Raw genomic sequence first — 72,089 nt, 5'->3', positions numbered from 1 at the left:
GGGGAGCAGCTCCCTGTGACCGCAGCACGCAGTCACAGACAATCTCTTTAAATCCAAATTTCCACAGACGCCCTTTTTACATAGTCATAAATATACTACAGGTTGAGTCTTCCTGGGGAAAAACCTTGCTATTGTCTGGTTTGTTTGCTAAATCTAGGTCAAAAATGAAAGGTTTAAGTGACTGAGAAAAACAGCAGTTGATTTTTTAAGCAGTTAATCAAAATCCAGATAATTATTTTTATTGCACTCTCAAGGAAGGAAATAGAAAAAATGAGACGCAAGCTACCTGATAAGGGTTTGTTAAAAATTTTCTTCATCTGTCAAAACTGATACAAGGCAAAGTATTCAGTATCTAAGAGTTTGCAACATGTTTAATTATTAGGTATAATTGACAGGGAGGATGTACTTGAAACTACTTTTGGTTACAATATTTATTCAACAAAATACACTACTGTTATTATGCTTTTAAACTTGTATAAATGAAAACACATAACTATGTGTCCATTTTTTCCCACTGTCTTGGGACTTAAATGGTCCATTTTAACAGGCAGAGATGATTCCATTTATATTATCTTTAAAATGGCATGCTTTTACTCCTATTTGTTTCTGCATATCCAGGGCCCCTGTACACCTCCTTCAATAAAAAAGAAACTAAATATTGTCTTGCCTTGAATTTGCAGAGTTAACCTGACAGAGCTGGTACTAACATTTCTAGATGCATTATAGTGTTCACACATGGACAAAAAGATTTTAGAGGGTACAAAAGTGGCTTCTTTTGAGGAAAGGGGAAGGGAAGGGAAGGGAAGGGAAGGGAAGGGAAGGGAAGGGAAGGGAAGGGAAGGGAAGGGAAGGGAAGGGAAGGGAAGGGAAGGGAAGGGAAGGGAAGGGAAGGGAAGGGAAGGGAAGGGAAGGGAAGGGAAGGGAAGGGAAGGGAAGGGAAGGGAAGGGAAGGGAAGGGAAGGGAAGGGAAGGGAAGGGAAGGAGGCTGACTTCCATTTAAGGCATAATATCTGTATGTATTGTGAAGACATATGCGACTTTATTCAGTGCTTCTCTCTTTTCTGCATAAAATCAATTAAAGACAATGAAGGCTACAACTTGAATGGTCTGTGGAAGATTTGGGTCTTTGATTACTCTTGGATGTAAATTTATGGATTATTTTCTTGGCTTTTTGGTTTGCTAAATACAGCTTAGGTTGTTTATTATTACTTTACAAGCACCCACTAGTATTGAATTGGATTAAAACATCATGTTTTAGAAATCTGGCCATGTTATCTCTTCCTTTTGATGGTCCTGGCTGATTAAGGGATTTTTAAATAGTTTGGTGGTTCTGGACTGAAGTAGCCTTGTCAGCATTAAGGAAAGGAATGCAGAATGCAGTTATTGCAGCTATGGGGAAAATTACACTGACTTTGGAAGTCTGTTTCTATTCTCTAAAAATGACATTTTATATTTCATTTTTGTTTTGTGTCTTGTTTGACTATCTAAGTTTTTAAGCCTTGCTTTAGTTTTATCAATGCTGTGTAGAAAGATTATGAAGATGAAAATAATATGCACTACATTTTATAAATGTTCTTTCACAACCACTTTTTATGTTTTCTTCGATCGCTTTGCCATATACTAACTTAGAAGGAAAGAATTCTGGGTAAATATCTAGGATAAAAAGATTATTGAGTTTGTCTATTTGTTAACGCTGGCTACACTTTAGGAATGCAAGATACTAAGGGAAAAAAACACCCAAAAACATAATGAACTCTTTGTTATAGCTACAGTGGAATTTTTCTAATATCAATTAAAAAGAATTCTGACCTTGAAGCAATAAACCAGTTTTCTTTGTATCATAATCCTGGAAAGATTTAAATTAAGATAATTCATAACTTGAATTAGATTATTCATGACTCGCGCCACAACTGTATCTCATCATCACCATCATATGGATGTGTTTTTCCTGTTAAAAAAAAAGAAAAATACATTAAAGATAAAATTTTAACATAAGTAAGGATGGAAGAGAATGTGACAGCGACCTCCCTTGCTGTTATTTGCCAACTGATTTTATTTAAATCCAAATTCTTCAGCAATTGAGGGTAGTGAAGACTTTCCTTTGATTTGGTTGCACTCATGATTTGGCTGTTTGGAATAAAATCAGATATATGGCACCACCTATTTGTTTTTGATCATTGGGTATGGCATACAGTGAAGTAGCCACCATTCCTCTGGAATGTAAATCTTTGACTAAAACTTAAAGCAGCCACGGAAGTGTCAAATTTTCATTTGCTTGATGGGAGGGGAGGGATGACTAAGTAACAAAAACTCAGTCCTACTAGCTCTGACACTTTTATGCTTAGAATCAGAGATTAGAGGATATCCTGAGTTGGAATGGACCTATAAGGATCACAAAGTCCAACTCTTGGCCTTGCACAGGATGCCTCAAGAGTCACACATATGACTGAGAGCACTGTCCAAATGCTTCTTGAACTCTGTAAGGTTTGATTCCATGACCACTTCCTTGAGGAGCTGTTCCAGTACCCAAACATCCTCTGGGTGAAGAATCTTTCTAATATCCAAGCTAAACCTCCCCTGACACAAGTTCAGACCATTCCTTTGGCTCCTGTTGCTGGTCCTTCTGATTTCTGCCATGATGCAGCTGTAGACCACAATGAGGTCTCTCTTCAGTCTACATTTTCCACACCAAACAAACCAAGAGACCTCAGGTGCTCCTCATAAAGCTTCCCTTCAAGGCCGTTCAGCATACTTGTGGCACTCTTTTGGAAACTTTCTAGATGTTTTATATTCTTATTTTATTGTGATGCCCAAGAATTCAAGGTGAGGATGCTCCAGTGCGGGACAGAGTGGGACAATCCCCTCCCTTTCCTGATGCCCCCCAGGACAGGGCTGGCACTCCTGGCTGCCAGGGCCCCATGACTCAGATTCATCCTCCTCTCCACCAAGACTTCCAGGTGCCTTTCCATGGCACTGCTCTCCAGAGTCTCATTCCCCAGTCTGTGAATACACCCAGGGTTGCCCTGTCCAAGGTGAAAATTATAGAATTTGCTCATGTTAAAATCCACATGTTTGGTGAAGCACAAAAATAAACACTTAGCTTTAAGTACATGAATAAGCCTACAAAAATAATTTTTTTTTTCTGAGTAGTGTGATGTAAATAAATGCATACTTGTTAAATCCTGTAATCTCCTTTTTCCGTGATACAAACATTTGAACTGTGGGTATTGTTTTCCATTTGCATTTCTAAAACTTTTAAACTTTTTTAAAACATTAGGAATTCTTCCATTTTTCATTACTCAAAGCCATCTAGAATTTTTAAAATATAAAATCTACTGCTACTCTAGCTTAAAGAGGAGGGGAAACAGTAAAAAAATAGTGCTTAATACATGATCTGATTTTTAGAAAGGTTACAAGTGTTTGAGAGAATAGTAAATAATTCAAGTTACCTATCCTCAGTTATACAATATTGAAAATACTCTTTAACAAGAAATATCCATAAGAAGATTCTAGAATTTTGGGACTAATTCTATACAGGAGATTGGAGATGTCTTCTGCAGAGGCCAGATCTTCTTAAATTTATGCAGAGAAGCTATCACCAGCTTCTATTTCCCATGGACTATTTTGGTGTTAGCATGCTACAAATAAATTCAATAATTGCTACAAAATCCACTCTGGATTTGAAATGAGTCTTCATGTAAACAGTTGCAGGAAAAAATATAAACTGCTATAACTATTTTGGGTAGGAGATGGAGGATAATGGACAACTAAATTAGACTATAGGCCTATCTGTTCTATAAATGAAGTTAGATAAAATTAATTTTCTATTTCCATCATTCTCCCACCTCCCACTCTTCTCCAGTCACAGATTACTTTATATGCTCTTTTCAATTTCTTCTTATAGCAATGTTCTCTATGCATATAGTGTTCTCCTTTGTTATGGTAATTTTACATTATATCTCAAAAAGGATGTGGACAGTGGATTGGCACAATCTAAAAATTCCAATCAGGGAATAGAATGAAATCATCTTTATTGTTACCACCCAAGTGATTGTGCTGCATCACCAATTTTTAATGAGAACAGTAAGGAATTATATCAGTTAGTATTGAACAAATCTCACTCAGCAATTTTCGACCATCACAAAAGCTCTTAACTTAAAAAAATATAATTTAGGAAAAGAGAAGCATGTCACAGTATTTATACATACATGTACATGGAAAAGAAAAGTGTAACATTAAATAATGAACAAGAAACGTTTTTTCATTCCTATTCCAAACATTTAAGAATGCTGAATAATGTCATTAAAACAAAAAATTAGCACTTATTAAGAATTAGCCATCAAAAAAACATTTCAATATGAATTTCAACTTATTTCTGCCTTGTAAGTAAGATAGCTATATTTTTTCTCTAACTAGACAGTTTACAGTAAACTGCCTCCTTTAAAATGTCAGGCCAGTATGGAAGATTTTCTATGAAGCATGTAAGTGATTGCACATTTGTAAGACATATATGGATAGTATTTCAAAGATATACAAATAATCTCATTATTTTACATGTGCAAAAAATACTCTGACGGGACTGCCAGTCTGCTATATTTAACAATTAGTTTAAAACACAGGCTCCTTAAGGAAAAAAAAAAAAACCAGAAGGGCTCCAATTTTGTGTATGGTTGGTAGATCACTCATAGCCTCAGGTTAATGAAATGTAGGTTTTTTCTCTGACCCCTTACTGAAATGCCTGTAATAGTGTTTGAAGTGTGGTTCTAGGGCTGCTATAATGCATCCTGATTTCACATTTTTAATTAGGCCAAAGGTATTCTAATCAGAATGTAAAAAATATGAAAATGTTCTGGTATGAGCAGAGTGATAATGATGGTATTCACTGACAGTATGATAACAAATAAAACAAGGGAACGCAACAGTGAAAACACAGATATGCTTTTGGAATGGTTTTCCAAAAGAGCTCAGCACCAAACACAATTTAACTGTGTAATGAAAATGACTGCACTTTTATAAGTCATCAACATCACCAACAATTTTATTCAAATTTGTTAAAGGGAAGAGTGTTTTGAAAATTTGACCCTAATTGTAAGAATCACTTTTCAAAGCCTGACTGAGATAATACCCATACTAGATTTACAAGGCTTTCATTAAATAAATAAATAAATAAAACAGCCTCAGATTTTTATTCTCTTATAAACAGATGTCAGCCTAGCAATTCACAGGAACATGCTTATCATGGCCCTGAGTCATCAGGGAAGCAAGCTTGGGCAATGCAGCAGTCATATCAGTTGAGTCTGATGGGATGTCTTTGCCATTTATATGTGCACACCCCTAAGGACTTGCAGCTGATGGATTTATCAAGAAAATAAAAAGTATTTCTTCTATCACATGAGGAGATTGGGGGGTGAAAGTAAGATAGTAACGTATGGAGGTAAGCCAGAGAAAGAGAAGGACAGCTAAAGAAGAATTTGAGGTAGGTTTTTTGCACTTTGACAGTATTTTAGAATACAGATCAAAGAGAAAAGGTAAGTGAGAACTGTTTAGGGAAATTCTGGCCAAATATATATGCTGGTCTCCAAAAAACATTTGAATAGCTGTACAACTTCCTGGAAAATGTGTTGATATTCAGTATTTTTTGAGATACTGATTACTGTTTAAATTGAGATTCTTTACAATAAATTCCAGACTGATTAATGCTAATGTGAAATATGCTTCAAAACAATAATGTCTGTGAATTTTGGGGTTTTTTTAAGAAAAAAAAAAATATATATATGACTAGTATTCTGCCTGATACTATTCCTTGATCAGTGAAGACAATATTCAATACTTAGTATGTTTATCATGACAGCCTGCCAAAATGGATAATCAAAAATTTAATAAGAAACATACGCAGAATTTTGAGGTTTCTCCTAGTCCAAAAGTTCCTTTTTCCGTCCGACCTTTTTCCACCCTGTTCTCTCCCTGTAGTCTTCATTCTAACCCCCTGTCTCTCCTGTCCCTCTCCTGTCCCCCAAGCCTCCTCCTAATTTTCCTTTTGTCTGCACTGTTTCTCCCACCATTCAGATGAGGTCTGCTAAGGTGGTTGCCATTTTACTTCTACATCTGCTCTGAAAGGGATTTAATTTTAGCTTAGAGAAAATGCTAGCCATTGGCTTACAGTCCATTTGCCACAAAGTTTCTAAGAGCCTGGAAAATTGAAATACAGCTCTTGATGCACTGAGAAGGTTGTGATTGACTCCTAGTCCTCCACTCCCAGCCTCAGAATTGACTGTAGATAAATGCAGTTCAGCTTGTTTTGTTCCTGAAATAAGTTTCTACAATGGCACTTGCACCCTGGGACACTTGTTCCCTGGAGGACAGCCTCACTTTACTGAACTACTCTCAGTTCACCAGGCAGTGGTTCCGTTGTGCCTGCATCTGCCACATTTTCAAAGGGTCTGAAACCTGAACTACTTTAGGAGACTTGAAGGGAGCAACCCCTGCACTTGGCTATCGTATTGCACCGGTGACACATGACACTCTTTGTGTACCTGCCGAGTTCAATATTGTGAAAACTGACACTCTTATTCTTGAAATGGGCCTTTTGACTGCTTCAAACCTCTAAGTTGTTAATAGATGTGTTTCTTCCCCAACAGAACTGAATAAACCTCCTTGTTTAACCTCTGTCTCCATTGCGACAGGCTGTGCTGAGTCCGACACTGGGCTGTGCTCTGGCACTGGTGCATCAGAAAAGAAGCGATTCCCATACAACGGGAACTTAGATGTTTGACTTTGTCTGGGGGAAAAAAGCTGTCGTAGGAGCTACAAAAGCAGGAAAAGAACAGCTTCATAAAATACACTACCTTCCAGAAGTAAGAGTTTCAAATTCTTGCCAACAAGGAAAAAAAGAGACAGTTTCATGCATCTCTGAATAAGATGATTTTGAGGGAAACGCACCCCCACAGACAGGAGGATATTAAATGACAGATATGCAAACCAATTTTTTGTCAAAGGCTTTCTATGTAGCAGAGGTATTATCTCGAATTAGGCCAGTGGTCTGTTTATTTCATTCTCAATTTCCCCAACACAGCCAGTGTTGGGATATTCTAGAAGGGCTGCCATAAAATGGCTGGTATGAATGGCTTACGGAGAAAGCATTTTTTTCAGCTTCCCTTTTTGTCATAGTTTATCTTATTCTGCGTTAAGGTACTTGTTAAGATCTTTAATAATGTAATTTGAGTATTCTTACTACCTGATACATATGACAAATTTTGTGGAGCATTCGTGTTTCAATTACATATAGTATAAAATTCACTGACAGGAAGACAGGCATTTTCACACCACAACTCTGGATTTATGCCTTTACTTTATGCTGCCTAGAGAACGATGCTACTGATTTTGGAATCTGATATTTCTTCATAGTTTTATTGTGTTTAAGAATAGAAGATTGTGTTTAAGAATAGTAGATTCTGTACAATACAATTTCTGCATTGTATTGTACACATGAAATTGGTTGGAAACCGATTTATTTTTTCCATACAGCAATTTAACAGAATAAAATTGTTTTAAGATGCCTGATCTCAAAGAGAAGCATAAACGCCTTTCCTAGGCCACATGCTAGTATCCAGTCAAGTAGCTGTGGCTTCTGTATACAATCTGTGATCTTTTGCAATCAAAGATTTACCTCTCAAGGTTATTCCTAACTTTCAAAAATTATGGAAGTGATGTGTGATGCTTTCACCTGTGACCTATCTGTGCCAGACTAGTAAGTGTTCTTGTTGTAAGAGAATTAATTCCCAGTAGCTGAAATAAAGTATGCATTTAATGATAAACATTGTAATTGTGGTGGAAACTATGTGACACAGTTAGTTTCACGAAATGTGTCAAACAAAACTGAAGAGATCTCTGAATCTACAGTACCACAAATGACCCATAAGGCCATTGTTTTGCTTTCTTTGTCAAACAAGTTAACTGAAGATAAACACAATTTTTTAATAATGTATAGAAATCATTAGTACCTTCTATCAAAGTTGGTGAGTGTATGCAAGTCCACATTAATATTCTTAATTCTAAGAGATATTTTCTTCTAGTTCAGGGCAATCTTTACTTTTGCTGCTGCACCTTGAAAGCACAGTCTGCTGCATGCCTGGCAGTCCCATGTGAAACTGGAAAACCTGAGATCATGAGGAGTAATGAAGGTGAGACTATGGCAGTCACTGCCCTTGCAGTACCAGGTTTCAGATTTTTAAAACAGTCCCATAATTGGTAAAGGAGATGGGTCCTGGGGAAATTACCTATGCTCACACTATGGAAAAGCACCTCTAGGGGTGCCTGACACCAGCAGGGCTTCTGAAGAGCTTAGTTCCTGGAGGGAAGACAAGCCCACCAGCCAGCCAACTAGCCAGTCACATGGAGGAAAAAGGAGCCTCCTAATTTCCAAATCAACCTACATCCTGTAGAATGCTTAAAGTGAGCTAGCAAAGGAAAAATGTTCTTCTCAATCCTCTCCAACTCATTTTACCAGTTCCCCGTTTTGCTGAACCTATACAAAGTGATTCTGATATTGTCAACATACTTGGAGTTCTAATACCACTGCCATAACACAGCCACAAACTGTCTATAAAATTCTATAGTTATTTCTAACCATTTCTCAAACTAAGCAAAACTTTATGTAACTCTGTGATTTATTTGCATTGAATTCTACAGCCTGATTCTTCTTTCACCACAGTAGACGACTATGGACTTCCTTGGCCCTTTCAAAGTGGCTCTAGTAAACCATCCTTACATTCTCATAGTAACTGGACAGCAAATAGCCTGAAGCAAACTTTATTTGCTGTTTTGCTTTCATAACTGTAGTCTAATTCTTGTTGAAAATTTTTATTCAAACGGAAATGAGAAGATTTGACTCTGAGACTTCATTCAGCTGAATTTGTAGAGGAAGAAGCATGAAGCATAGACATACTGATCCCTGCATTACCCTCAGGCTGGTTGAAAAATGGGAGGTTTTGAAAAATTGTTTGTAAATGTCTAACTTAAAAGGAAAAAAAAATATTCAAACAAACCCTAGAATTTTTTTGCCACAGCTATCTGACAGAATTACCATGTAAAATGACATAATCAGTTGTCTCCCAAAATACAGCAGTAATATGCATATAACACTAGCACTAACAGTGTGCAAAGCCTCATTATGATAAAAATATATAAAATATTTACAACAAAAGAATATATTCAAATTATAGGATATAATAAATAGCAACACAGAATTATCTGAGTATTTTGTATCCCACCCTTCACTCATTCTATACACCTGGCTGATTGATTCAGCTACTCTGATGCTGGTCTCCATTTCAGAGTGAGTTCTCATTTGTGTAAGACAGCTGGGAAGTGCTGTCTCACTGTGCCTCAAATGGCAGAGCTGCCTGGTCAAATAGTCTCTTCAGATTCACCATCAGTGTACAACATCATGGGGCCACAGACCAGCAGACCAGAGGCATGAGGCAGGTCCAAGGTCACTCAGAGAAGTCCAGGAAAGCTGAGTCAGGAACAAGGCTGAGCCACCCAGTCTGGGTTCTGATGGGATCTTGGGCCTTGGCCAGGAGTTAGGAAGGACCTAGGGAGTCCAGGCAGCAGCCTCAGATAGGGCTGCTGGTTTTCTCCAAAGCCTTAAAGCTCTGTAATTAGTCACAGTTATAGCCCATTGCATCTGAGAGCCAGGTCTAGCAGACAGTCATTAATTCAAGTTATGTCACTGTGTAAGCTATGATCATTAAGCTGAGTGAATGAAATATAATATTCATGCATCAGAGAACATCCCTGGAAGTGCTCAAGGCCAGGCTGGATGGGGCTGTGAGTACCCTACTCTGGTGGAAGGTGACCCCCACCAATAGAAGGGGGCCTGGAACTGGATGACCTTAAATCCCTTCCCTTGTGTCCCTTCCAACCCAAACCATTTCTGTGATTCCATAAACATGTGTCCCTCTATGTTCTGAGTGGGAATGAGTGTTATGTCCCACAAAGGAAGAGTGGCTTAATTGAAGGTCTTGGCCAAAACTGGAAGTCCGAATATCCAACAATGTACTATAATTCTCATACAAGTGTCTCAAATACTCCTGATTATGTTAGGAGAGAGAACAGTGTTTAGATGAGTACCTGGAGACCATAAGTCGAGAAATCAACCACCAGATAGTGAATCCCCCTCAAAATCCTACAGGAGGGTTGTACCATTCTGGAACAGCAACTACAAGCCACCTACAATGTCTTGATAGAGAAGAAACAGCACTGTGTGGCTGTACTTCAGTGAAGGTCTAAAAGAGATCTAGGATCTAGCTGGTTTTGGAGAACTATTCAGAAATAAAATTGGCTTTTGGAATTACACATCTGAATTACAATCTGGGTTTCATTAACTGTATTGACTAGATCTCCATTGCTTCTCATATGCATAACTCACAGACAGACGTCACATCTAGGTTTCTACAGTTTATGTCTGAGTCTGACCACAAATATCTCTATGTCATATGACAATTTTTCAGGACATACCCTGAGTACATTATCATCTCCAAAGTGGTAAGCAGCAAATAATAGCTAAGTGGGAAGGACCACTTTTTTCTTCGGGTTAGTGAATATTAATTGAAGGTGAATGCTTGAATCTGACTGACCTTCAAAGATGAATATTTCTTGATACCCTGAGTTTGTGTGTTCCTCCTGAAACAGCATCTGTAAAAACAGGGTGTGTTACTAACAAGACCTAGTTTTGAAGTATCTGCCTGCATGTCCACTGAACTGTGGAAAAAGTGAAGAAAACAGAGTTAACCTAAGTGCTTGATATGTTGGGATTTTTTCTTAAGTTTCATTAAAAAGCAGAACCCTGGGTTCTCTAGGTGTGATGTGAGGAGGCCCAGAATGTTCACAAGATAAAAAAGTATATCTCCTCTAACCACCATGGACAGGTTTTTAGCACAACAGCCTCTGAGGAGGAGATGTCTCTTCATAGCTTCTGTTGGCTGGGTCAAACTTTCCTTCTGGAGGTGAGGTGAGCAGCTTGCTTGCACTCCTGCCCACACCTGAGCATTGTAGCTCTTGTTTTCAAGTAAACCTAAGCAACTTCAGAAAAGCTAACCTAATTGCTTAAATTATTTTAAGACTGGCATTAGTCTGTCATAAACCTTCCAGTCCAGGCACTGAAATCTGATTTGTGACTCAGTTATAAAACAATGCAACAAAACAATAACAAAAAACTACTTTGTATTTCAGGCATTTTAAAGATATACTTTATTCATGCTTAGCTCACTGACTTTCCTTTCTGCTGTCTGATTATTGGGAAAGTAATTTTAGTTTTCCCTGAAGGTCTGAATACAAGTCGTGAGGTTCTAGACTGCCCTGGAGAAAGGGGCAGCAATTATTATTCCAAACATTGTTCCAAGAGTACATTATAACTGGGTTATTTTCTTCAGGTGACAAAATGACATCTGTGCTCAGGCTCTTTTCCTCCCTCAGCACATGCATAAGATTCTGCCAGAAATTAAGTGATAGGTGAGATAGATTAAATATAGGTAGCAGAAAAATATTTTTTCTGATTTCAGCATTTTAAAAAAAATTCCAAATTATGGCAGTGTTTGAAAGTTACAAATAGTTCCATTAACTTGGATTTTCTCAATCTATGGAGTCACACAATTTTCCATTTCAAAACATCTGACTTGTATGTCAGATAGGAGTGATCAGATATGAGTAGACATAATGGGAGTAGGAAAAATTTCCAGCTGTCAGATTTACATGCACTTTTGTTCTTAATCAGTTTTGGTATGGATTTTTAGGAACTTTGGGCACTTTAACATAGCATCTGTGAAATGGATTTTTGTACAATATTCAAGAGTATTAACCTCCCCCTCAGGAGAGCAGACTCAAATAATTTGTGATTAAAAGTATTTTCAGAAAACAAGAATCTTATATTAATAAGTGTTTACACATAGCTGCAACTTCTCCATAGTTACACAGAGTACACAGATTTTGATGTTATCTCTTCCTGCTCCAAGAATTCCTCTGTTTTCTATTATAGATGTGGACTCGGTAATGTATGGTTGCTATCATTCAAATTATTTCTCCAAACAAAATCAAAGATATCTAAAATTTCTGTCTTATAAGCACACTAGAAGACATTGTGACAGTCAAGCTTGATCAATTTATAATGTATCTCTAGGATCCATATGATTCTTTTGATACCATTTTCACAAACAATTATTGCTTTACTTTGAGGTTTCTACTGTAGTGACTCTTGGCTGTATCTTCTCTTCTTCTTTTTATAATGCCCAGCAAGATAATTCTGAATAGCAGCTATGACTCCTTTCCAACTGAACACTTCAGTCAGAGATTCCTGGCTGTTTCTTTTTCTTAGAGATTCAATAACATAGGTATAAATGATAGAATATTATTACCTTGAAACAACATTGATCCAATGCTTCCACCTGCCTTATCAGAAGTCGCTTTTGAACATCTTGTTCACATGGTGTTTAATTGAAAATTTCATTTGATTTAACAGATATGCTTTACCATGACAGGCACTTGTTTTGGGTTAGGGACTGACTTCTTCCTAAAATCTTGTCTGGGACCATTGATACAGGAACTTTTGCATGCAAGAATCTGCCTGTGGAGTTGATAAGTGAGCTGCTGATGAGCTACCTTTTCTTCACAAGTGCAATTTTCTCTTGAATGGTTGTTGATTATGAAGAATATCATTCAGATAAATGTCTTGTGCAAATAGCTCTTTGAAGCCAGGTTCCAAGTATTGTGTTTTAGTAAAAAGTTACATTTAGCACATCCCCATGCACAACACATTTTGCTGCTTCATCCAGATGCTTTTCTATCCTGAAAGAGGTTTATTCACTCTTCCCTTTCTAAATAAGTAAATTCAATAAAATCTATGAAAAATCACCTAACACTGTTTTGTTGATCAATTAAGTATTAGATATTCACACTGAATACTCTAAAATAATTCTATCCAACAAATTATTACATCTTGAATTATAATCTGGATTTTGAGAGTGAGGCAATGTTTGAACAAGGAGAAAATATTTAATGTTTCTTACAGAGTAATTTGTCAGTGTTTTACTTATTTTGGAAACTAAAAGATAAGCTTAGCAGTATTGAATTCTGAGTGAAAGTATTCCTGATTTTGTTCAGTCAAAATTCCTGTAGATATTTGTTATTATATCTAACTGACTGGGAGTAAATTTTTGTGACATCCATGTCTTATTAGAATGCTCTGAAAATATTTTGTGGATTTTTTTTTTTTGCTGTAAGTACCACTTATATTTAACACAGAAAGGCATCAAGTATTACACTCAATTGATTTAAAATATAATAATAATAATAATATTAATAATAATAATAATAATAATAATAATAATAATAATAAAGCACAGTGATGTTCCTTCTCATCTTTAAAGAGCTTTTTACTTTTCAAAAACTGCAGGGTCCTGGAACCAACATGAAGCCACAATCTTAACAGTATAAATCTGTAAATAAATAGGAAACAGTGTAATAGTTTTCAATAATTCTGGGAGAAAAAATAATCTATTTGGATTTGTATAATCCATTTGCTTTTTAAATTACATTTAATTGTTTTCATACAGCTTTCTTTTCATGCTGGAAGACTAAGTCGCTGCTTGTTTTACAAAAACAGAAGCTGCTACCATTTGGAAGTATTTTGATTTTCTATCTTTTAATGTGTTGAGTTTAACATTTACTTACCAGTGATTTATATTTTCTAAGCATTTTTCTACAAATAGCACAGATTCAACTGATACCTTTCTGACAAGAATGAATAAATATATACATTCAGTCATCTGCAAACTAAACAATATTTTCTGATGAAGTTCACAGGTTCAAATTATTTCCTACACTTCAAGGTCTTTTCTGGATCACGTGCCCTCTGATTCTGGTTCTCCCCCTTCTTTCCTGCTCCCAGCACTGCCCTGGCTGGTCTCTTCCCACATCTTGGTCTCTCATTTCAGCTCTTATGTGTCATCTCGTCTCCAGCACGCTGTCTCCTGGCCTTCCTCCATGGCATCTACCCACTGGGAGCATCGTTTTGTTTGCTGAAATAAAAGAGCTTGCTTTGAACCTTGCACTTGATCCCAGTCGATGATGATGTCTGAGTGTCACCTCTTAGCAGTGCCTTGAAAGATGGTTACCACACTCAGCCCCTCCCTCTGTTGCTTGGTTTTGTTGTTTTTCATCTTGCACCACCCATTATTGCCTCTGCTGTGACATTGCTGCACACTTTGTGTCAGAGATTCAAGAGATCTGTGTTCAGCATGAAGGACTTCACAATTTGGGATTTTTTTTTGTGAACTCAGATAACCCAACAATAAATCCACACATTTGTTTCAGTTGTGCAGATGGATAAGAGGCCATATTGAAAATTAGTTGTTAATTCACATATAGACTGACTATGTCTGAGTATATCTAAAGTGCCTTTTTGGCAACCCTTTTGATCATTTCAGTATAATGCTACTCTGTATACACATAAAGCTACCAAGGAAACCCGTGGCACTCAGTTCCTACTGGAAATTTCACTTCCCTACAGGGAGTGAAAAAGTAATTTTGACCAGTTGAGTTAAAGGGCTTTTGGGAGGTGCTGGTGTATGTCAGACAGCAGTCCCATACTCCATACCCCTAACACAGGAGAGGGAAGCATAATGAACACCTCTAATTCTGGAAGAGACCAACACTCAGAAGCACCTGTGCCTAAAACCAGGGCAAATATCCCATTCATAGCATGTCTTTTTGTAAGTAAAGATATTGGTGTCTTAAGTTATATTAGATTAGTAGAACTGAAAGAATCTAACCTCACAGCCAGCTGCAAATGGTCTGTGGCTTACAAAAATGAAGCTGTGCTATCCTGTTAATGCATTGTGCTCGAGTAACACAGGAGAGTTTATGATAAATTGTAGTACATCCATGGCCTTTGAATTCCAGATGTAGGTTCTGCCTTTTATAGGTTGTGACAAATCTTGGGATTTTGACAGAAATAACCACAGGAAAATATGTCTCATTAATTTACAAATGAAATGCAAATTCACTTCTGTATTAGTATAAAAGTAGTACATGACAATAACCAGGGTCTTGTGTCAGTTAGGATTCAAATGAGGGATCCTTTTTCTCCACAATGCTGTTTTCAATACAAATGGATTAGGATATTTGAAATGTAAAATACGAATCTTTAAAATTAAAAAAATTACTAATGGATGAATTTAAAATATTCTGACAATTAAAGAGAAACAGAGAGAAAGCAAGTCACAATGAGAGAAAGAGGGTGAATGTGAGATTTTTTTTTTTCTATAAAGGCGAAAGAAACAACTAAAATTATTTGATAATTAGTATGAAAGGTATTTGTCTACTGGCATGTTCTTTGTAATATTTAAGGTATGAAAATAGTTTTATAAATAAAATGCTAGGGGCTTTCATTCAAATTGATATTATGTAGATTGCAGTGGTACTGAATGTCCAGCAGCAGGAAAGAAATAATGATGAACAGAGATATTGTGGTACGAACTGCATGTATAATCTTATTTTTCAGCGAGCAATTGCTGAAGGTACCATGCAGCAAGCCAAACACCGCACATAGGTAACACGAAGAATATTAAAAAAATATAGGAATGGGTTTATTATTTTCTGTGAAACATTCTCTGTTTTTATAGGCTGGTTTATTTAGACTCTGCTGTGAAATACCTTAAAAGGTAACACAGTTTTTTGACTACAGCAGTAATTTATTACACCAGTTAATCTTGTAAAATTGCCCTCTGGATGTAATAATTTGTTATTCTTTTATTAGACCTTCTTCTGCATACCATGTTTATCATAAAGATGTCACCAGTGTGATGCCTAGCAACCAGTACAATGTTCCAGAGGTGTTTGCATACGTTTTCCTGAGGGAGAGACCTGCCTCATCCCTGCTTGGGAGAGCTGTCAGTGTATTCTGATGTATGAGGGATAAAAGGAGTCCCTGCTGCAGTCTCCAATAAGCTGAAGTCATGGCCTGAAAGCACTGACTTGGGTATCACTATGCAGTGTTAGAAAATGTGTCAATTATCAGATGGACTGCCTAAGGGTATCGCCTGGGTCTAGGTCACAAAACCATCAGGACTAAGGGGGGGAAAAATTGATGAGGAAGTAAGTTGAATTAATTGATAACTAGGAGGACTGTATGTGAAATGTATTCAGCATAATATAGACACATATTTTTTGTCTTAAGCTTTCTTCCAGTGTAATCAATGAATATGGAAAGTATATAATGCCTCCCAATCCAGGCTGAGCACCCCTTAAATCTATACATGCTTATAATATTTTACTAACTTTCTCATTATTTCAAAAAACCCCAAAAAGTCAAGACAGACAAGGAGATATAAAAATAAAACTAAAATCATGCTAATATTTTATAGCTATGTTTCTATTATTGTAATTCTTAATATACTGTGCAACTGTTTGTATGTGAATACAGTAGGGACCACTTAAATGTCTAGCCTGAGGCCTGATTCATGAAAGCTTTATGCACCATTTATGTACGTATCTGTAGTGTTTACTCAGAAAAAGTAAGGAATACATATTTTTATAGCAAAGTTTATTCCTCTGCACACCTACTTCCTGACACCCGGCTGTAGCTCTCAGTGACAGAAATGCAAAGAACATTAAGGATACTTTAAATACCTGGGCTGCTCAGAAATTTAGAAATATAATAATTAGTGGTTATACCCCAGAAGTGCAACACCCTGCATGTGAATTCTTTGGGCCATTCTGAGCTATATGTCTGTATGTATAAAACACCACAAACTCATTGTGACCTAGTGCCTTGACAGGACAGGAGAATTTAAGTGATTACCAGAGAGCTGGGATCACTCAGGATGAGATTATCATCTGTATAAAGACACCCCAGTATGGGAGGTGTTTCTCCTTAATTGAACAACCCAATTAGGCAATTCATTGTTTAAATGCCACTCAGTCCACTACTTTGTTACACATCCTTCCGTGCTCTCAGATTTCTCGAGACAAAGTCTTTCCCAAATCACTATCGACCACCTTTGACATGTTCATTTCTCATTAATTCAGCTCTCATAGGAAAGCAACTACTCTAGAGTAGTTCTCCAGCATTTACTAATACCTTTCACTTGCTGCTGAAATGTGACACTGTGTTCTTTGGCTCTGAGTGTAAAGCTAGTACTTCAATAAAAAGAAAAACCTGCTTCTTATCACATTGGTGACAAAAATTCACCTCTCTGTCCAAGAGAAAATTTGAAGAGGGACAAATAAAGGCCTTTTTGTCACTTCTCCTCTGATTCTATCTACTCTTTAGAGAAGACCTTTGCTTGTGCAGCAGTGCATGATTTTGTTTAAAGGTGGATTTCTGGAACAGCTGCACATGCAAATGCAAGACATTCTTTGTAGATGAAAGGAAAAATACAGTATAACATCACTCTTTTGAAAAACAGTCTGGGAATTGCAGCCAAGAACTTCTGACTTTTGCTTGGCTGGTTTCTCCACACTCAAGACGGGGAGGGAGCAAAGAGCCCTGCTGAGCCTTTCACAGCAGCTAAACACAAGTGCTGCTGTGCTCCTTGCGCTGTGCCTTGGGAAGCCTCACCCTGCAAATTCCTGGGACATTTATATCTGAATCCACAAAAAGTCACAGACAGAACCAATGAGAAATTGGAATGCCAGTTACAAGGAACCTCTAAATCTTTCTGGGGGGTGGGGGGCAGGAAATAAAATCAAAAGAAACCCTTACACCTTCCCACCCCATATGAATTGCTAATAAGCTGATGTTTATAAACTTCTCTTTGGGAAAATGAAGGAAAGGAAAACTCTGGAATGTGTTTCCAGGACATTTTCACTATTTTCCAAAATATTTCTAAATGTTTCCAAATACTCTCATGCTGTCTAGAACACTATATCCTCTTTCATCAAGGCAAATATCTGAGTATTGCATGGAACAATATTTCTCAGCAGATCTCTATGCATCAGGCTTTTAAGGCCCACAGCTGGAGTAGTCAGCCTGGCACCTTACTAACACATGGAGGATCTGGAAATTAATTTCTGGGAGAAGACTAAAATTAGGTGGATATTCTTCTTAAGCACATTCTCAAGATGTGCATGAGAAGTACATCTGGATTCTGAATTTAGTGAGAGTACTGTGCAGAAAGAACAATATGACCCACATTGCTGAACAGGCAAACAGATGCATGTTAAACCACCTAGAGTGTTTTGCTCGTTCTTTTTTTTCCTTCAGCAAATTTCATTCCCAAATCCTATGATTTGCAGGAATTAAGCCTGGGCATGGCAGGAGCATGTACACCTGTGCCAGATGAGTCTGATAGAATCTGGAGTAATCTTCAAGGCAGACATAGATGAAAGTGAAAGTTTCTCAAACTCATGTCTGCCTAGGTGTGACTTCAAGTTTAAGAGGATCCCAGACCATAAATTTAGTAATATTTGCCTTTGAATGTGTTGTTTAGGAAAATCTTGAACTGGCAATACAGTCCAGCTTTATGAGGCTGAGATTTTGGCCCTCAGGCTATTGAAAAAGCTCCAAAAAAAAAAAAAAATTCCAAATTTTCTGGGGATAAAAACTCCACCAAAATTCAGCAGTAGAAAGCAACAGAAATGAAACAGACCCTTCCTCAATGACAAAACAAAGGAATTAGGACAATTCTAGCAGCATTTTCAAGAGGAATGAACTGAGGTTGAGTTTCCCACATACCAGCTTCTCTAATATACAAAAAACATCTCATAACTATAAAAGTTAAATAGTAGTTTGGTGATATTTCTCTGTCTTCCTGATTTAAGTTTTATTTAGTGAACAGCTTTTTCTTTTATCCTGTGTTTTGACAGTTATGTTTCTGCCCCTCATAGAACTCAGACATGAGAAAATGCAGGTAAATTTTGAAAAGAAAACTAAGGACATTCTTCAAACTTCATATGGAATCTGTTTGGAATTAATTACAGTCCTGAGCATGAAGAAAAGTGAAGATGGAAAGCTCTTATTTGGCCTGTTTCATCTTCAAGACATAAAGAAATGGGCATTGCTGTTTTACATATAGTCACTGGAGGTAATAAAAAATTTTGATTTTGATACTGAAGGAAAAATTCTCAAACTGTCCAAAGACTTCTGACATTTTCCAGTAAACCCAAGGAGGCCAAATGTAACACTGTTGTAACAGACATTCTTTCTGCTCTTTACAATCTAAAATAATCAAGTGTTATGCTACAAAGACAGAAATATGATGAGTTCAGTTTCCAATATATGTGTCAATATGACAGAATTCTGACAAGAAATGTGAGGCAATTATTTCTTAAATATACAATAATAAAGGACAAATCCTTTTCCTCACACTGAGCCTGTAAGCACTGGATTCAGTGGATTCAGCACCTGGAATCACAAACACTTTCCAAACAATGACAAAACTCAGTTTGAATAAACACACTGCTGGAGATGAAACCTAATTGTTCACAAGATGCATCTGTGTTTGCACTAAGACATTAATTTTGTCTTCCTTTTGCCTTTTTAAGGATTAAAAAAAGAGAAGAATTTGGCTTTAATAAAGCTGAGTAGCCATCTTAGTGTAACTGCTAGTAAATATAGCAGCTATTTTATAAGTATTGCTGTCATTTTCTTTGACTAAAGTTACAGAAATTCTTTGAATTTTATATAGGAGACTAAATTTGTAATGGAAAATGATGTTTGATGGTGTTTAAATGCAGAGTATGTCACCGTATAAAGCATAGGGCTCTTTTAAGTTATTTTTTTTTAACTTCTTGACATGTGTCACAATTTGGAATTCTGCTCTCATGGGATAAATGCCAGATTACATGGTGTAGTATTTTTATCCTCTGTACTTTCACTGTAGAAGCATACAACATCAAAGAAGAAGCAGATCACTCACATCAGCAGAAAATGGAATAGGACTATAATATGCTTGCTTTGATCTCTCCTTCTAATAATTATCTTGGCTACATGCATACATTGAAAGTAAGATTTGAATTAATAAGGCCAAGGGACCCTGGAAAATGTAAGAAGGATATCTGAATACTAACTTTGACTATCTTTAACAAGATAAACTGCAATTGAGCCTACAAAGTTGTGGATTGTTAATTTAAGGCAATAATCCTTAAATGTTATTCTTTCTTTAACTTGTCACCACTGCATTCAGCAGAAGCAATCAGTCCAATTAAGACAGTATCTTTTCAAAATCACACTCACCTAGATTTGGAATGGAGAGGGTGCTATTTAGCTGGCATCCATTTGATTTCATATAGGTTTTCAAACAGGAGGGCCTACGGTAAAAATCATTAAATTTATATAAAAAAGTCATCACTACACAGTCTGTTATCATTAAAAAATATTCTAATATTGCCTTAGGAAAGATATTGCTTTTGATATGGAAAGTAAATCAAATCATCCACATCCACACAGGATTTATACAGAGGCAAGAAGCATATTGCATTCCTGGTCAGTTATTTTTTACATTTTTTTAAACAGTGTTTATTGATATATTGTCTTCTGAGAATCCTATTTCTGCCCAATGTGAGTAGAAATTATAACATAAACAGGGTGGTTATGCATGAAAGCCTTACGTGGTTAATGCAGTCTGGAAGAGGGAAAACCTATTGCAGTTCATCAGTCCCAGAGAATGAAAGTTTGTCATTCTTCTGCTTAATTTCTGATATGTGTGAGTTACATCAGTCGCTGGGTAGACAGCACATTACTCCCAAAGCCAGATGTTGCAACTTCAAATTATTGTTTGATAAATCTTGGCAGAGCCACTAACCATCATGCTAATACAATGCCCTGCAGTGTACAAAGGGTTGCATAATGTGCTAGCCAGGCTGACTTAAGCACAGTGTGAATTAGACAAATGAGAGCAAGAACGTCTATGCTTAATATACCAAACTCAAGTTCCAAAAAGCCACTTGAACAAAGACAGTCTGTCAAAACAGCAGAGGCTGCTGTTGTCCTCAAAATCCCAGTCAAAGGTTAAGAATGTTCTTTTAAAACGGGGTTAGCTGGGCATACATGTAATAGATCAACATGCAGAAAGAAGTGCTTTGAAGAAATGCTCTCTCTGTTGAAAACAGGCACGCTTTTCTCATCTGCTGAACTTACCTGACAGTGGATGGGAGTTGCAAGAGAAAAGGTTTGATTCAGCAAGGATGTTAGGAACAGCTTTGTTAAGTTCTGACACCAGCACTTCTAATTGAAGTACAGCACTCATTGCCTGGCACTCCCATTCCAGACAGAGAAACACAAGGAAGTGTTTGTGAGTGGCTGTAGGTATCATCAGGACAAATTTCTCTACAGAGAAGACTTGCCATAGACAGTATGATATTTACAGAAAAACACAATGTTCTTCAAGAGTCACTGCTGGTCTCCTGCCCTGAGCTGCTGGTCTCCTGCCCTGAGGTTCTTATACTCTTACTAGCTACTGAGTTCCCATGTTTGCCAACAAAAATTGAGAAACCTGGGGTTTGTTTTTTTTTCCCTGACTTGCCAAGTTCTTTCCTAGCTTTTGGTGTGGGAGAGTAGATCACTGGAGTTAAAGCAGTGGCTGGGACTAGGTCCTATGTAAGCAAAAACTGTTCCCAGCAGTTGTTATGTGCTAGCTTTCTCCAGCTGCACAAAGTCCATCTGCAGCACGCTTGGACTCAGGCTCCCATTAACCCAGCCACTTCAGTAGAAACTTGCAAGTGGCCCAGGGGTGATTTAAGCAAGCACTTCATCCTGCTTGGGCCTGGAAGGTAATTCAGCCTGGCTGCACCTTCTTAACATTGCCAAGAAGTGGTTATGTTCAAGATTTCTTTCCAGTTGCACAAATTGATGTGGTACACCGTTCTAACAGGGGGAAATACAAGACATCCACGGAGGTTTTGGAACACAGAAGGCTTCCTCCCAGGGAAATTTCAATATCAGATAGCATTAAAAATGTCTATAGCAATTCTGTTACAATTTAAGGATATAGAGAGGAAGTTTCATTTTATTTATCTGTCTCAGAAAAAATCCAAGTAGGTGCTATGGTAATAGAATACTGTGGTAAACGACAATCATAGTATAATCTCACCAGTGATGATTTAATTATATCTGTTCAAAATATAACTATTGAAACTTATTGTCTGTTGATCACTGTACTGGCATATTTCTGAAATCATGAGACAAAGAAAGTTTCTTGTAAATGTTAGTCTTTTCTGTCTCCTAAGTAAACAGCTGTAATAGTTTGACCCTGTCCAGCAGCTAAGCATCCACAAAACCACTCATTTAGGGTGGGGGAATAGGAGAATAGGAGAAGGAAAAGTCACAAAACTCATGTGTTGAGATAAAGACAGTTTTGTAACTGAAAAGGTTAAAAAAAACAAAAAACAAACCTAGTAAAAAAAAAGTGATGCAAACTCAATCCTTCCTTTCCCAAACAGGCCAGGCAATCTCTGAGAAAAGACCAAGCTCCCAGCCTATAATGCTTAGACTGCTAGAACATGTTATGGGTTACACTTTAACCACTTCAGCTCAGATGCTTCAGCTGTGCCCTCTCCCAAACTCTTGCCAGGCTCCGGACTATTCACTGGGGAGACAGAGTAACAGAAAAGGCCTTGATGCTGTGCAAGCACTGGTCAGCAGCAGCCACACACTGATGCATTATCAGTGTTAATTTGATCACTATTCTGAAACACCATACAGACCACTATGAAGAAAATTAACTCTATCCCAGTACAAAAAAAAATATTTGTACTCAAGAGTTTCCTGACCTGATGGCTTGACCTTCAGCTTTTGAAAGAAAATTAATCAGGAGCATATCTGAATTGTCCATTGTATAAACCACTGAGACTGAAAATTGCTGTCAGCTAATGCATGTTATGTTGCCGAGAATAATGCAAAGTGAAAACTGGTCATTGTCCAGTGGTGAGAAAGCTGTTTCACAATTTTGTCATTATAGTGAGAGCTCAAGGATAGATCTGGTTTCACTTCGGTAGAACTAGAAAAAGGAGGAAAAATATGTAGGCTGCTAAGATACTTGATTCCACATGGCAAACTTTAATAAATTAAGGGAAGTAGTTAGAGACTTCAGATACATCTAAGAGCAGTGAGAGATAACTGTTTAGGAAGTCTATATAGTCTTCAATCCAAAGCAGGGGAAAAGACACTCCTAGGAAGGAACTCCTGAATACATTTGAAGGAATAATCACACCATGAAAAAATATACAGAAAAATAAGAAGCCTGTGGGGAATAGTAAAAAGACTTTCTGTTTTTATCTAGAGACATGAAAAAGTTGCCAAGAGCCAAGTTAAGCTCATACTGATAAAGAAAGTTAAAACAAAGAACAATTTGTTCTTCATCAGTATGAATTTGAAGAAGAAAAAAAAGGAAAGTGTGATATCAATGGGCTACATTAAAAAGTATTTTCAAAAATCCATAGTAAAATAGGAGGGACATTTCTTCATAATTCTTCATTTTTCTGTAATGAGTTGATGTTAACACTGCAAAAGGCTTAAGGACAATGCAAGAAGACACAGAAAGAGGAGGGGAGGGGAGGGGAGGGGAGGGGAGGGGAGGGGAGGGGAGGGGAGGGGAGGGGAGGGGAGGGGAGGGGAGGGGAGGGGAGGGGAGTTATGTGAGGCAAACATTTCCTCTAGGATGATTTTCCAAATAAGGAGGGAAAGAAATTGTTTGAGAAATTGTCAGAGGTTAGTTTACAAAAAGGAGTGTTGACAACTTTGGAGGAAAGCTCATTTGGAAGCTCTCTTGGATCACTCTTAGGATCCACATTGCATTAACACTTTAGCAACATTTTCGCAAAAAGAAATAAAATAGTTGTACACTAATGCTGTCTGATGATGCTGGTGTTGAAAGGTGTCAATAGTGACAAAGGATTGCAGTATCATACTGAAATACCTCTCTGTCCTTGAAAGCTACAGTGGTGAAAGCCAGATAACATCTGGTAACAGCAGGGAACTAATAAAGGAACAAAGGCAAATCAGCTGGCCTGACATGGGAGCATAGGGAATTATTTGTGCTCACCTGATCACACAACCATGAGTCCAGCTAACCATGACTTCAGCTGCTGTTGTGCCAAAGCCATGAAAAAGAAATGTTATCCATGGATCTAAAGGCAAGGATGCTCCTGTGCCCCTGAATGCTAATGAGATCTCCCTGGGAATAACATGTACCTGTTGGTCTTCCATCATCAAGGCTGTTTTATGGTGTAGGGGGTGCATACAAGATGAACTGAGTGGCCAGGAGACAAGACAAGCCCCGTAAAAGAGAACAGGTATATAATCTAAGAGCAAGAAACCTGGGAAGTGCTGATCCACAGATCAGCGCAGTAGTTACTACCACAGAAAGGAAAGAACTTTCTAAGTTAAAAGATCAGTCTGGTCTTGCATGGAAAAATATTCCCACCACAACAATACATTCTGATTCAGAAAGTTTCTGCTGATGAGAGGCTAATTCTGTGTCACCCTAAATGAGAATCTGTTCATGCTACTATGCCAGAGCATTGATACAGAATTTTTATTTTCTTGGTAACTCCAATAACCAAAAAGAACTACAAAGACAAAATAACTTATATTCTAGAGAAAAAAAATTCTCAGTGAAGGCTGAGATAGCTTTCTAAGCTAAAAACAGATGCAAAATTGATGTGGTTTCTTTTCCTCTTGTTCTATATACCAGTGCTGTCTAAGTGATGAACCAGTGCCATAGAAACTTCCATTATCCTAAGAACATGGATTAGAAACCCTAGTTATCATTTTTAAATGAATAAACTATTGCCTGAAAAACAGGGATGGACTTTTGCTGGAATATGCACCCTTTCTTCTATAATTGTTTTTATATATTTTCAGTTCAAGGTTAGTGAAAGTGTGGCACTTCATCACTGCAGCCCACTTAGGAAGTTTTCTCCATATGCACAATCTCTTCGTCACACAAGTATGCAATCTTCACATTTAAAATCTGTTTCTGTGAGAACAAGTTTCCTTGCCTAACAAGTAAATAAGCAAAAGCAGACATTAGAAATTTAATGGAACTATATTTTTATGAATAGTTTATCTCAGTCCGTGACAGAATTTTGATTAGGTTTTTTTCCTTCGCTTTGCTGTGATCATCTGTACTGCTGTTCCTGGTCTTTTTACTTTTTTCATCACAAATGTCTGGAATATTTTATCCAGGCAAACATGCGTATGTATTCATGTATGAATGAGCCTATTTGCATGTGAATCAACATATTTATCCATTAACAAGTTTGGGATTTTTTCTGCTGAAAGTGCTTGGCCAGCTGATCTCTATATGCACATGGCAGAAAACTGAATAGAAAAATTAAATTGAATGTAAAATCTGCTAGGCAGACAATAAATCTGGCCTATATACTTCTTTCCTTTCTAGCAGGCAAAACTCCAGCTTCCCTTTTTTCTTTAAAATAAAACATCAGGAGACCACATATACACGGAGATTCTTTCCCCTTCCCTCTCACACCCCTCCAATACAGGAATGAATTCTGTAAGTCCTCAGTGCACAAAATTCCAAGTAAAGGCATTAAAAACTGCAGGTGTTCAATGCTTTTTACAGGCTGATCTTTTGAGGAATAACTCACAAAAATGTCCATACCTTTCTCCAGGTGTTCACAAAGCTCACTTCACCAATCTGTCATTGTCACTGGGCTACTGCACCCTAAAAGTGCTACTTCTCCTCTTCTCTTAGCCAGGATTTGGCCTTAAGCTTCTCCCAAAATGAGCCTGTCTTTCTTCTTTCTATTCTTGAGAGACTGAGAGAACAAACATTTCATTTTCATAAATATTGTCAAAATAACTCTTTGTGATTTATTCTGCATTTTCCATGTCTCTATTAAGTAATAAGCATTTTTTGGGTCTAATTTGATTATCTTCATTAAGGTAAAAAATTGAGATTAAAGATTTCTATGATATAAATGGTTTTTAAAAGCTCCTTCTATTGTTAATTTTTAATATGCATTATTTCCAGGCCCATACATTTTATCTATAACTCAGCATAATATGTGTAGTGTTTTTAATTTATTTGTATTTACAAATATATGAATAGCCATGCTAACAGTTTACAATGCTAACTGCTCCAGTGTTTAATCTTTGAACTTGGTCTGTAGTCAAAGACTAGATAAGAATTTAAAAATAGATGAGACATGGAATGAATAAAAGTTGCATTATTTACTCAATTTCCAATGCTATTTCTGATTGTTTCAGTGTCTCACAGCTTGAAAATAGTGGAGGTAACATTATGGTTGAACACCCATTTTACAGAGAGTGGGAAGGGAAGGGAAGGGAAGGGAAGGGAAGGGAAGGGAAGGGAAGGGAAGGGAAGGGAAGGGAAGGGAAGGGAAGGGAAGGGAAGGGAAGGGAAGGGAAGGGAAGGGAAGGGAAGGGAAGGGAAGGGAAGGGAAGGGAAGGGAAGGGAAGGGAAGGGAAGGGAAGGGAAGGGAAGGGAAGGGAAGGGAAGGGAAGGGAAGGGAAGGGAAGGGAAGGGAAGGGAAGGGAAGGGAAGGGAAGGGAAGGGAAGGGAAGGGAAGGGAAGGGAAGGGAAGGGAAGGGAGTTCTGTGTGACAAATTTCTAAAATATTTTCTGGATACAAGAAATGCCTCCAGCTCACATACATTTGTAAACACTATCCATTCAACATAATAAGTACTAAAAATATAAATATAATGCAATAATTTGTGAACCAAAGGAAACATTGGCATTTATTTGAAATAGTTTGATGTATGTTTTAACTATGCCTAACTTAAAACATTTCAAGTCCAAGTAAGAAAAATGTCATACACAACATTTGTTTACTATATTTCCTGAGTTCAGCTTGGAATCTGGAGAAAAGGCATTCTTCTCTCTTTCTACATCATACCAGGAATCTTTGGATGAAATAAAAAAGGAAAGTATTAAACTTTAATTTAATGAAATTTAAGTTGGAAGAGTTTTCTTCTTTGTTAATGGTTTTCATAAGATTTCAAACCAATTACTGTTTCAAAGAAATTTGATGTCCATTTTTTATGCAATTTGTTCACGCCCCTGGTCATTCTAGGGAAAATCACAGAGCCACCCAGTACCCAGTAAATGGTAAAACTCTCTCCCTGTAGTTGGAGGTCAGTAGTGATGGAGGGTGGGATTAAGGTAAATTTATCCAGTGTTCAGTCAACTCAGCAGGACCAATTCCCATTTACCTAGACACCCTTTATAATGTTGTGTAGGGTAAGAGGCTTTAAATTACATACATTTGCAACCACTTTAAGGTCTTTTGTATAAATGAGAATCATTTGATCTGAGCCTCTCCAGTAGCTACAATGGGGCATTGGATCAGGCAAATATGCCTATTATTAACCAAAAGTATTAAAGGCCTCCTCTTATGAGCATTACAATTCCACAACATGAATCATGATCTTCTTCCTAAGAAAGAATGAAAAAGAAGTGTGTGTGCTGTCCCATTTGCACATTTTTCATATCTGATTTTATAGCAACAATTTCTCAAGACTTCCATGAATGGGCAGGACGGCACAGATATCCTGTTCCCTTACATGGCTGACTAGCAAACTGTAACTGGTTTATTGCTTACTCACTCATAGTCACTTTTTAGCAGGGAAAAAATCCTTATTCCTTTCATTTTTTGCAATCACAGTGAAAAACTAAATGTGCAACAACGTGATGTATTTGGCCTGCTCCTGTTAAAGTTAAATACAGCCTTTTCAATTTACACTTCCGACAGAAGATATGTGACAAATGACATAGTAATTTTCTTATTCCTTCATGTTCATAAAACATTGATAATGTGATTTTTACCTTCCCTTTGTTCTCAATTAAATGAAATGTTCCAATACAATTAATGTGTTCTTGCAATTTAGTTTTTCTTTAGAGGTTTCTCTTGCCTCTGATTAACAGCATTTTCTATCCATTCTGAGAACCCCCAACTGCTATTCAGAATGTTTCATTATGCCTGGCAGCTATCAATACAATTGTGAACCAATATAATTTTAATTGTTTCACTAATAACTTGTTTTAAATGATTCAACAGTCATCAGGAAAGATAAGTGCTCTTGTACCCTGCAGGCTTGTAGGGATGATGGTATGAGGCAATGTAACAGAGTGCTGTATCAGAATAATGAAACCGTATGCACAAGATAATGACAAAGCACTTGCATTGCCGTAAAGATAAATGAAAACAGTAGATCTTCTTTTCATTGTAATATAACATCCATTTCTATCTCCCATCTCAATCATTAGACTTTCCAAACAGATTACTACACAAATACACATATGCAACATGTCCCACAATAATAACTGCGTGCTCCCATCTATCCAGGCAGATGGTGAGTGGTGGCGTTAACGAGCTTTACAAATGCTCTTGTTAATTAACAAAAATTGTTACTTTCTCATTTGAGGGGGGCTTATAAATTAGACTTAATTACACTAGATAATTGCAACTGCCAGCTACTGTGCAACTCGCTCATGTTCTGTTCTTTCAATGGCAAATCAACAATTGCAACCCTTGACTATTTGTGTAGATGAATTTAATAAGCAAACAACCCTTTTATGTTAATGGTTTACTGGCATTCATGGGTTTGGCAGGAGAAATGTGCTGGGGGAGGGTTTGCTAATGGCAGCACATAATCATATTAATTAAAATATAACTGCCATTTAAAGATTTGTAGTGTAGAATTAGAGCATGTTGGGAACTGAGAAAATCAAGCTAGAGTGCATATTAGCACCATTACTCTGTGCTCTCTGCACAGCAGTCAGCAACCTCATGTGTCATAAATGTAATTTATGAGTGCTGTTTTCTTTGAAATATGTGTTTTTAGTTCACTCATCAGAATGTAAAAATTTGCAATGTCTGCTTCAGAAGGTTGAAAATAAATTCACTTAGAGCTGAGACCCATGATCTGGTTTTAACAAATCCCTCAACAATGAATTTTTTTATTCCTTGTATAATTTCTTATTGTAAAACCAAGCATTCTGTTCTTTGAAGATGGATTCTATGTTTTATTGCAACTGTAAGTCACACTATCACTACAAATTCTATATTATTACGCATTTTGGAATTCAGTATCATTTTTATGAGGCCTTTAATAAATACAGCTCCTTTTTTTTTTTTTTGTTTGGCTTTGGAAAAATTAGAGAAAAAAATATACCACTTTATATTTGGTTGTGTAGAAACGCAGTGTCAAAAACGCTTTTGAAGGCTTTGGGGGTTTTCTGCTTTCCTGGATTCCCTTATCAATTTACAGGCACATTTTTATCTAAATCAATTCCACTTACGCAGTTTCCTCAAAAATGCTGAGATGTATTTTCTGTGCAGTATAGTGACTTATTTGCTGGCATTCCTGGGAATGCAACTTCCCACAAAATCCCTCTGAGACAAAGCGATCCCTGGAATTAGAGTTATGTGAGTGACAGGAGGCAAGAAATTGGAATCACAGTAATTCTGTAATTTCTAGCAGTACAGAGGCAGCAGGGCATATTATTTATGAATGTATATGTGTATTCATATGTGTTACAGTATGTTATACAAATGTTCTGTGTGTGTGTGTGTGAAACATCTGTATATCAGTATCTTCAGCAATACATCACAGTTCAAAAGTCTTTACTATATTGTGTCATCAAGGATTATCACATTGTCTTTCCAAACTGCAGAAATCAAAAACAGCTGAAATCCCAAACATGACATGATTTTGTAATTTGTTTTAATATTTGTTTGCTTGTTTTATTTTTCTTTATAATGCAGATCTGAAAAATGAACCAAAGAGGAAATCCTAGTCCCTCTGGAGCTGAAGACAAAATCCCATCACCTTGTGAAGGGTGCCTTAACTCTCGAGTTAAAGAAATTCTCAGCAAAATGGAAGTGTTATGGTACCCACAGGATTTTCGGCCTTACAGGCTGACAGCACAGAATTGGAAGTGGCACTTCTGTCTCTTATTATTCCAAAAAATATTGTCACTGGGGAATATTTCTGCATCTAGCAATCAGGGACTTCTGATTCTTCAGCTGTTATGAGAGATATTGCTGTCTTTTCACAGATGACATTAGGTGGAATAATTTCATTTTCAGCCCCCCACCACTCCCAAATACGCACCCTAATATCTGTATCTTATCTGATGTAATTGACATGACTGTAATGGTTGTTTATAAGACTGACTCTAGATCTGACAATATATTCTAATGTTTTGATATTATCACTGCATATTATCATACAGGCATGATGGACAATCGCTGACAGATATTTGAGCAATTACAGCATATTTTATTGACAATTCTACACTATGATTATACATTAATTATAGTAGAGACTATGTCATACCAGAAACAATGATATTATTCAGGGCACAGCTGAAATAAAATCTTTATAAGCTAATGTACTAAAGTGGAATATTTATGAGTAAAACTGGAGGTCTGCATTTCTTTGTTCTAAGTTATTCTGTGGTGATGAGCATAAAAGAGATTGCAATTTTTATCTACTCTGCTACAAATTTCTCTATAAACCAAAATGTGTTCTACACTGCCTAGTCATCAACAGGGTTCTTGCAAGCAATCTTTGCATTATAAGCAAATGAGTCTCCATCATTGATTGCTACAGAAGTTATCCACTGAAAAGAGGAAAGTCGGGGACTGGATGTCATGCCTCAATAATAGGTGTGTCCCAAACCACATCCACTATATGTGGAAAGCAAGGATTTGGCTTTAATCTGACCAGGACTTTATTTATTTCTCTGTGACAGTAATGATCTCCACTGTTTTAGAACTGATGATTTCTATTCCATATGACTGCTTGATAACAAAGAACCTGGTTCAATGTCCAGTGAATATAATACAGGTGAGAGGAATCACAGAAAATCAGAAAAAGCTTTGTAAGGTGATAGGATCAGTTCTTAAAGTTTCAGCAAAGAATTTCCTACTATAAGAATTGCAGATAAGCCACCTAATTTTTATTTTCTTCTTGTATGCTCTTTTGCCAAAAATAATAACTAGCTGAATGGAGTTTATGTGCAGAAGTTCTTAATTGAGGGGTGTCCTTACATCATTGCAGAGGAGAAAAATATATAACCTGGAGGGGAAAATTCACATCCTGATACACTCAAATGCACATGGGCTGCTTAGTCATAGTGCCCCTGTAGATGGGTGAATAATCAGCAGAAGAGCCCTCTGAAGAGCTGGGGCTGAGGCAGTCAGAGAGCAGGGCAATGGGCTGCAAAGCAGCAGACTCTCAGGAGCTGAAGGAAGAGGTCTGTGAGGCAGGGAGCAGGACCTGGGATCCCTGAGGCAGGCAGGGGGAACAGACTGAGCTTACAGATCCACCCACCATACAAGCACTCTATGACAGTAATCTCCATCATGGTGATCCCTCCCAGATTTGAGATCCTGATCTTCGACATTAGAATTTGCACATTGTCCATAATCCTCGGCCACAAGCCCTGAACCTTCTACTGCATCATGATGTGGTTTATTTCTTTGCAATGCTCAAAGTGGTTTATTTCTTTGCAATGCTCAAAGCAGTCTTTTCCTGGCTCTCAAGGGTATGTTTCTCCAATGCCAGTGATCCTTATAGACCTCGGCCCCTCTGTGTTTCAGCCTGCCCATATTTCCAAGGCCTTTGCTGTTATCTCATATGTTAACAGCAGCAGACACCTGGTACCAAACTCTGATTCATACAGCACGTTCTCATAAACAGCTGATAGCAAGCCTAATAGGCCAGGAGTAGGTTGTTCCATTGTTAGCACAAAATAAATTCAGCACAAAGTCTGTGGTCCGTTACTGGCAAAAACAGCATAGGTTTTACTGGGTCACAGGAGAAGAAATTTATGGATTTTTTTTCTTGGTGTTTTTTTTGTCCCCAAAAATTAACAAAGACACCAGCTGGAAAATTTACTCATTCTGGAAAAAACAAAACTCCTAGAGGCTGAATATTCTTTAACTGATGAGTTGTACAACACTGGAATTCTGTAATTCTAGACAAGAGAGGCAGTTGTGCTTTCTTTCCATGTGGTTTGTGTCAGTTTTCATACTATTGAGGCACAAAATTATTTGGTCAGCTTGGTTAATTTTTCTCGCCTAAACATCAGTGAAATCTGATTATATAAAGATGTGTCACTGCATGCCTTTATCAAGCTAAATGCCAGGCTAGTGACATGGGAAGATGGACTTTAAAAGGCCAGTATTCCCAATGGTGTAATTTTCTTCTACAATGAGTGTTATTAGAAATAGGGAGGTGCAGTTTTTCAGAAGAGAAGACATAAATCCATTACCATGGCATCCATTCTAAGTGAAAACAGCCTTCTTCTTCTGTTACCACTTTTTCCCTCACTAAGACAGCACAGCTGGTTGAATAAACTTGTTGCTTCCTGGAACTCTTCTGGTCAGCAATCTGGGTACTAAAACAATAGCAGCCAGAGCCACATACTGCATATAAACAAGCTGTCCAGAAAAATCCTCTTTTATGACTTCAGATCAGTGCTGTTCAGAGTTTCAGGCATGGATAAGCAGTTTCTTCCTCACAGCAGTGAGATTCCACCTGACTGGGAGAGGTTACCCATAGCATCCTAGAATCATAGACCAGCCAAGGCTGGAAGGGACCTTGAAAGATTATCTAGTCCCCGTACAGTCATATCTTGAAAATTTCCAGTATGGAGACTCTTCCATATTCGTGGGCAAGTTATTACAATGAATGATCTTTTTCACTGTAAAATATTTCTTTTTTTATGTTAAGATAAAACCTCTCCCTGTGTAATTTGTCTTGATGTGACTTCTTATGGAGAGACTCTGTCCTCTTTATCGGTCCTTTAAATCCATCAGAATATTGTTATGAGTTATGTCCTGAGCTTTCTCTTCTCCAGGATGCAAAGTCCTACTCTTTCAGTCTTTTCTCTCTCATCATCATTGTGGCCCTCCTTTGGACACTTTCTTTGTCTGCATCTTTCTTGCATTTCTTGTGTGGATACCAGCCTGATAAGTGGTGAGGAGACTGGAATGATCATGATTCCTTCTCTCCCAGTAATTTCCCTGTGAACCAGCCTAGGGTCTGATTCTCCTTTGTTGCCGCAGTGCTGCACCACTGACTTATGTTCAGCTTGTTGTTGTCCACCAGGACTACCAGGTCACTTTCAGCAGAGTTGCTCCCCAGCTACACAGAGCTTAACCTGTACCAGGCTTTTTGGGTACTCCATTCCAGGTGTGAGATTTGGCACTTACCTTGTTGAACTTCATGCTGGTTTTTCTTGCCCTTCCTTCCAGCTTGTCCAGGTCTATCTGGAAGAGGGTTCTCCCTTGTAACATGTTCAACTTATCAGCCAGTTTGGTGCCAGCAAACCTGATAAGATTTAAGTGCCATCATCTGGGTCATCTATGAAGATTTTGAACTCCTTGGGGCACAGTATCAATCCTGGAGCACTCCACTTGTGACAGTCTGTCAGCCTGAGTGAAAACCATCGAATACAACTCTTTAAGTGCAACCTGTTTGATAATTTTCCATGCATCCTTTAGACCACTCATCCAACCTGTATCTTGCCAGTTTATCCAGGAGGAAGCTCTGGAAAACAGTGTTGAGGACTTTGCTGAAGTCTAGGTGAAAAACATCCACTGCTCTCTCCATGTCTACAGAAGATGCTATTTCATTGCAGAAAGTGATTGGGTTAGTTTAAATTATTTGCTACTGATAAATCTGAATTGATTATACTTTAGCTAATATCTCTAAGGCAATCCTTTGCACCATCTTGCAGAAAAACCTCAGGTAACAAGGTAACAACCACCACTACCTTCCATGACAGTTGGAATATAACCTAGAATAGGCTTTTTGTTGGTTAGTTTCGACTTTCTAATTCTCTAAGAAAATTCTAAGATAATCAATCTTTTTTTTTTTTTTTTTTTTTTTTTAATTTAAAGCCAGTGAGTACCAGGAAACTACTTCCGATTTTCAAGTAGAGTTTTTCCTTTCTACATGTTTCTCATTTGGAGAAGTGGACTCCTACTTTGACTGCCTGTCATGCAAAGCCCTTAGCATTGTTCTGTCCAATAACAATTGTAAAAAGCTTCTACTAAAGAAACCAAAACCCAATTATCCACTTCATGAATCAACAGCAAAAAATAACACAGAAATCTTTTAATCAACAGATATCCAGACAGAAAAGGTTTCCTAGACAACCTTACAATGATTTTGGTAGTTATATTGGCAACATTCCAAAAGATCATCTTGGAATAATCATATGTCGGCAAGACAGCAAGAACAACACCTTACATAATTTCCCTAAATCCCTCCTCAGCTATAGGTCTTGTGCAGATGATTTCCAGACAAGCACATGTAACTGGACCCACCCTAGGTTACATGGTGGACAAAGAAAACAGTAAATATGACTATGAATATATAGTAATACATATATTAATTTTAAGCTGTTGTTTCTTTCAGTCAACAGAAAAGTAAATACACAAACAAGAAAATGGATTCCTAGTAAAGACTTTTGCTAAGTGACTAATTAATACCACTAAATTGGACAGCACTCAGTCTAAAGGAGAATTCATGAGGGTGGAAGCAATATTATGCAAAAAATGTTTCACTTAATGTAACTGTATGCATATATGTAATGCCTAACAATCACTTTTCTGCAGGCCAAAAAAATTTTCTTCTGCCCTTCATTGATGAAATGTGAGAATTAAGTCTGGAACAAAGGTTTCTTGTAACTGAATGTTTTTCCAGATAGCTGTGTAAATACTTATGCTATGGTTATTACAGTTAAAAGCCTTCCTCCTAAATGAGATTTCCTTGAAGTTTGATAAAACTGAGAGTTTGGTGGAACTTTATTTTTAGTTAAATAAAGAAAAAAAATATTTATTTTTCCTTAATTTTTTTGCTTTATGTTCCATTATCAAGAATAAAACATTGCTATATTGACAAAAGTGAGCTTTTGAAAATCAAGACAGATGCAGTTGCACGTTATTACTCTTATAGGCACTTACTAGACAGTGGTTTCTGTTCACCCAGGCTATAGACTTTGCTCTTAAATGTGTGCATCTCAGTTTATAGCCCTAATCATTGCAAGATATATCTGTAAATATGCATAGGTCAACTTTTGATTTGTATGGAGTATATGGCTACTACACAGAGTTCAGCTGATGATACTATGCACACAGTTGTAATGACTTTGGGTTTGGACACCCCTCTCCACATCCCCAGTCCCACTGAACTACTGACAAGTGATTTCCATTTAGGTCATGCATTGCCCACCACTCTCATAAGTCAGAAATTTAAACAAAACTCTCACATAAATTAGCAAACTACTGTACCTCCCGAGCTGTCCATATTTACTGCCAATCAAAGGCATCTAGAGAAAAGAGTATAAAGGTGACATGATGCCCAGAAGTACTCTGTCCTGTGTTTGGCACTTATATGGAGTTAAAACAAGCAGCTGGAGAACATCTCAAGCATTCCCAGCTGCACAGTGTAAATGAAAGGCAATATTTATGCTTGTGACTTATTTTGGTAAGTTTTAGCTGTCTTTTAATGAAAACCTACTGAAATCACCCACTAAAGAAATGTGATTGGTGCTTTAAAAGCCTTTTTCTCTGGGACACCCTAGTGTCTAGCACCTCAGTTAACCAGTGGCAAATGACATAGTGAATGTTTCCTTCATATTTCTTATTCTTTCACAGTGCATCAACATCTATCAGCAATGTGAACTGAGTGAAACAGAGTAGCTGTATCTCTATGACTTGCCCATGGTGCTCTGATGAAATGCTTCAAAAGTTTTCTCAAAGGAATTTCATCCTAGCCTTTGGTTTCCTGGCATTTTGCCCATTGTACCATTGAGTACTGCAGAAAATTAAAATCAAAGCTAAAAGCTGGCATTGTGACTAAAATTTTTAGATTAAGTGAAAGATGCTGTTAAGCTGTTTATATCACATAAATGGTGGTTTATTTCTTTGTAGAGGGCCACAGAGAATAAGCCAGAATTCCCCTTTTATTGACATCAGTGAATGCAGATTGCATCAGGGCTGGCTAAGGTATGAAATGTCCTTGTCATAAAATTATAGTGATAAGAATGAACATAAAATCCTTTTTCCTAGAACAGCTAAATCAGAGTTAAAATATGAAATCATAAATGCTTTCTATTTTATGTTATTTATGCTCTTTATGAACAGCAACTAAAATGATGTGGATAAGAGTAATTCAATGAAGGGAAAAATTGCTCTACTTTCTTATGACATGTGTAAAACTCATCAGCTGTTAAAGCTTTCTATTCATTGCAGGACCATCTACTATCAATAGACAAAAAAATATGAAGTAATTAGGAAGAAACAAAATAAATTATAGAGCTTTCTAAAATACAGGTCTGTAGTTTGTATTTGTTAATCATCAAACAATTTGAAAGAATTTCTTTATTTAAAAATGAGCACATTTTCAATCACTGAATTACAAATATTTTTGGCATTTCTTTTCATTCACTTCTTCCATAATCTAATAGGTATCTTACAGAAAAGGATTATGCTAATTTTTTTATTTTCTCCAATAATTTCCTCTTTATATTTTTGTTTTCTAATGTTAGTACTTCTTGAAAACTCTAATCTGAAGAAAAGATTTAAAAGACTGGAATTTCAGCAAGGAAAATATAGAAATGAACAAAACAAACATCTATGAAGATCTGATACAGAAGATATACTGAAATTTTTAATGTCTCTGACTCATTGCACAAGAAAAGGGAACATTCAGGGATTTTGAAAGGCGGCAAATTCAAAATTGACACAGGGAAATATTTTCTTAAACTATAGAAGATATTCTTGGGCACAAATTTAAAGTGGGACTTGACTTTATACAGATGATAAACCAGTTATAGAAGTGAATACATTTTTTTTAAAAAAACAAAACCTTAAAGATAATAATTTGAAAAAAGCTCTGCATTTTAGACATCTCACCTAAGAAAAGTTCCTTTCACTTTCCTCAGAGGCATCTAGGGCTGCTGTTAGGCAGAAAGCTACAGTGGATGAACTCGTGTTACCCAAAACATTCTTGCAAGTGATTCTGCAAAACAGAAAATCCATTTCCCTTCAAATTCAATTACCTTAGTTGTTGCTACAAATTAGAAACTTCATGTAAGATATGTTTTCTTAGTGTGAACTTGCATGAACACACAAACATATTTTTAATAATTTCTGCTCTGAAGTACTGAAAATTAATAACTCTTACATATATGCTTTGCATCATGGAATGCTATCCCACATCCTGCTCTCACTTACTAACAAGGAAGACTCACAATTGTCACACTAATATGAAAAATTTTCACATGGAAAATGTGAAAAACAAAAATGACACATTTATGCCTTAGAATGATACAGTCATTCTAAGGCATAAAGTGGAAAGGAGTTTGGTGAACAAGTTCATGTAGAACAATTTATTGAAGAATATCAGAGTAAAAATATTTCTGACTAAACCAAGCCTAGAACATCTGTAGACTGTAGAGTAGTTTCTTAGGATAATTTCTTTAGATTGGAGATATAAACCAGATCAAAAATATTTGATGGTTCAGAAGAGGCAACTCTATCTCTAAGCAATGGAGCACTGACATCTCTGATCACAGAAGAAAAGACTGGGTCATATGATCTACAGATTCAGATCTCTTAAACTTTTCTACCTACTTGTTTTATTTTTATTTTTTTTTTCCACAAAATTCAGATTTGGCACAACATTTTTTTTTTTTTATTTCCCAACACATTTTGTACATAGGCAAATAAAACTCAAGAAAATAACTCCCCTTGTGAAATGTTAGCCATTCAAACTGTCCACAGAATGAATTGCCTTGCATACATTTTAGCAGATAGCAGTAATGCTAACACAACCCTCCAGTTACATCTCTAAAATGGAATAATTTCTTAGTGCATTCCACTTCATAAAGGGCTTGTTACTTTTGTGTCAGGGGAAGTCTGGAGGTAACAAACAATCAGCCCAAACACTTAACATTATTGATGATATTGAAAATATTACTATTTCAGGTAAAAAATATTAAAAAGCATGGATCTATTAAGTACTTTGCTATTCTTCATTAAGAATTATTTTTTTTACAATTACATTTAGAGCTTTTCTTATTTACTGCTCTTGTTTATGCTGTTTGTTGTGTAGGCACCAGACAGAACTAATGATAATAGCCAAGTCAAGTAATTTGCGATGTGAAAGTCTAGTAAAGGCAGATGTCAGGTGGAGACCTTGTCTTCTACAATATCTCATGGGAAGAATACCAGAGTGCAACTATAGCTAGCAGATAACGAAAGGGCAAAATGAATGGATTTGAACAAAAAAATGAGTTATCCCTTCAAGCACAAAACCCCCAGACATACCAAGCAATTAAAAGCTGCAAATTTAGGTGTCTTGGCAGACATAACTTTAACAAAGGAATTTACATTTGCGATTACACAACCACATAGTATGCTTTTATGGAAACATACTAGTTAACAAAGCAGCTGCCACATCACATGGGGTTTATATTTTAAAGGGACCCGTCTAAAATAATTCAAATTAGCAATATGCCCAAGAATATTTGGTATATAAACTCACCCATATTCTCATTACATTTTAAAATGTATTTTGCTACTTTTATGCCCTGATTTCCTTTGACTTTAAATTAATTTTTGTGAAAACAATGAAGAAGGTTAAAAATTTTGGCTTTGGAATCAGGACCAAAGGACGCTGATTAACATATTAAATGATAAGAAACAGAACAAAATGCTACAGAAACAACTGGAAATAAAGCCTAAGGAGGCTAATGAGAAGATAGTCCTTTGAGTTGGACAAAAGAAATATATGTGGATGCTTTGGAACATGCCCCAGTTCATAATGATGTTGATGACTGTAGGGAAATGATTTGATGACATCTTTTGCTTTTCATGTATGTGTAATTTTTCGTGAGATTACACTTGGCTGAAGAAACCGAAGAATTCTAAGACACTTCATCATGGCACATTCCTGGCCACGTTTAGATTTCTTAAGAACCAGCACAATTCCATTGCCTTCCATGTCTTAAATTTTGCCAGATTTCATGAAAGAAGAAGAAATTAAAGTCTGATGGAAAATTCTTTAGTAGTGCAATAAATTCTGTGCCTCTAAATTAAATGAAAAATCCCAACTAATTAAAGGCCCCACAGATTTCCTTATGTGTCAAAACACCCTATGATGTTGGCTTAAGGTAATTGAATGAAATTTGAGAGATGAAAGATATTATTTGGTAAATTATTAGTTTACTTAAAAATTCATCTTCAGAAGAGCCAAAACTGTTCATGATTTCTACACAGATTGTAAGACCAATTTTAGATAAGACAACACTGACAAAATATTTCAGAAATGATGAAACAGTTGCTTACAACATGTTCAGAACACTGAATTTTCTGACACTTGTTTCTGAACTGCTTTAAGGACTTGACCTCAAACACATTTATTCTCATCTCTGTTTTTTTCTACCTTTCTTTTATGACTTCAGCACTGTAGTGACCTAAACCATAACCAAATACAAATGTCTCATCTGCCTCTGAGGACCTAAAAAGACAACGTTTGCTGCTTTCTCAGTTTTGTTTATTTCTCAATGTTTGCTTATCTTCTCCAATAGGGCGTGTCTGTTTTAAAGGAAGATTGTTCTTTGTACTACTTGTTGATATTAGTCCATCTTGAATGATTTATCTGGCTACTGACTGACCCCTTCAGTAAGTGCATATAAGCCAGGAAAGATATTCAAATTCACAGTTAAAATTTAAATTAAAGACTTAACATCTTGGGCATGAATATCAGGCAATACTTCTGTGCTTTGAGCCATTTGTTTCCCTGACATTTTTAAATACTGCCCAGAAATAGTACATAAATTTCCGGGTTTACCCATCTGTTAGGAAAAAAGCTTCAGATTCTCTCATTCCAGTCTGTTTCTCAAGTCAAAAACTCAAGTCTTACCAAGAATTTCACAAAAGTTATGAAATGGCAAGAAGATAAATGCAATATATCCTTTATGGATTTCTTTCCAACAGGTTGCACATTGTGCCAGAAACAGAATTCCCCAAAAACCTTGAGTCAACAGAATAAGAAATAACAACCACATAGAACTGAAAAGTAGACAGCAAAACTGTACAAGATGAGGAGAAGAAAACTGATTACATATGATGTCAAAGCACATGTATTTATGTGTCACAGATCTCTATATTACCCCATATCTGTTTCTTTAAACACAAAAACCATTTCTCAATCCCTTGCTTTTGTAGCATGTGGCCTCAGCTTCCATTGTTTTATATATATTTGTATTTATATCATCCTGTGAAGGACTGTGGATTTTTGAAATTTTTTATAGTTTTAGTATTTCAGCACATGAACTTCAGTTATTATAGTTTTGAATATTAGCAACGTTTTTATTTATACATACTCTTACTAATAATGTCTTTCTGCTGCGACTGAAGTACATTTTGCCAGAGCAGCATGAAATTTCATTTATTCCCAAGAATCCTATTGACTCATTAACAGGAATATATCCTTAGGTCTCATTAAAGTACTTCTTACTATAATTTGCAAACAGATTGACAAGTGTCTTTTTACCTCTCCATCTTCCTTTACATCACATGTAGTCTCACAGTGTCTGGAATTATTATAACAGATAGACATTTAAAATCATTTTTCCTTTCTTTCTACTCAGACTTTTTAATGTGCATCTATTCTCCCTCTCATTTTTTTTTTTCTTTTTAATTGTACATGGCTGGTTTTAACATGGGTAATAATTTCTCACTGTGGTGCCTCTAACTACTTTAGAAGGCTTTCTCTAATTCCTTTAATACTCAGAGAATCACAAACACTGCAGGATCCACTAAGGTTTTAACAGTACAGTGAATCTACTTACAGAAATAGCTCAGAAACAATGTATTTTCTGTGCACCAAATAAAAATATGCATACCACTCCACTATCCCTGAATTTGAGAGCTGTTTCTGATTACTGATTGAAAATTCCCTCTGTTCTTCATTAAAGACTGAGATTCTTTTAAAATGCTTATTTACGGTGGCAGTCCTAAGGGGCAGGCTATGTATTTAACTGCCTACAGCTTCAAATCTCTTTCAACATGAGGCCAAGTCTGTGTTAGGTAACTTGTTGGGTGAGTGGTGCCACATTCTTGCTCTGCCTATGGGATAAAGTAGCCGTGGCACAACATGGCTCATTTGTTCCTAGACTATCATTAGCATTAATGAGCTTTGCATGTATACTTCAAGGAGAGGAGAGGCAAATCATAGCTTCTTAGGCTTAATGTTTTCAGGGGTCCTCTCTGTGGCTGAAGTTCATTCTTTTTGAGCCAAATCTTGCATGCCTGTGAAAAGCTTGAGTAAACAGTCCATGTGCAGGGGCTTTGTGATAGACTGAGAGCTGGAATACACACACACATACACCCACACACCCACCCACCCACACACACACACACACACACACACACACTCTCCAGACTCAAATATGTCACTGCTGCTTATGTGAGGCAACAGCAGTTCCCTCCTGTGGAGGGGATATCCATTAATTTTTTCCTTGACCCTGTCCCTTTGTCAAACTCAGCCCTTTCTTGCAAACCCTATAAATCTGCTGTGAAGACATATGCCATCAAGCAGGGTGAATGAGCAGCAGGGATCCCCCTTCATGACCTTTCCTTTGCATGACTTCTCTGTCCCCAGCTAGCTGAACCATTGTGTTCAGGACTCTGCCCTCACAGGGAAGTGCGTGATCGTTTTGGAAGGAAAAAGCAAAAATTAATGCATAAATAAGAGACATTCACACAGAAGGCTATCTAATAAACCGTTAGGTGAAAATATAAAATACAAGGGCATAATACATAAAGTAACTGAGATTTTTTGTTCATAGTATGATTTTCAAAAAGCACAGAGTTAGAAACAGAGCTCACACACTGCATTTTGTCTTGCCACTCCATTTTAGCTTTATGTGTTCCTTTTCTCTGCTCCAGAAACAGGAACAAAACCACTTTTCAGTATCATTAGCAGAAGGAAGCATGGGAAGTGTTAATAAACATAAAGCTCAATTTAGGACTTCAAATTACTGACTAGGTCTCTGCCCAAAGGGTAATTCAGACCCTACTCAGACTGAAACCATGTATTCCATTACGAAACATGCAGTATGGCCACTTCTGTATCCATATCAAGGCCCCATTTCCAAAGTGGCATAGTCTCAACTGCTCCTATTTCTTTTCAATCTTGGTAGGTTCAGGTAGGTGCGAACAGCTGTAGGTCTGCAATTGCAGCATAGCAATAGAGGCTGGACTGTGGTTTTTCCTGTGAATCTCTAATATAAGGGCTATCTTGAATCACTTTACATAAAATTTAAAAAAAAATATTTTACCACATATATTTGGAATTACATGAGTATGAAAATATCTTGCAATTTAAAGCAAGCAACTTGTGATAGGCTAGGAAACAGGTGTTTAGCTGAACTCTTTGAGGAATGTACATAGAAATAAATGGAAAAAACACATGGAATAAAATCAACATCTGGCAGGCCTTTCTCACTTTATAGAAGACCGAATCATAGGTAAATTAAAGCGTCTCCACATTGCCTGGGCACCCTCAATATTTAGCAAATTATTTTGAAATTGCCATTACAGAACACACCTGCTCAGTTTAGCACAGCTATTTGGAAGTGGTGAGTGAGATACCAAGCTTCAAATTTTGTTTGGTCTCATTTAGGCTAAGTACTTGTTTACACATCTCTGTTAGGTCTAGTATGAGCCCTCTCTGTCCAGTAGCAGAATGGACCACTGGAGGACTTACTTGTATTAATAATTAAGCCTATGCTGCATCAAGGATGTTGGAAAGAGTCTCTTTCATCTTTGTCCTAACAACCAAGCTACACATTCAGAGTGTCTGTCATCTTCAAGTTCCTCTTGCAGTACATTTTCCAGTTTGTAAAAACAATTCAGTGAGGCATAGACAATCCACCTTCCCATCCTGGGGCACTCAAAAGGATTAACAAAAGCGTCATGTCCAAGCTGTATTCAAAATATTACAGAATAAAAAATTAAGCTTAGCTTCTCCAAACCCTGTGTGAGTACCCACCAGTGGACCACTGTCTTCCTAGCTTTGTGCATAAATTCTATCAGAGACCCAGAAAACCCTTCAAAATACAACAATATTTGGATCAGGCACTTTTTTGCCAAAGCGACAACTTTGACAAATCAGCGTATTCACTGGAGAAAAAAATATCATGTTGACAAAAGAAAATCTCAATCACCCTAATTGAAAACTCTGGCCTGGGCTGTGAATCTCTCCTTTGGCATGCAATTTTAATGGGTAGCAGTCAACACAAGATCTAAACCAAAACCAAAACCACTCTGCATCTTCTCAAATTCTGCTGCTTGAATTAAATTACTAGAGTCTGCTGTAAAACAATAATGATTTCTACTGTCAGAAACAATGTTTCAAACAGATGTGAACCACACAAAGCATATGTGAAAAACGTGTGATCTGCACACTAAGGTCACAGAAGCCATTTAGACACCACATGTGAAATATGTGAAACATATGTGGAGGCATGATGGAAATTCACATTTAGTTTGTCCTTTGGCAAGTACCAAGATCACAGGCTATAAGAACTAAATCTCTCTGAGGCAAACTTTGTGCCTGTGAAACTTTCAATCTTTATAAAAGATTAACTTTCTAAGAAATTCCCACAGGGCAGGCTTCTTAACCCCTCAAATTATCCATTGCTAATGCTGCCTGATACGTCCTCAGTGATGGAATACTCTTGTTACCCTCTTTCTTAATACCTACTAAAGCAAAAGGTTAACAGCTCTCTGCCATCTGCTGCTGAAGAGCTAATCCTTGGCTGGAAATGCTGTCCCCACCCAGTGGGCTTGCCTTGCTTTATCCAAGCATGTGGCAGTGTAGCACGGGCACCAAGCAAGAGACAAATCTTGTTGGACGGAGCCTGAGGTGTTACAAGTTGCTCACAGATTATGTTTAGTTGATGGTGATGTTAATGCTGAGGATTTGGCTCAAGGTGCCACTCATCTCACCTAAATTCACACTCAAAACTCTTATTTCTAAGCTAGCTGTCCAGACCCTCCTGTCAATGTAGAGAGACTCCTTCCCTAACCCTGTTACTATGGGATGAATGAACTTCTAGACGGTCAAAATCAGAGGGCACATTGGATGTACCCTGGGCAGGAAGAACCCCAGTCCATGAGCCAACACCACTCATCTTGTCTGCAGAAGCTCAAAGACACCCAAAAGCAGAAATCTCAGCAGTGGGCAAGTGTCCCCATTGTGCAGGATCTAGTCACAGCATCTTCAAAAGGAGTCTCTGATACACCCTGTCCCTGCAGCAGGGAGGAGCTCGCCAATGGGCTCAGAGCAATCAGGCCCCAAGGACAGCCCTGTGTAGAGTAATGCTTGGCTTTTCATACTCATTTTCTCTCCTCTATGTCCCTAGAAATCCTGTGCTGTGGGAAATTGAAAGGTCTCCACCCTCCTCATCTTCTCAGCCACTTTTTCATCGCCTCAGCTGCACCACATGTGAGCTTGATAAAGTCGGAATTCATGTGGCTGAGAAAAGCTATCTCTGTCTTGCAACTCCTCTTTATGTAATGACCCCAGTGGAATGATTCACAAGAATAAAGGTTTTTACATGGGAAAAAGTGTAACAGATTCTGGACCATTTCTTTCATTGCCACTTCTCAAATGAATCACAAAAGTAACATACCCAGTCCTGTTCTAACTGAAGACAATGGCAAGCTCCCCTGTGATTTTAAAACAAGAAAGATAAAACACTTAATAGAAAACTACAAGATATTAACAAAGAATTTAAATTTAAGGATAGCATTATTTTCATATAGATTCACATGCACCCCCTATCTGTCTCAGTTGCACATATTATGATGCTATACTTTAGGAAAAATTTGTTTATGAAATATTCATGGGAAAATAAATAACATCCCTAAAAAATCAATTATGAAGTCAATTTTATTTTTATAATTTTTAATACACATATCTGAGGTGCAGAGTGAAAAAATAACCAAGCCCTTAGCAGACTATTATAAGCTAGATAAGGATTTACAATACAAAATGCAGCACCCATAATGTTTGAAGGATGATGTCATACCTTAATTATGTTACCATTTAGTGGATATACATCAGCTCCACATCTTCAGATATTCAGAATTTACTGTGCCCTTTCTCTGACCCTGAGGGTTTTTTTTTTTAGACAACTGAAGTAGGAAGAACATATTCAAAGCAGATTTTCTTTCAGTATTCATAAAATGACCTCAGACAACAGGGGTTCAAGTGAACTTTGGTTTTGGCTATTTTTCCATCTCTGTTGCTTGCTAAGGGTGGAGAATCACAAGGGGTTCATGATTCTCAGCTCCCTTTAAGGATCTGCTCCTTTACCATCAAAAGCCACATTGCATTGTTTTCTGTCAGTCTTGAGGGTGCTGAACATATCAAAAATTGGAGGACTGAAAACTGAAGATATTTAGGTCCTAGATTTACTGTAACTCTGCAGGACCATTTGAAGACTAAAGAGTGTAGCACATACAGACATATATATTTGCTGGTTTTTAGAAACAAGCTCATGCCATCATTCCTGTATCAGTCTGTGAATGTACATAAGCACTTCCCAAAATGCAGCGACTAGAAAACCAGTATTTTCTTTGTAAAGAAGAATTTTACATATTTAGTCAATTTTTCCATACATAAAAAAGATGCACTTTTTAAGATCACACCATATTTAAAACTTTTTTATTTCTGTTGAATAGGACTATTGGGGGAACAAGCATAGGAAGGACTTTTGCAACAATCATCAGTATCTGCTCTTAGCTTTTATATTTTAGAAGCTTGGCTACAAGCCCATAGAATTAGTCAAATTTTATGTTCAAGGAGATTAATGAAGCTTGGAAAATGAGCAAATGTGTCTGAACCTCTTCCAGCAATTATATTTTTTGATTTTTGTTTAATAAAGACAGCTTTTCTTTCCAGAAAGGCTACAAAATGACATATATGAAATGGAACTACAGTAATTCATTGTTCTAAGACTGCTTTTCCCAAAGCACTATCATGACTTGTCTATCAGACACATTCTTTGCCTTGGGATGCAAAGACACTAAACATACAGACCCAGTAAAACTGCAGAAACCATGCCTTTCTATTCCTGTGAGTCCTAGCATCCCTTCCCTGGGATTAGTCCCAGAAGAGTTTTCCCACAGCAAATCTCCACAGCATCTTATTGCAAGGATTTGCACCCACCATCCACAGAAGAGAAAGAAAAACCAGGGCAGGAGGGGGAGGACTGTGTGGTTTGTGCAGTTCTGACCTCAAATATCATATGTGCCATGAGATGGTGGAAGGTCAGAGGTGGCTTTCTTGGCACTCTGGCTCTCCACATGCCCCACACTTCATCCACTTCCCATTATATTTAGCTGGGCAACAGCATATGCTTTGGATCCTTATCACCCATTCCACTAGTCAGTAGTGCTGCATAGATGTGGAAAAGAAAAATATGCATATAAAACAAATGGAGGTAAAGAAGGAGAGGGGAAAAAAAAATTATATCTATCTAGCAATTCTTTCTACCCACTCTACAGACCCACCTCTGAGCTTGGATCTGAGAGGCAAGAGTGCAAATAAATGTGCTTCCATTTTCCTTTTTTTTTTTTAACCACACTGTGTTCCAAATGCAATTTTAATAAGGGTACTCTCCCTATATTTCCAAATAGCTTTGTTTTGTATCCATAGAGAGGGGGAGGAAGAAGGGGGGTGGAAACCTGAAAAAAAGACTCCAAAGTGATTAACTCTGAGATAATGAAGTCCAGTTTTCTATGAAGCACACGTCACGGAGTGAATTGCTGCTTGCTTTGATTTGTGCTTGAAATGTGAGACACACTGATTCCCAGATGGCTGTTTCATTGTGCAGAAAAGCAGAGAACACATACATTTCAGTTAACTTGCATATCTTTTCATTTATTCATATAATTGTGATATATATTCCATATTGCAGAATGAACCAGATGGTGAAGGGAAGGCTTACAGTGCAGCAACATTCCCATTCAATAACCTTGGCTGTCTGCACCAAACTCTACTGTGCCAGGTGTTAACATTTGGCTGCTAAAATGTTGCTCTCTGGAACACACTGGGTGAAAGAATTCACAATCTCACATATTCCCTTCTTGATATGCATAGTAAATGCCCTGTCATGCTAATAAGAGTTGCAGGTACACATCAAGGGTGAAATGTGCACTCCCTAATAGAAGCCATATCTGATGTTACCATGATAAGTTTTCACCATGACATGTTAAAAAGCATTTCTAATAAATAAAGCTTTGCGTAGGAAGGACTGCAAGTTACATTTTCAGAAAAGTTCATGGGAATTCAGCCTGCACTCCTGTTTAACAATAACGGGAGTGGTGTGTGTAATTCCACACAGAGCCGGATTAACTAAAAGGATTTATTTTCAAGCAGTGAAACTGCTAAATTCTGGTACCAGCAGCAGAACTGTCTGCCAGTATCCTGAAAGCCTTTATTTCCCTAAGGCCCATAGCATATGACATGTTTGGATGATGTTTAAACCATCCCCTTGTGTATGTTCAGCTTATGTATTTTTATTATTCTTTTAATTATCTGCATATATATATTAATTCCAGAAAGTACAAACAGGCTTCACTGTCATTTTTCCACCACACTTTATATTATAACATCACTCATGAATGCTAGTTACAAGTTTCCAGGCAGACATGCGGTTGATCTAAATTTGTGGGACAACAAAATTCAGATATCTGCTTTCAATTTGTGTGCATGTTTCGCTCTGTTATTTTCTTTTTATGGTAGTATTAATTGTTACCAGAAGTCTGTATGAAATGACTGAGGATTCAAATGCTGGAATGCAGACATCAGAAATGGCTCTTTCACTTGCTGTTAAGTGAAATATGTTTAGTTAGTTTATTATTTAACTTGAGTATAACAGCTAGAGATCTGAGTTTTGGACATGGAGGAAGAGCCAAGAGTCTTGTCTGACTCAAATGCCCAGTGCTTACGTAGTCACTTAATTGCTTGGAACTACATATAAATGTATAATTTCCAGAAGTACAGTCTCTGGAGAACCAGTTGGTTTTTTTTTTTTTTTTTTGGTTTTTTTTTTAATCACTGTGCCCAGATTAGTGAGGGCTAAACACTGTATTAAGAGAAAGAATGAGTGGCTTTATCCACTTGGCTGGATATCAAAATGGAACTGTTCCATAAATGGTCTGATCCAGTACCCACTGAAGGCAGTAAGAGTCTTTCCATTGAGTTCAGTGGGCACTGGTTTAATTACTAATTGCTGTACTGCAACACCAAAGGGATGAGTTACTCTAAGTGCTGATTACCCATCACTGAACTGTCTCTGCAGAATCAATGGAGGGAGTCAGGTCTACCTCCAGGCAGGCGCCTGAAAGGCAACACTTTTTCAAGTGTGTTAAACGATGAATGATCTAAAAAATAGATGGTAATTTTGCAGTGAAAATTTATACAAAAACATTTAAACATAAGGGAAATTTTATCCCAAAATCTCTGCTTGTCTGCTGCTGCTGTCCCTCACCCCAGAAAGGCACAGGTTATCTAAGGATTTAATTGTAAGTAATTTTAAAAAGGTTTAGGCTATCGAACATATTGATTATACAGTCTAAAATTCTCACTGCCCCATGGAATATGCACCTAAATCTCCCTTGGAGGTAATTTTAGGAAACCTGATGAAGGCCTGGGGCTGCAAGAGCCAAGGAAGGGTTGTGGCCAGCATTTCAAGCAGCAGCCTTGTAATGTCAATCTGTCACTGAGGATCCTTGGGTAGAACCCAATCAGGTAGGGAGCCCAAAGCTAGGACTTCCCACAGCTGCTTTTTTGTGCTTCATCCTTTTTGCCTGTTTGGATTACACATTCAAATCCCTTCCCTCATTTAAGGTGTATTAATTGGTAAGAACTCACAACATGATCTAAGCATCAAGATTTATCTTTGCAGTCTTCTGCGAAGTTATCTTCTCTACTGAAACTGTCTGTGTCCCAGGGAGGGAAATGTAATATTATGTGAGTGAAGTCACTTAATGTTACATACTTCAGAACAGGTAGGAGTCTAAGTTGGCTGTATAATCACAGATGAAGGCTTGTTCTGAATCATACAAGTACGTAAATAATACAGGTCTTAAATCCTACCTCTCTCCATGACACTAAGGGCAGCTAAAGTACAGACCACACAAATTTCTAATATTCAGTGTTAGAAATATCTCCTTCCAAATATTATCCATCAATTGCACCACTCCAGAAACACTGTCAGTCACTGGCCATTTTGCTATTGTGGCCTAAGAGTCAAAGGCATACTGCTCTTACTTGTGACAATGACTTGCAAATGCAAGTATCCAATATGGAGGATGCATTTTTGTGCTTTACCACTCTAGATAATGAAGGCAGGATGCAAATTTTGTCTGTGTGCCCTTCTGATCTGATTCAGAGTGAATGGGAATACTGCCATGCCAGGGAACCAGTTAATGACAGCTTACGCATCTTCACAGAAAACTTAAGTTTTAGAAGGAATATAGATTTCCCCTTTTGTAAGTAAGACAGTTGTAAAGTCAGTACCACAGATAAAGAAAAGGTAGAAAGTATTATTCCTGACAGACACAAATTCAAAACCATGTCTTCTGTTTTACTTAGAACAATGTTCATTTAGTGAGGCTTTACTCCAAGCATACTGCAAACCTACATTGCTACATGTCCTCCCATCATCATACCTATGCAGTCTAAATGCTGCAAATGTATGCATCCAGGACAGAGCTCAATCACTTTCTCTCATAAATGACTGACAGGCTGATTGCATACAGGCAGCAGTCAGCCAAAGCTCTGGTAAGGGGCCATATGTTGCTAGGAGACAAGGCCTAATGGCATGGGGAGGTATATGCAGGGGAGGTGATGAAGCTGGGGATCAGGGCAGGGAATATAAAAGAGGAAGACCATGTTGTTTTTATCTCTGTAGCATAACCAGTGCATAAAAGCCTCCTTTCTTTCACATTCATACAGCAGGAAGCTCCATCTTTCTCTGCGAATGTTGCTGCTCTCCACACTCATATAGTAGAGGGAAAACTCATGACACCACAAGTTCATACTCCACATGTAAGTAGGCAAGTAAATTTAGACAAAGTGAAACTTTTTTTAAAAAGTAGTCATTTATTTATTTATTTTAATATCTATAAAATAACTGTAGGTAGAAATTGAGTTTTATGCTCAACTTAACTTGTAACAGTAGAAGCCTTTCAAGGGAGCTGAAGGTGGTAGTCTGATGCATAAAACAGGAAGATGGCTGCTGCCATAAACAGTCATATTAGTGCTCTGGTTGACAGATGGACCAGCTGACTGAAAAAAATAGAAGAAAGAAAAAATGAACTGTGATGGATGCAGCAGCTAATTATCAGTGAGTCAAAAGACTCTCGTGATTGAGGTGGAAGAGTATTTGTGAGATGCAGATGTACAGTGATTGTTCTTTAATTATTGCTATTACCATTTTAGAGAAGGGCAACAAAGTCCTGAGTAGAAAGTAACACAAAACAAAAAGAGATATAATACAGAAAAACAGAGGGGAAATGGAGCATTCTGAGAATGAAATATATACTGTACTTTTTTTTTTTTCTCTTTGAGATAGGGATGGAAAAGATAATAGTCATCTCTTCTGGTTATCTCTTTAAAAGGCTCTTCACTTTTGTGTTTTGTTCCTTTTAGAAATGCATGAGAGATGAGAACCCTATTAAAAAAATGTACACTGCTCATCTATTTAAAATTTAGCATTCCATTTGTGGCGCTTTTCATTCTAAATGGAAAAAATCAGGAAAAATACTTCAGTGCAAAAAAACATGTTAAAAACCCACATACATGTGGTTTTGACCTATGGGCCCATTTTGTGGATCACTTTAGATAGGGATCACACAGTCTTTCTTTAAAAATATAAAAAAAACTTAGGAGAGCAAGAAAACTGTATCTATCCAGATAATAAACCAGAAACCATTACAAGCCCTGTGGAAGATAACTGTCTATTTTCCAACCAAAGAATCTGAAAGGAAAATACCTTTTATTTTGTAAAAATATGTTTGATAGGCGTATGGTAAAGCAAACATCAACAGAGGCTCTTGTGGCTTGAAAAGAAGAATAATGAATATTAATTCAGGAAATCAACAGAAGAGATGTACAGAGCACACTGTTCATTTAAAAAAAAAAAAAAAAGAAAGAAAGGAAAAAGAAAAGGTGATAAGCCACTGATGTGCCAGAAAGAGACAGAGCAAAGGCAACAATAATGACATGATTCAGGTATGTAAATGAAAACACTCCTGGCAAGAAAAAGTAAAGAGAGGCTGATAAAAGTAACCTCTTTTAGTACTTTCTACTAGTACTGTGCCTTTTGCAATGTGCCACTTTAGAAAAGCTGAGATCATAGCAGATCTCTGGATGTAGATCAGGTTTTATCAAAGCCTTTTGCTTTGTCTGGATGTTGAACAGAGACTTGTATTTTAACAAATGCAGAAATAATGAGGGTTACAGATATCCAACGTAAGCACAAAAAGATACACTCCACTCTAATATTTCAAAGCATTCAGACTCACAACTGAAGCAGCACTGAGGATACACAAAATTCCAACATGTAGTCATCAGGATTTCTGGTAGTAAGGAGTCTCAGTCACATATCTTTCCTTTTTCCCATTCAAAGCAAAAGGTTATATTCTGCTGAATTTTAAAAGTGTTGTGTAGGCATTATGTGCACTTCCCTATATACAGTATATATGAATTGGCACTTTAAAGCAATTTTTAAAAGACCCTCAGTCAATTCTAAATGAAACTAAATTTTTGCTTTTCTGCATGACTATACATTATATCACTTTACTAAAGGACAGTATACCTGGTCTAAAGCACACATTTAGATATGTTAGCACTATATTGGATTACAAAGATTAATATTATTTTAGTTAGAATAAGTTGTTCCTTTGAGGGGTTTTCTCCTTTTATACTTCCTCTGGATTCCAAGTCACAAGTTAAAATAACTGTTTCAGTAAAGCATGGACAAATTTAAACTCTTTAGTTTTCATGAAAGCTTCTTGGTCTGTGTATTGCTTTTCTCCACATAAAACTTTACATTTGCATGATAAGCAGTGAAGTAGTTGGTTTAATTATTATTTAGCTGGACCCTCAAAAAAGTTGTTTATATCCTAAAAATGGATGGCAACATCTTGCCTGAGTTACATAATTTCAGCATCAAGGAAACACTCTTTCCATCCATTGGAATTCCTTTTCCCTCATTCTGCCTTGCCTCCTCTGCGAATATTCTTCAATTCCTAGCAACCTTCTTTTTCTCCAGATTTCAAACTGGTATGCTTCCTGAAGATACAGCTTATTCCCACTGGAAAGCCCTACTCACAGAAATTTTCACATAGGATATGTAAAATGAGACCTTTGTGAGACCTTTGTCTCTTTATAAAGTACCTGGGTATTCATATATAGCAAAAGCACTATATATGCCTAAAAAATGCAAACTCTACATTCACATAAAAATTAAATTGACTGCTCATGGTGACACAGATTTGATCAGCTGGTTTTATTTTTATTTTTGACACAGTTTTGCAACTGGAAACATAAAGAATGTGTCTTACTGAACATAGAAATGAAGCACGTTTTGCAAAGCCCTGATGGTTCTCCATAGTAATCTTTCTTTAGTATTACTTATTTTTCATTGTTCAGGAAGTAAACACTACAGAAATTGTTCCATACTTGGTATTGAAAAGAATAAAACATTTCTCGGCAATAATTCAGTAATACTATCTTTGTTACTGAAGGTTAGTATTATTTTAACTGAGCTCCTTTGTACCTTCTGAGAACATCTGGGAGATATTTAAAGCCTAAAAGTCAAAAAGTCAAGATTACCCAAACCAGGGAATTTATATTGGTGGGCTGACCAGGAAGTGTAACATATAAACAACTAATTTCTTGCTGGCAGTACTCCAGCTGTCTGTCTTATAAGAAGAGGCTTTGGAAGAAGATTCTGCTGTGTCCCAGCAGTGGAATTCAGGATAGAAAGTATATTTGAAGGTCTTAGAAATACATTTTTCTGCTACCTTTTCTCTTGAGATTTGCACCATTGTGCCCTGTCTAGACTGCTTAAAATATTACTTTATCAGAGGGTCCATCATCCCATAAGCCATGGAGTAATGCAGCCATGAAGAAAGACATCCAGGATAATCACAAAAAGTCATATAAAGGCCAGATTCTGTTTTTTAAAAACAGCAAAAGTAGATGCTTAAGATACTAGGATGTATCTAATCAAAACAAGGAAACATTATTGGTATTGTTTAAATAATTGTATCTCCTTATGTGGAATACTGTGTGTGATTCTAATAACCCATGTTAAGAAAAGATTAATTTAAATTGCAACAGCTACATATTGCAGTATTTGAACTGATTAAGGAAATAGGGTTCCTATTTTATAAGCTATGCTTACTTGGGGGTACAAAGTTTTTTGCACAGTATTGACAGGAATATCTATACTGGCAAAATTTCTGTATGGCAGATTGGGCATTGAGAGTCAAGCTTATTAGAGTGACTAGAATGAATCCTACGGTGGAAGGGAGAAATGGGAAACAGCTACAAGGGACAAGACAGAAGGGATGTGCATGCCTTCTATAAACAAACCAAGAGGATAAATGTCAACGAGTGAAATAAACTATTTAAGATAACGGAAAATGTTGGTGTTAGGAGATAGGCATAGAAATTGGCTCCAAATGAAAGTAAACTGTCAAAATTACTAGCATAGCAAAGCACTGGAGTCACTGATCAATGGGAACCTTTACAACCTTAAATCCTGTGTTGTATATCATACCAAAAAGGTGTGGCAAGATTTCAAAATTTTCTCCTTTTGACTTCCAAATAATGCCTTATCCTAGTAAATATTATTAAAAAAAAAAATTAAAAGGCGTAAACCAGACACTTGCTAGCACTTTGCCCAGGCAAGATGTCATTCCTTTCCCTTGTCATTTAATTATTTCTCTATTTAATGATATCCAGCAAAAGTATGATCTGTGGTTATGAAGTTTGATTAGCCACTTAAAGCAGACAGAAAAACTTTATTGGTACAATATTTGCTTTTGCATGTGTTGAGTAGTCTATAACACAGACATCCAATTGTCACTCGTCATAAATCTACAAAAGCACAACTACCATACTGCATGTGTATCCTTAAAGCTACAGTTACAAATTAAACTTTTATTGGTGCATCTATTTTTCCCACTGAACAAAACAACTACAAAACAAATTGAGAACTGCCAGGATACCACTTGAGCATTAACTTGGTAGCTGTCTCCCCACTGTGCTGGCACAGTTTTAACTCTTCTTCCTACTCAAGAGTCTTGCAGCAGCAAAGCCAACAGCTGTGGCCCAAAGGCAGTCGTGTTTGGCACTTACAGACCCAGATGACAACCTCTGGTGTCTCTCTTTCCAATAGCAGCAGCAGCAGCGACATCTGGATCCACTGACAGCTCGAGGGTTTCTCTCTTGGCTGGGTTCCTCCCCGGCAGCTGTGGAACTGCCTCTATTGCTGTCCTGGGGCTGGGCTCTAGTGAAGTAACTGCTCCCTCCTCCTGCTGTGATTATGAGATTCCTTCTGTGCACTTCTAATCAGCCTCTCTCCTCTGAAAACAATGGAAAGGGAAAGAGAGGGGAGGGGAGGGAAAGGGAAAGGGAAAGGGAAAGGGAAAGGGAAAGGGAAAGGGAAAGGAAAAGGAAAAGGAAAAGGAAAAGGAAAAGGAAAAGGAAAAGGAAAAGGAAAAGGAAAAGGAAAAGGAAAAGGAAAAGGAAAAGGAAAAGGAAAAGGAAAAGGAAAAGGAAAAGGAAAAACATTTCCTTGTAATTGCCCATTTTTCTAGAATGGTCTATTCTTAGCCCTTCAAATGCACTTCCCACTTATTCGCCACATTGGTTCTGTCTGCAAGGATTTCAGCTTCCCAAACAGACCATTTCAGTGTGGGCTTGGTTTTGGTGTTCTTTTGGGGTGGTGTTTCTTTTTGGTGGGTTTTGTTTTGTCTTGTTTTATTTTGTTTTGTTTTGTTTTGTTTTGTTTTGTTTTGGGTTTTTTTTGACAGTTTCTAGCTATGTAATTTCTCTTTAGAAACAGACAGATAAACTACGCCAAATTCAAGATCTGTGCTCTCCGACACAAATGAGCACAATGACTGAGTATCCATATAAGAGCTAGAAGCTGGGCAGAGTTTGTCTTAAAGGTGATGCTTACTGGTCCCTGGATTACTGGATACTGATGACCTACAGGAGAGGAGGTGGAATGAGAGGGGATTATAACTACTGATATACTACTAGACAGTAGTAGAACAGGGAACAATATTTGGTGCAGTAGCAATCCAGACTGAAGGAAGGAGTCCTCATTTGGGCTTGCTTATCATGCCTAACCCAATATCTGTGACAGACATAGCTGAAATAGTGAGAGGTGTTGAGGGTTGCAGGTAGGCCAGAAATTAAAAGAAGAAATTGAAGGAAAAGTCAAAGCCAAGGTTTCTGGTGAAGACCTCAGTAGAAACAGAGGGATTCACTTAGAAAGTGAAAAAGATTAAGCTAGCCTTGCAACACAGGACACTTTCAGAGTCTTTGTTATTTTTTAAACAAAACAACTAACAACCTCAGTCTCCATCTTTGCAAAATGTGGTGTGGGAATTTAGACTTATTATTCCAACCACAGTCTTGTGGCTGAAACCGTGTTCACAGCTTTAAAAATTTAAAGATAAAATGCTTCAGAGTGGGCAAGTGTCAAGAACATACAGGGCTGTCCTATCCCTACAAATAACAATCCGGTAATAATTTGGTGAACTCAGCAATACAGGAGTGACATAAAATGCTGTGTTAAACAAGGAAGTATCCTACTCATTTGCTGTAATTCCCTCACACAAGGTTCATGCTTCTTTTAGGAATGTCTGATCACTATGTGAAACCTAGAGGCAGGAAAGCCAGACAAAACTCTGAGGCTTACTAAAGCTGGAAATCTAGACTTAAAATTCTACACAAAACATAAATTATTAGCACTACAGTGAATCATATATCATAACATATATTAATAATATATTACTCAGTGAAATGCTAAGTGTGATTTTTAATACTATATGACAGATTTTTTAATTTATGAACTGTCTATTAAATTTAAAAATCCTTCCATTTCTTTCTTCTCTATCATATATTAAAGTCTGCTTTTGTTTGAGCCTCCTAATCCTTCATTTATTAACAATACCACTCTTTCTCTTTTCTATTATTGCTTTTGGGTTCTTTCCTTTCATTATTTCCTTTATTTTCCTTTTACTTTTCAAGTCTCTTGATATTCAATTTTCATGACAAAACTATGTAAGAATTAGACCCAAATGTTTTCTGTCTTTCTTCCCATGTATATAATATCTTACATGAATATATTAAACTCATATATGTCATTCTTAGAGTGATCTATAAATAATATAAAATAATAATAGGGCAAATAATATCTATCACCTGTAGTAGATAAAATATGGCAGCTTCTCTCTCTGGAGTTCTTTCTTTTCTACTGGTTTTAGTACCTAGAAATTAATCTAACGTGGACCCCAGATCCAGATAAGCCTCAGTAGAAGGGTTTTGCCTGCCAGATACCTACTATATAAACATTTATATATGCATCTATGTTGATTATAATTTTCTCAGTCTCTGTTAAATTGAAACCCAGGTCAAAAAGTACAAGGCTAACATTAAAAAATAAAAGAGGAAAAAAATTTACTTCCCTGGTAATTATATTCCTTTGTGCAAATGTAAATTCCCATAATCAAAACTGCACATAATTGCCAGTTAGTTACCTTAAGCACACTGATTTGTGGTATTTTTATAAAAGCCCCAGTCCCTTTATAACATGGTTACACTTGGGAAGGTCCACAAATAACATGAGTTTACAGAACTCAAATTTTTCTTACTCAGTCATACATAAAAATGGATATTTTCTAAATGTTATTGTAACTTTTTTTCTGCTTACACTACAGTGTTTACCCATAGGCTTTTGAATGGGCATTTAAATTGGAGAAGACCCAGAGTGCATCTCTCCAACCTCCACGTTATTTAGCAGTCCACTGCAGTAGCAAGGGTTGCAGGGGGGATTGTTCAGAGTCTTTGGGATACCCAACACCAGCAAAGCCATGTGTAGCAGTCACCACTGAGCTGTTCTACACATAATTTTTGATCTAACACACCCAAACAGGATGAGCGAGAAGAGGGCTTTGTAATACAAGTGGCATAAATGATCACATCAGCGAGGTCATCTGAGCAGTATCCCTAGCTAGTAAAGATTTTTCCTAGTGCTCTCAAAGTAGAAGGGAACAAATGGCATCCACAATGCTGTTCCATCAGTGATTTGTGAAACATGTCATGTGGTATATAGATGTCATAGTGCATGTAGTGTGCAGGAGAGATTTGCAAGCCATTAAAGGAATTATTCTATTGTGAAGCACTTGAATAAATTTAAGCACATGAGTTTCAGCAAGTGAATTGAAACTATTGTGGCTGTTCCTTTTATGTGTGTCTTCTTGTACTTTTGGGTGCTAATTTTTAATATAGACCGTTATTGTTTAACTGAAATAATTCTCAGCTCTTAAGAGGATTCCTGGGCAAGTGCCTGAAGACTGAAATAATTTTCATTGATAGATTCTAAAAACTCATTGGCTTGCACATTCTCCTGCTGAAATGCTTGAGCTTTGCACTGACACCAAAGAGCAGTTCAATTTTTAGTCTGGACTTAGGTCCCTGCATTGTGTCTGCCAACAATGGTGTCAGCGGTAATCTAGACACCTGTCTGTTAGAAACTACACTGAGACCACAAACTCATTTCATACAGATCACTGAAAAGACATTAGATGGCAATAATTGCTGTTACTTCCAGCCTGGATTAGATTTGAAACAACAACCTAGGATTCATATTCTATTACTGGTCCCCTGAGTTGTTCACTACTCTTGAATTCTTTCTCTGATGTTGTGTTATGTATTCTTGAAGTAATATATCAGATTCCTGATTCTGTGCACAAAGGGAAGAGAATTCATAGAAATAATTCTTAGGTGTATGTGGATTTGTATCTAAAATAGATATAGTATAAACCAATCTATTTTAGGAACATTAAAATTCTGATACCTTCCCAGAAAACAAAAATTTCTGCCCTTCTCAGGTTGAGATCATTTAAAGGCTCCTGCCCCTAAGAAGTGTAGGTTTAGGTTATTTTTATCTGCAGCACACATAGTGCAGACCCAAGTATTTCTAAGGTTACTGAGTATCATGACAGGATCCTCACTGGGACTAAAATACACTGTTGGAATAAATCCTCTACTGAAATAGATGGATTTGCACCAGTAAATACCAGCAAGGAATAAAGAACATGAATTCTTGAAATATCCTAGTTGGGGGTGGTACATGTGTTAAAAAATATACATATTGCTATCAGCAATACCAGTAAAAGATTTTGCATAGACATATATGGCACCAAATAGCCATCATAAATGACTATTTTACAACTCTACTGTAAATCAACAGTACATATTTGACCTCACAGTAAATTAGGACTGTGACAAACAGCATTTTTGCTCTTGTATTCTTTCAGCCAAACCCAGTGGATTTAGCACTGTTCAAACCTGTATTACATCTACACACAAATAAAATCAGCACTAGGATACATTCATTTCATAAGTATGTATCATCAAAACCTCTTTTTAGTTAAAAAAAAAAAAAAGGAAAAACAAACCCCTGAGTCCTAGACAATACTTTCTATACAGTGCTGTGTTTAACTGAGAGTTCATGTTTACAGCTCAGTTGTAAAAAGCTGAGGAAATACAGCTTTGTTACCCAGACACTGATGAAACTCTAAATAGCATTGCAGACAGAGCTGCATAATGAGTACATATTAAAATGTCTTTGGTGTCTTCTGAGAGTGCAGAACATTACTTGTTACTCTGACCATAAACGTATAACAATTGTGGTTTTGTAAAATAAGTTGAAACCTCCTGCAGTCTGAAATACAGAACAATGCAGATGACTAATTTGAATCAACGAGGTTCCACGTGGCATGTCACAGTGGGATTCCTAATGATCTTCTACAAGGATACTGTTTGTCTAAGGCTCTCATTTTCCATCCTGTGATGTGTGGATGTGAACTATGCTGAAAATAATGCAAGGCTAATTACCAACCTTGTCAATGGCAATTCACATACAATGATAAACCGAATTTCTAAAAAAAAAAAAAAAATTAAAATTAAGCCACATATCCTTTCAGTAACAAGGACTCTGAAACCAAAGATGGTTTCAGCATCTGTTCATAGTTTCTTTGTTTCTAACAGGATTTTTTAGGCTGGATATCAGAACAGGTGAGAGTAAAATTAAGGAAAAAACCCTAACCAGTATACAGCTTTACAACACCATAATCTTCAGCATTTGTTCAGACCAAAAGTATGAGAAAGGATATAACAAATTTTTGTGAGAAGGATGTTTATCCTATTTGTCTTTTTTTACAAATCTTCTCCTTTTTTCTCTCATTCATTTATAATATAAAACTGTTAGAGAATACTGTAATGGTCCTGGTAGATATACTTTCAGTTTTAAAATACTGGTTTTAATTTCATTTTTGTTCAGTTAATCAACTTTTTTTTTTTTCCATTCAAATTGACCATGGAACAGCAAATTAAAGTGAAACTGTCACCTTTAAACACCAACATCCTTTCACAGGCACTATAGCCAAGAATACCCAATGGGACAAGAAAAATTATTTAATACACTGACAAAGGGTGATGTATGTTGGTTTAAATTCTCATATAGTGCTCTCCATCCATGTAAAACATTTTATCCTTCCAGGTTAAATACACACAAAACATCAAGTGCCATTTACTATGTAAATGCTAAAGCACACAGTTAGTAACAAGTCAAAGCTATTCTCACCTTATTGACTTACTTTCTCTGTTATCTTCCTTTGTGATACATGGCACTGGGAATGGAGAAATTGTTACTCTTCTGGCACTTACATGTGTTTTTCCATCAATGTCTCATACATCCTGTTGCAAATACAGACAGGCAGGTACACGTCCCTGCACGTCATTCTGTCTACAGCTACACACAGATACACATGCATATACACATACACAGCTTTTCTAGTTAAAAACATGCTGGTAGGTAAGAAAAACTGGGCATCCTGTGAAGTATGACAGAATATTGTGTTAATTGTTATACCACTTTAGATGGAATGGAAAGCATTAGACATAAATAGCTGTCTTGCAAGCATTAGAGAATCTACCTTCTTGATATGCTATTGAATTAAAGCAGCTTCTTTTATAGTCACTGCTTCTGTAGCATAAGCGAGTTTAGTGACAAAACAAAACAAGAGATAGAGCAATTGAAGCAGATGTTCCATGAAACTCTTACTATACAGAGCACAAGGGTCTGGCATATAGCTCATCAGTAAAACATGAGAATGTACTTGAGTAGAAAAATCACAATCTGGTACCCACAGGCTATTGCCTGCATCTCATGTAAACTGATAAATTAAAGATGCTGCACCATTTTTCCTTGTCTTTCCTTTGTCAAATGCAATCATTTAAACATGCATTTTGGTACTGGAAAACTTAAAAAATAAGCAAACATACTAACATATACCTTGCTTGCTGAAGCACAGCCTTCTGTAGACATTAGATTTTTTTCTTATCATCTCTGTGTGTATTTTTTTTAATCTCATATAATATTGTTTATTTTGCCTGAGGATTTGGACTTGTAAAAGCAGATTTCAATGTCTACCCACTCCACCCCCTCTATTGCTATTGGTGATAGTGAGAGATGTTTTTATTGAAGATTCTGCAGAGCAAAACATCCATTTATGGTCACTTTGTAAAGAACCATTTTAAAATTATGCAGGTGTAAAATAAACCCACCTAGAACCACTAATAAAACATATTGCTATGCTATGGAAAAAAAAAGTGTTCTGAAAGTCAAAATAATCAAATATAAAAAGCAAACTGTCCCCAGACATTTTGATAGACTGGCAGAAAATGTGTAAGAATTTTCAGTAGTGATACATAAACACAATTTATAGGTTTTTAGAATTTTATTATATTTACATCCACAGAATCTTGCCAGATCCGGGACAGTTTTAGTTCTCTGTGCTGGCTGACAGAGATCAGACTTAACAACTGCAGAGCAGAAACATGCAGCCATAATTTGGTAAATGTTCATTTTTTTAGTATAATACAACTAATAATAAATATAAAAATGAACAGACTTTGATTTTTTAAACTTTAAACTTTTTATCGTTATTCTTCTCTGTTCTTTATTCCTTGGAACTTTAGCTTTTGTGAAATTGTTTTATGAATGCTTAATATTCTTTTCTTGCTTGTCTCTGGCAATCTGAAGCTAAGTGGAGACAAAATGCAAACAGAGCATTATCTGTTAAAATTTTAATGCCACATCACAATTTTCTAATGGAGCAATCAGAATTGCAAAACAGTGTAAGTCTACTGAAACCAATAATAAATCAGGTGCTAAGAGCAGCACCTCCTGCAAGTAGTGGACTACAGCCAAACATTGCAAGATTTACAAGGACAATTGGTTTCTTTCATTTAAAAACTTAAAACTGTCTTCTCAAAGTGCTCAAAAATTAATAGTTAACCACATCTCTTTACAGTTTATTGTAGGATTTTAATTGAAGCACATTGAAATCTTAAATGTATTAAAAACCAGGAGAGAAATGTAATTTGAAATAAGCACTGTGTCTTTAGCTTCAATGCAAGGCAGGATTACAGTAAAATAAAGTGCATACATATACACTAGGTAAAGTGTGATACCATTTACTGTGTCCTTCCACTCTTTTGCTCTTATTATTGACATTACTAAAAGGACATTAAAATGTCTTCTTGCAGATCTTAGCCTGAGTAATGCAGACTAACTGTGTGTTTTGCTTAACAGGCAGTTTGTCAGGGGTATTCCAAGTAGATTACTATCTCTTTTGCCAGTTTGGTGGATACTGTAATTAAGCTATGTGCTCACCACTGCAGAAAAAAGTGACCATGTCCTAAGAATTCAAAACTACGCAGAAAGCAGAGGGGAGAATAAAAGTTTCTCAACCTTCCAAAGATTACAAAAATGCTACAAAGGCACCAGAATCCTTTTAAAGTGCAGTTATATCTGCATGAAGAGTGAAATAAACTCTTCCTAAAATCTCATTCTCAATGTCATTCTCAGCTCCATACCCTCGATGTCAAGATGGCTTTGAGTGTTTATTTTTGATGGAGCTATGGCATTTAGATTTGTTGTAGCCTTCGGCTCTCACTGTAAAGGCAATGATATTTTCACTCTGTGCTTGCCTAAGTGGATTAGGCTCTGTATTGAAACACACAAAGTATGAGCCAGAGCCTCTGCATCACAGGGCCTTAGAGCTGGCTCTTCCAGGGTGAAAGCAGCAGCAGCAGTGATCCCCCAGCTGTGATTTCTTCAGGGACAGTCTCATGGCTACTGCCTGCAATGCCACCCACACATCTGCTCAATGCTTTCTCTCCTAAGGGAGTGGGATTTGATGCTGTCTTGAAGAGAAAAGGTGATGCTGCTAATCCTTGATTAACTGCAGCCCATTTTCCTCACAGTCACAGAGCAGATTGAACTCATAAAACTCAGACTTGCTGAGAGCACTTGCGACCATTTCCCAGGAGTGTCTGCAGGGACTGCAGCCCCCATGCACACATTATGCAGCCATTGGCCCCTCTTGCTTCTCATTGCTCTTGAATTGCACTTCTTGACTTAGTAGTAGAAACTGAGTCCACTTGGATAATGAAGTGCTCTCAGAACTCATGTTTTGAATATGACATTTCGCGAAAATATGTTTCCACAGCACACAGGGACACAGCTTTTTGGACAGCTGTTCCAGGACAATTATTAAAATAAATAAAGCCCCGAAATACTAGTTCAGAAAAGTAGCCTCCTATCAGAATGGGAGTTATCAATTTCTATAAGTAAAAAAACCTTCAAATCTACTGAACATTTTTTATTTTAACTGCTAAGGGGATATAGTGTGATATATGCTTAATTTGTGACTGCCCATCATCTTTGAGGGTCTAGGCTTAAGTCACAAGTAAGAATATGTTAGATGGCCTCATCTAAGTCTTCAGCTATCTATTTCACAAACCTCCCGCAATCTGACATAGTGAGCAATCTCTGCTCAAGGCCCATAACTAGAATAGCAAAGGTGCTGCAGGTCAGTACTGAGATTTATTGAAAGGGATGTGCAGAGAAGCTTAGTCCCTCACTTTCATGAGCACTAAATTCACTCAAGATTTTAATAATAAAAAATGCAGGGTTGTCTGACAACATTCATTTTTTTTTCATGAGCCTGTCTTCTCAAATTCCCAGGCTAATGCTGCACATAGTGACACAGCCAGTGTCACTCATGACAGCGTTTACCTGCATTGCAACAACATGACTTGCCTGTCAACCTTAAATGTTTGACAAACTGCTCTCTTTTCCCAAAATAAATGCATAAATAACATGAAGTATATGTGAAACTGTTGGGGCTTTTCATTTTCGTTTTGCTTTGTTTTTTTTAAAGGGCAGGCATCAGGTTTCTCTGCTTTACAGTTCTGGCTGCATTGCACATGACCAAGTCGTGGACCAAAACACACAAAAGGCCGAGAAAATAATTTTGTGATTAACTGACTTCTTCCATTTCCTTCCCGTATCTACTTCTACAGCGTACAAAATGTCTGCAGGTACTTATCCTGAAAAATCTAGACACATATGCTGTATATATTATGTAAACCATAAAAATGAGGGAAAAAATTATGAAATGCTACACACTAAATAAATAAAATAATTCAAAATCATTGAATCTTCCGGCGAGATCTGACAGAACTGTAAAAAGTGGCTGTTTCCCTTTAATATGTCACCAAAACCAACAAAAATTTTACTAGCAATTATATTATTGCACTAAAAAAATGGAGTTGATTCTTCATTCAGCCATGTTTTTAATAAAAGCATGTAAAGTAGTAGCCATCAGGTGGAACAGGCTGCTTTTAACAGTGTCAAATATGATGATTGGAATCACAATACACTTTCTGAATACCTTTCTTTATTAATTGGAATGGTGAGAGCTCTCCCCCTGTTTTAGTCTCCTATAACTACCAAGAAGATATGTACTGGTCTCAAAAGAATTTGTGATGATCTCATTTCTTCCTTTGGAGATAATGCTGAGCTCTTCAGGTAGCTTGCTGTTGAACAAGATTTCACATCTTTACTCTAGGAGACAGACATTTTCACTTTCATGTTATCTCCTGCATCCTACAGCTTTCATGTGCTTTCTTAAACACAACCACCTACAGAAACTGTTATGTTTATTTAATCAGCCTGTGTGTAAAACTGGATTTCTAGAGAACATAAATAGACACTGGCTTGTCTCAAAGGTTGGATGAGCTGAGGATAGGCTGGACTAAGGAGGGCTGTTCAGTTTGAGTTTGGAATGGAAGGAACAGGACTGCCATTAACCTAATTTGCCTGCAGCAAAATTTTCTGTAGCATTTCAGAACTGAGACTCAATAAAGGGAAAAGTGATCCAATAACACTGACATGTTATATGTTATTGAATCATAGCATGTTATTGACATGTTATGATCCAATACTCATTGACATAAGTAGCTTCAGTTTCCACTGAATAATACTATGTGACCCTTTTGCTTTATCTAGCAGGGGAGCAGAATCACGGGCTGAACAGTTTCTTTCAGTCCTATAAATACCTTGCTCCTTTTATATCACTCAATCACCAAATTCCTTTGATCAAATAATGAAAATAGTGGGTTTGAGATCAATTCTCAAATTCTACATTTATCTGCAATGAATGCTTTGGCCAACTTTATAACCACATGTATTTTTATCCTAAATCAACAAATGTACACATCAGCTTGAAAACACAATGCCAGTGATGTGGGTTTCTTTTGTTGAGTCCTACTTAGCATGTAAACTGTGTTAGCTGTTCTTCCCTCGTAAGCAGGCTTGTGTGAACATAATTTTAGATGCAAGTCTGGGATTAGTTCATGAGCTTTTCTATAGTTTTTGCACTGGGAATGTAAGCACCTGGGGTGCTTTTTTATAATATTTTTTTAAAAAAATTCTGATTATCTGCACTGCTGAGCAAGCAGAGAACAAAGCATGTGTGACCTCTAAAATCAGGAACTGCAGCACAGTTCTGTTTTCCCCTAATTCAGCTGTGCTTTAGACGATCTGTACTCTGTATCTTCTACCAGGCCAAGAACATATTCATAATTTAAGAAGCAACACCACAACAGCAGACATTAGATGAGACATGAGACTGTCAAATCAATGGCCCTGGATTTGGCTTTTGACTTTGCCAAATTCTTACTGATTATGTATGTTCCCTCACAAAGTGTTGAGCTTTCTTTCACTGGAACATCGAAGCTCATTTCAGGCTGCATAACAGGATGTCATAAATGGTTCTATGCTGGAGAAAAATTCCTCCTGCTTTCAGTTGTCAGTACTGGGATCACTCAAAAGCAGCTGGAATGTCTGATTATTCACATCACGGAGCCTCACATGTGGTTCCTTAGAAGCACATACTATTAGCTCTATATTAGATTTAAAAGAGTGCTGCTTTGCCTATTGTCTTAATCACATGGATGATTTGAAAGTGACCAGCAAGTGTAGATCATGGCATCTCAAGCATCCATAGTTAAAACCAGATGACTGACACCTTGAGAGGCTGACTACAAAGTGTGATCTTCCATTTTAGTTGCTCATTCTGGTCAAGTCAGCCAGAATGGGATCTGTCTAGTTACACAGCTGAAAGTATTCAGAAGCAGGCATTCAGTGCAGTGGGGGAAAGAAGGGTTGTGTAGTAATTTAAAGCTTGATCTAATTTAAATTCAATGAGTTCTTGGATCTGCTTAGCTACATGTCTAAGGGGTGAATAATTTTACCTTGAATATTTACACCTTGCTTTTACTCAGACCTAATAGAGTTCTTCCTTTCAAAGTTTTCCTTTCAAAACTAATGCCAGATCTACATATTTCTGCCTCTCTGCTATAGCCTGACTTTTTCTTTGCTTTCAAAAAACTATGTTTGCTGAGCAAAATAAGGGAGAGTAAAAGTGGTTAACATTGTAGTAAGCTTCAGTAGTGATTTTGTGAGCTAGGCAGCACATGTTTCTTCAGAAAAGACTTCAAAGAATGACACAAAATGCAAGTAATGGAAGAAGACAGCTTTGCTAATGACAGACATTCATCCAGGATTCCTGCTATTTTAACCTTCTGTTCTCAGACTTGAAGATCAGATGATCACTGGCACAGTCACACTATAGCTTCTAAATCTGCTTGTGGAGTGCTCCTGTGTCAAGCAGTCTAGAAGTATCAGTAGAGGTCCAAGATGTCTAATCTACAAATAAAAATTACAAAGCAAGAGCTCATTAAAAAACAAATGGAGAAACAGTACATTGCAGCTCTATTCAGAAAGCTCACACAATCTAAAGGTGCCACTATATTCTCTTTTAATTCAAAATATAAATTCTGTACCTAAAGTTATCTGGTATATATACTACAATATCAAGTATTGTCATGTTCAGTCTCAGTTCAAATATCATAATTTAAAAAAATATTTTAAAAAATGCTTTTGTGCAGAGCCTCTGCCTCTGCTGGCAGTATCTCCAGTTTTGACTCTGTAGAGGAACATATCACATTCTTCCTATATATACAGTCCTAGAAATCACAGAAGCATTACTTGTTAGACCATTGCTGTCTCTGGGACAGCCATTCAGGGGCCCACAAAGTTGATCTGACAATCCAAAAAGTACTACCTTTGGTAAGAGTTGCAGAAATTTGTTTCTAGAAAGATGACTGTGTTCACTTATACATGCTGGTTCTGCTGAAAAGTAATTTTTTCACATGCTCTCTAGCTGACAGCATAACAAACACTAGGGCATACTAAGGCATGTGCCACAGTCTATCTTACAGACAGACATCATCATTCAAGAAGTTTTCTGTTCCTTTAACTTATTAGTTATCATTTGCAGTGATCAAAATCCTTTAAATATTTCTTTTTTAGCCAGGACATTTTCAGCAGAACAGACACAGTTCAGCATCCTTTCACTGACAGAGTACACAATGCCTCTACCATTCCAAAGAAATGCTAACAAACTCTAGTGCAGGCAATACCAAATCTCCAAAAAGGAGAAAGCTTCTTTCTAAAGGCCTAGAGATGAACCAGGAAGGCACTGTCCCTCCTGGAGTCAAATATACTTACTTGGGATGGAGCCACAAGGTTTGGAACCCAAATAAGCTTTACACTGGACAAAGGTGTGGGTTCATGTACCACATTACTTGTTACTCATGCAACACACCTGAGCATTCTCTGTATCACCCTGTATAATAACCTGTGCATATTAGTCCATGTTCTGCTGAGCAGTAATAAATTCAAAACTGATTTTACTTAAATACTTTAACTGACCAAGGTGTTTTTGAGATTTTTTTGGGGTTGTTTTTTTGGGGGGGTTGGTTTATTTTTTGGTTTGTTTTGTTTTGGTTTTGGTTTGGTTTTGGCTCGGTTTGGGGTTTTTTTTGGGAAGGGTGGGTCCTTTCATTGAAAAACTAAATTTGAAAGCCTGGTCTTCATTCTGTGCAGTCCCTGATTTGATATGCAACAATCATATTTCTTCAAATTTTTTTCTCTCTCCAAATGTAACTGCAGACATCATTTTATTCATGGATATTCAGTTATTTCCTGCCACTTGTTTTTGGACTGCTATTTCTTTGTTTTTCTCAAATACAATAGCCAGAAACTAACAAGGGACTAAAGGTGCAACAGGCCATCACCACACATACACACACTGTTCCGTGTGCAGTTGTACATCAAGAAAAATTTTAAATTCTTTTTACTTAATTCAAATGAGCTGAAACAAGACAACTTTAAAGGATCACATGTAGAATAAGGAAATAAAATGATGCTTGGAGGTAAAGCAGTGAAAGCTAAAAACACCTAAAAGAAATTTAAAGTTATCCAATCAGACTAGACAGAAAATAAAGGTATGAAAACCAACTGGTTGTGAATCAGTTTCCTGTGAAAGACAAATCTGAGATGTCAAGCCCACAGGAAGGAAATGAGTGTTTAAGAGATAATTTTCACAAACATGAAAATATAAGAAGCATTTTAGTCATACATAAAGTTTCTTTACTACATCTTTCTGTACTTTCAGAGCTGTAATTCCAGCTACAGATCTGTCTTGTGCCTTGATATAAACAAAGGGATTCCAAGTGAAGGAGACGATGCATGATTTCATGATTGCTATTTTCTCTGGGTACTTATGAACCAATGTCATCTGATGTTTATTTATTAAATAGATTTCTGAGAAGGACCACCAGAGAGGAAGTCATATTTCAGTAAATTGGCAAAGGGAGACAAGGTGCACAGTTAAATTCATGTAGCTGTTGTACAATATGATTGTCCAACAGCTCCTTCTACTCATTCTGGAAGTAATTTTTTCCCAGTTAGGTATTTGCAAGAGGCTCAAAAAAAGCCAAAGATCCACATATATGTCTGAAACAAAAGTGATCAGAGAGTTAAAGTCCAGTAAAAAAAAAAAGGTTTTCTCAGCAACAAGTGCAGGCCAAAATCTCTTATGATGAAAATGCAGGTTTCCCATTTTTGTCTTCCTGTAAGTCTACTTAAGTTAGAGCATATCTCTTACACTTTCTGGCATAGCCAAGAAGTGATGCCTAATCATCACAGCTCTGGTACCAGAAACTCCTAGTACTTCTGCACTTGCACTAAAAAAATTGTGTTATTACTACCAGTGTTTGCTTTACTGAAAAAAAAAAAAAAAAAAAAAAAAAAAAAGAGGTTTAAACAAATAAAACAAATAAATGGAAGCACACTTTCTGTTATACATAATGAAACTGTGAAACCTATTGCCTACAGGAACAGGCAGAGGACAAAACTTTACCTGGATTAGAGAAATAGAGAAATTCATAGAAGAGATGTACATCTTGGATATTAAACATGAAAGCCCAGATGCAACCTCTGGCTCAGAAAAAACATCACTAAAAAGCTGATTTCTGGGAGCTGAGAAATTATACCATGGGAAGGATCACTCTATAACTGACTTATTTTTTCTGTTCTTTCCCTGAGGGTCAATGTTAGAGCTAGGAGACTTTGGTCCTTTGATCTAAGCTCCCAAGCAGGTCACAGAAGGAATAATTCCTATAAACCCTCAGTGAAAATAAACATGAATACTCCAAGTTAAAAAGAAGTCTTACCTTATTCAAATATTAGTGGTCCTCATGGCCTGTTAAATATTTCAGCCTTTAAACAGTAATGAAAATCTCTGTGCACCTGACATGCTATAAACTCTAGAGAGATATTTCGTTTCCAGATCCCCAAGTTCCACCACAGAAAGCAAAAGGCAAGAGGTCTTAAAGCAAATGCATAATTTTTTAGCAGGTCTTCTTATCTCTGTCATTGTCTTTTTTATTTTCTTAAGTTAATATTAGTCCCTTTCTGTAAGAAGAAAGTTTAAGGAAAGTTTTACTGGGATAGACCAAAGCCTGGGTTCATCTAACCTAACTATCTGTTCCCCACAGCTCAGACTTTACCCAGATGGTGGTCATTTGGCCCCTTGACAAATATATAAGTATTGCCTAAGGTGGAAACCTGGCTGTTATCTTGCTGCCAGATCCTAGGAAAAAAAACTGGTTTATAACAAAGTATTCTACTCTTGCCACTCTCTGTCTTACACATCTTCATATCATTATATAAAACTATCTCAACCAGTTCCCATAACAACAGTGTTAGAAACAATACATAAAAGTGAAATAATAAACAAAAAAAGCAGCAATCAATTCATATTCCTGCCCTTTCCAAACTCTGGCATTACCATGCTGAGACACATATTGCCTGGAGAAATGCAAATATGTCAGCCTTCCCTGAAACAGTGAGTTTATAGCAATAAACAAAGAAGATGACACCTAAATCTCTGCCATTGCACTGTCCCCAAGGCTGCACGACATGTAGGCATAACCTGATAACCCAAAGACTTGTCTTGATACTACTACTTGATTGTTGAGTCTATATGTTGTCTACTTATTAATGCTTAGAAGGCTCTGCAGTACAATATTTTCCTATATACAAAAACCAAGTAGTAAATACAATGGACAAATAAGAGGAGCTGTTCCCATGAAGCAATTTATGAAATATTTATATATAATTTTGTAGCCTTCACCAGAGGCCAAGTTTGTTGTCAGAATCAACAGGATATTTTCAGGCAAATAATCTTTATCCTCAGTTTACTATAGAAATAGAAATGAAACTTTCAGAACAAGGCTCTGACAATGTAGTAAAAGACCATTCAATATACTATAAAGGTCTCGACCCATTACATCTCTGTGTCATTTTTTTGCAAGGAAAAGACATGTGATGATAACATACCTCATCTCTCTCAAAAATTACTTATATTAGAATTTCTGTTAAAACATGGTGTCACTTCTGATGTTTTGGATAACAATATAAGCTATTTCTATTTAATTTTACCTGATGAAAAAATAATTTCCTTTTACTTCCAGTGTACTTTTAAATTTTCTCAGTTCCTCTGTTCCTGCATTGTTGTATTCCTCCTATACTGCTTTATCTAAAAACTTATTAATGAAATACATATAATACAGTGAAATGCATATAGATACAGAGATCACACTGTGTATGCAGTGATAGACTCCCTTTTTTCTCTCCTTTCTCCAATTAGTCTCTGATAATGTGAGCAGACTAACGTGATTACAGGTAATGAACCACTTATTATTTCTACAGTCATGCTGAACTGTTTTTCCTTTGACTTAAGTATGTTTAAAAATAACAAGCTTTCATTATACTTTTTATTGATGGTCACATTTACACTCCAAGTCAGCTAATCAGCCACAAGCACATAACGATATGATTTGAGTACTTATTTCTCATATGACTACACTTTTAAGCTTAACAAACCAACATGAAGAAATATGTGTAGTTACAATGTATAGACAGTTGAATCCTGGAAAGACATGAATCCTCACAGTGCACATGGATATACACTGCTTATGCTTTTTTATCACTTTGTTTCTAAAAAAGGCAAAAGAGGCAGTACAAGGAAGAGAGGAGTGAGAAAGAAGCTAAAGAGTTAGGGCAAGACTGTTTGCTTGGTAGCACTGTTGCTATGTTTTAATCTCCAGAAACTTCTACCTCACAGTGAGGGGTTGGTAGGTCTTTCCTGCCCTGTGAGCTCCCTTGGAAAGGATTCCAAAGCAATTATTAATATATATGTGTACATTTATCTTGCAGCCTGTCCTGTGGTAAGAAGGCATGCTAATTCTCCTGAGCAAATCTGGGGCCAATACAGCATCAACAGCACTTGGAGTCACCTGGCAAGGATAGTCCTGGATAGCCAAAACATCTCCATGTGGACATATTTGTTTCCAAAATTCCCAAGAAGCGATACCACTGCACATCTTCAAGCAACAGCAAGTCACTGCCTTGCTTGGAAATCATGGCTCCTCTTCACACTTCTCAGTTTGCAAGAACAGCAAAAATCCTCAGGGTCTCTTCTGTTGCCGGAGCCATGGTGTGAAAGCAGAACAGTCCAGAGAGCATTTTGGACCCTACTTTAAATTAAATGCAACAAATAGGGTTTGGGTAAAGAATAAGATAGCTATAGGTTTTGTAACTAAGAAATTTCACTTTCCTAGCACAGACAGACAAGGTAAGTTAATATCAAACCACAGAACTCCCAGTTGTCTTTTTCAAATATGCCTATAGGCCAGGTCCTGACCATTCTCTGTGGAGGTCTAAGTAGCTAAGCCATTTCTCAGAGTACAAAAATGTTTCCTACTTACCATCCTGGCCTGACTTCCCACAAGAAGTATGGTTTCACAGACAGATAGAAAAGCTTAGACTCCTAGCAGACATGCAGAAAGCTAATGATGCATGAGCACACTATCCTGATTTTCAGCCTTTATTCTAAAGATAGATTCTAATGGGTTTTTTTGG

This window comes from Lonchura striata, chromosome 1, assembly GCF_046129695.1.
Source record: "Lonchura striata isolate bLonStr1 chromosome 1, bLonStr1.mat, whole genome shotgun sequence".
Lineage (NCBI taxonomy): Eukaryota > Metazoa > Chordata > Aves > Passeriformes > Estrildidae > Lonchura > Lonchura striata.
This window is presented reverse-complemented; position numbering follows the sequence as displayed.